Source organism: Staurois parvus, unplaced genomic scaffold (assembly GCF_062004578.1).
Source record: "Staurois parvus isolate SC_StPar_1 unplaced genomic scaffold, SC_StPar_1.0 ptg002776l, whole genome shotgun sequence".
Classification (NCBI taxonomy): domain Eukaryota; kingdom Metazoa; phylum Chordata; class Amphibia; order Anura; family Ranidae; genus Staurois; species Staurois parvus.
Window position 1 is genome coordinate 1 of NW_028320572.1, and position 51,797 is coordinate 51,797.

Below are 51,797 nucleotides of genomic sequence, written 5' to 3' on the forward strand. Positions count from 1 at the left end.
CTTGGAGCCATCAGTAGCAAAACCCATATCCACCATAAGGATCTCTGGTGAAGACCGAATTCCTGAGTGACTTCCAGGCACCCCAGTATTGCTAAGTCTGTCGTTCCTGAGTTCCCGTATCTCCGGCACCCTGTCTGTCCTAAGACTGTTGTCTGGAGAAGATTCCTGAGTGACCCCCAGTATTGTTGAGACTCTCATTCTGAAGTTTTGATTTCTCTGGCACTCTCGTCTGTCCTAAGAATGTCATCACTCCTGCCCCTGTGATCCCAGCTCTCCTGTGCAACAAAGGACTCTCTCAGTTGTATTTGTACTCAGTCCTCTGTAGCTGCTTTTTCAGGTGAGTCAGAGGGCCACAACTTTGCAGCCATCAGTAGACAAACCTATGTCCACCATCAGGAGCTCTAGTGAAGACCAGATTCCAATGACCCCCCAGTATTGCTAAGGCTTTCATTTATGAGTTCCCGTGTCACCTGCACCCCTGTTTTAAGACTGTTGTCACCCCTGCTCCTGTGATCCCAGAACTCCTGCACTGAAAAGCACTCTCTCTAGTGTATCTGTGCGCCATTCTCAATAGCTGCTCATCAAGGTGAGTCAGAGGGCCACAACCTTGGAGCCATCAGTAGGCAAACCTATGTCCACCATCATGGAGCTCTAGTGAAGACCAGATTCCTGAGCTACCCCCCAGTACTGCTAAGGCTCTAGTTTGTGAGTTCCGGTGTCCCCTGAACCCGTTTTAACACCGTTGTCACCCCTGGTCCTGTGATCCCAGAACTCCTGCACTGAAAAGCACTCTTTGTAGTGTATCTGTACACCGTCCTCAATAGCTACTCATCAAGGTGAGTCAGAGGGCCACAGCCTTGGAGCCGTCAGTAGACAAACCTATGTCCACCATCAGGAGCTCTAGTGAAGACCAGATTCCTGAGCTACCCCCCAGTATTGCTAAGGCTCTCGTTTGTGAGCTCCGGTGTCACCTGCACCCCTGTTTTAAGACTGTTGTTGCTCCTGTGATCCCAGAACTCCTGCACTGAAAAGCACTCTCTCTACTGTATCTGTGCGCCGTCCTCAATAGCTACTCATCAAGGTGAGTCTGAGGGCCACAACCTTGGGGCCATCAGTAGGCAAACCTATGTCCACCATCAGGAGCTCTGGTGAAGACCAGATTCCTGAGCGACCCTCAGCTGCCCTGTATTACTAAGAGTTCCATTGTCCCCGGTATCCTTGTCTGTCCTAAGAATGTTGTCACTCTTACCCCTGTGATCAAAAAGCCCAGCCCCCCCCCGGTGAACCATCTGCACATTGCGGGACATTACAAGGGAAGGGTGAGGGGTGTATTTGTAGCGCGTGATGGCGCACCGCGCACCTTGACGTAACGCACGGTTTCCATTTCTGCATTCCCCTATCTTCCTGTTCTGGGGACCCCCAGTAGAAGGACGGCGGCCATGCTGGTATCAGGCGCTGTGCAGCGCCCCCTGTGTGTACAGGACGCGTCTCTCCTCCGTCGCCATCCTGCCGCCGCGCAGAATCTGGGAGCGGGCCGCGGCTCTGCGGATATCTATAGATGGCAGCCATGCTGGTATCAGGCGCTGTGCAGCGCCCCCTGTGTGTACAGGACGCGTCTCTCCTCCGTCGCCATCCTGCCGCCGCGCAGAATCTGGGGGCAGGCTGCGGCTCTGCGGATATTTATAGACGGCGGCCATGTTGGCCTCAGGCGCTGTGCAGCGCCCCCTGTGTGTACAGGACGCGTCTCTCCTCCGTCGCCATCCTGCCGCCGCGCAGAATCTGGGAGCGGGCCGCGGCTCTGCGGATATCTATAGATGGCAGCCATGCTGGTATCAGGCGCTGTGCAGCGCCCCCTGTGTGTACAGGACGCGTCTCTCCTCCGTCGCCATCCTGCCGCCGCGGCTCTGCGGATATTTATAGACGGCGGCTCCGGCTCCCGCAAAGCTCATTTGATGGCCATGAATAATATATAGAAGAAGTTTTGCAAGGCGAGCAGAAAGTAGTTTCTCAAGCGCCTCGTAATTGCTGCTAAGAGACGGCCGCGCACGACCCGCCATCCCGCACGTCAACACCTCGTCCTAATAACACGACTACCACAGCATCGCAGAAAGATGGGGGGTGGTAAACGAGCAGCCAATCCTTACATACCCTTCGCTCTTTACCCATTCATGACCAGGGACCACATTCAGATGTCAGTGTACAGTGGGGGGGGGGGGGTCATTTCTTATCATTCTATTCAGTTAACTCTTTACATAAATACCCCTCAGGGGGCGTGTCCTAGGGTCCTACGCTGAACAAGAAGGGGGGAGAGAGAGAGTGCAAGAGGGGGAGAGAAAGATGGGGGGAAGATGGGATAGGAGAGACATAGAAGGCGGGGAAGAGAGAGAGGAAAGGGGGTAAGACAGAGGGGGGAGAGAAAAAGGGAGGCGGGGGGGGGGGAGCAAAAAGATGCGGTGGAGACAAAGAGGAGGATGAGGGTATGAGAAAGAGATGGAGAGGTAAGGGGGGGAGAGGGGGGAAGAAGGGAAGAGAGAGATAGAGGTGAGGGAGAGAGAGAGATGGGGGGGAGAGATAGAGGTGATGGGGAGAGAGATATGGGGGGAGAGAGAGATAGAGGTGAGGGAGAGAGAGAGATGGGGGGGAGATAGAGGTGAGGGAGAGAGAGATATGGGGGGAGAGAGATAGAGGTGAGGGGGGAGAGAGATGTAGGGAGAGAGAGAGATAGAGGTGAGGGAGAGAGAGATATGGGGGGAGAGGGAGATATGGGGGAAGAGAGAGACAGAGGTGAGGGAGAGAGAGATATGGGGGGAGAGAGATAGAGGTGAGGGGGAGAGAGATATGGGGGGAGAGAGATAGAGGTGAGGGGGAGAGAGAGATGTAGGGAGAGAGAGAGAGAGAGAGAGAGAGAGGTGAGGGAGAGAGAGAGAGATATGGGGGGAGAGGGAGATATGGGGGGAGAGAGAGACAGAGGTGAGGGAGAAAGATATATGGGGGGAGAAAGAGATATGGGGGGAGAGAGATATGGGGGGGGAGAGATATGGGGGGGGGGAGAGATAGAGGTGAAGGAGAGAGAGATATGGGGGGGAAAGAGATATGGGAGGAGAGAGAGGTGAGGGGGAGAGAGATATGGGGGAGAGGGAGATATGGGGGAGAGAGATATTGGGGGGGGGAGATAGAGGTGAGGGAGAGAGCGATATGGGGGGGGAGATATGGGGGGGGAGAGAGAGAGGTGAGGGAGAGAGATATGGGGGATAGAGGTGAGGGAGAGAGAGATGGGGGAGAGAGAGAGAGATGGGGGAGAAAGATGGGGGAGAGTGAGATATGGAGAGAGAGAGATAGAGGTGAGGGGCGAAAGAGAGAGATAGAGGTGAGGGAGATAGAGATATGGGGGGACAGAGAGATATGGGGGGAGAAAGATATGGGGGGGGGGAGATAGAGGTGAGGGAGAGATAGATATGGGGGGAGAGAGAGAGAGAGGTCAGGGGGAGAGAGATATGGGGGGAGAGAGAGATATGGGGGGTAAGAGAGACAGGTGAGGGAGAGAGAGATATGGGGGGAGAGATGGGGGAAGAAAGATATGGGGGAAGAAAGAGATATGGGGGGAGAGAGAGATAGAGGTGAGGGAGAGAAAGAGATATGGGGGGAGAGAGAGATAGAGGTGAGGGAGAGAAAGAGATGGGGGAGAGAGAGATAGAGGTGAGGGAGAGAGAGATATGGGGGGGGGGAGAGATAGAGGTGAGGGGGAGAGAGAGATATGGGGAGAGAGAGAGGGGGGTGAGGGGGAGGGAGAGATATAGGGAGAGAGAGATAGAGGTGAGGGAGAGAGAGATATAGGGAGGGAGAGAGAGAGAGGTGAGGGAGAGAGAGAGAGATAGGGAGGGAGAGATATGGGGGGGATATGGGGGGAGAGAAAGATATGGGGGGAGAGAGAGATATGGGGAGAGAGGGAGATAGAGGTGAGGGAGAGAGAGATATGGGGGGAGAGAGAGGTGAGGGAGAGAGATATATGGGGGGGGGGGATATGGGGGGGAGAGATAGAGGTGAAGGAGAGAGAGATATGGGGGGAGAGAGAAAGATATGGGAGGAGAGAGAGAGGTGGGGAGAGAGAGATATGGGGGGAGAGAGATATTGGGGGAGAGAGAGATAGAGATGAGGGAGGGAGAGATATGGGGGGAGAGAGATATAGGTGAGGGAGAGAGAGAGAGGGGTGAGGGAGAGAGATATGGGAGGATAGAGGTGAGAGAGAGATGGGGGGAGAGAAATATGGGGGAGAGCGAGATATGGGGAGAGAGAGAGATAGAGGTGAGGGGGAGAGAGAGAGATAGAGGTGAGGGAGAGAGCGATATGGGGACCAGAGAGATATGGGGGGAAAGATATGGGGGGGAGATATGGGGGGAGAGAGAGATAGAGGTGAGGGAGAGAGATATGGGGGGGGAGAGGTGAGGGAGAGAGAGATATGGGGGGAGAGAGAGAGAGAGGTGAGGGAGAGAGAGATATGGGGGAGAGAGACAGGTGAGGGAGAGAGATATGGGGGGAGAGAGATATGGGGGAAGAAAGAGATATGGGGGGGGGAGATAAGGGGAAGAGAGTTATATGGTGGGAGAGAGAGATAGAGGTGTGGGAGAGAGAGACATGTGGGGAAAGAGGGATATGGGGGGAGAGACAGAGGTGGGGGGAGAAAGATATGGGGGGGAGATATGGGGGGGGAGAGAGATGGGGGGAGTTATATGGGGGGAGAGAGAGAGATATGGGAGGAGAGAGAGATAGAGGTGTGGGAGAGAGAGATATGGGGTGGTGGTGAGGGAGAGAGAGATGTGGGGGGGGGGAGGTGAGGGAGAGAGAGATATGGGGGGGAGATATGGGAGAAGAGAGAGATAGAGGTGTGGGAGAGAGAGATATGGGGGAAGAGAGAGAGATATGGGAGGGAGAGAGATATGGGGGGAGAGAGAGATAGAGGTGAGGGAGAAAGAGATATGGGGGGAGAGATATGGGGGGGAGAGAGATAGAGGTGAGGGAGAGAGAGATATGGGGGGAAAGAGATATACGGGGGGAGAGATAGATATGGGGGGAGAGAGAGATAGAGGTGAGGGGGAGAGATATATATGAGGGGGAGAGAGATATGGGGGGAGAGAGAGATAGAGGTGAGGGAGAGAGAGATATGGGAGAGAGAGATGTGGGGGGAGAGAGATATGGGGGGGTAGAGGTGAGGGAGAGAGATATATGGGGGGGGGTATGGGGGGAGAGAGAGATATGGGGGGAGAGAGAGATAGAGGTGAGGGAGAGAGATATGGGGGGAGAGAGATATGGGGGGGGAGAGATATGGGGGGGGAGAGATAGAGGTGAGGGAGGGAGAGATATGGGGGGGAGAGACAGATATGGGGGGGGAGATATAGGGGGAGAGAGACGTAGAAAGGGGGAGAGGCGGTAGTGAGAGAGGGTGGGAGACAGAGAAAAACAGAAAGTGGGAGAGAAGGGGGGGGGATAGAGCGAGGAAGAGAGAGTGCGAGGAGGAGGGAGATAAGGGGGAGAGATGAAGATCGATGAGGTGAATAGACGCGGGAAAAGAGAGAAATGGGGGAGTGAGAGGAAGAGAGAGTGCGAGGAGGAGGAGGAGGGAGATGAAGATCGAGAAGGGGATTAGAGAAGAGGAAAGAAAAGATGGGGGAAATGAGAGAGAGGAAGAGAGAGTGTGAGGAGGAGGGAGATGGGGGGAGATGAAGATCGAGGAGGGGATTAGAGAGGAGGAAAGAGAGAGATGGGCGGAGTGAGAGAGAGGAGGGAAGGGGAGGGGGATAGAGTGGGGAAGGGGAGGGGGATAGAGTGGGGAAGGGGAAGGGGATAGAGTGGGGAAGGGGAGGGGGATAGAGTGGGGAAGGGGAGGGGGATAGAGGGGGGAAGGGGAGGGGGATAGAGGAGGGAAGGGGAGGGGGATAGAGGGTGGAAGGGGAGGGGGATAGAGGGGGGAAGGGGAGGGGGATAGAGTGGGGAAGGGGATAGAAGAGGGAAGGGGAAGGGGATAGAAGAGGGAAGGGGAGGGGGATAGAAGAGGGAAGGGGAGGGGGATAGAGTGGGGAAGGGGAGGGGGATAGAAGAGGGAAGGGGAGGGGGATAGAGTGGGGAAGGGGATAGAAGAGGGAAGGGGAGGGGGATAGAGTGGGGAAGGGGAGGGGGATAGAGGAGGGGGAGAGGGCAAGGGGTGGAAAGAGAGGGGAGAGGAAGATAGAGAGGGGTACAGTAAAACGGTCATGTGACCACCTGGGCACATTGCAGCTTCTCACCACTGCCTAATCTCCATGGTCTATGGCCAGTGGCCCCCAACCTCCATTCTCAAGGACCCCAGCAGGTCATGTTTTCAGGGTTCCGGTCACCTAGCACAGGTGCTGTAAGTCGATCTCCGTGGTTCAGTATATATGGCAGCCATTTTGTCTTAGGGAAATTCCAAAACATGGTCAGCTGTGGGTACCTGAGGACTGAGGTTCAGAACCACCACCGGCCAGTGCCATCCACCTGTACCCTCCTCACACACCAGAGCTGACCTTCAAGTCCTCCCGTTTTCCTCTTCCAGCGTGAGGACGTCATGGATCCGCAGCGTTTGGGGGGGGTCATCACAGGGGAGTCCAGAAGACTATCTCTATCCATACAACCAGCGGGGCTCCAGCCTCCTTCTCACATATGTATGAAGTCATCGCACAGTGACTCCTCCTTTATCAGAAGCCTCACTATGGAGTTTCAGTCAGATGAAGGGAGCTGCAAAACACTCTGCCCTGCTGTCTCCTCAGGTCTCCTTAGATAACCCGCAGTGCTCTGGGAATCCTTTGCCGTCATTGAAATAATTCTGTAGACAGATAATAAAACACATATAAGACAGCAATATAAAAAGAGTTGAAACCTAAAGCCCGATGTTATGTTTCCTTCACCCAAGAAGAGCCATCCACCTCCTTCACCTTCCAGCACTGCCTTCCAGAGCTCCTGTACCTGACCCCAGTGCCTCCAGTGACCCCAGAGCTCCTGTGCCTGACCCCAGTGCCTCCAGTGACCCCAGAGCTCCTGTGCCTGACCCCAGTGCCTCCAGTGACCCCAGAGCTCCTGTGCCTGACCCCAGTGCCTCCAGTGACCCCAGAGCTCCTGTGCCTGACCCCAGTGCCTCCAGTGACCCCGGAGCTCCTGTGCCTGACCCCAGTGCCTCCAGTGACCCCGGAGCTCCTGTGCCTGACCCCAGTGCCTCCAGTGACCCCAGAGCTCCTGTGCCTGACCCCAGTGCCTCCAGTGACCCCAGAGCTCCTGTGCCTGACCCCAGTGCCTCCAGTGACCCCAGAGCTCCTGTACCTGACCCCAGTGACCCCAGAGGTCCTGTGCCTGACCCCAGTGCCTCCAGTGACCCCAGAGCTCCTGTGCCTGACCCCAGTGCCTCCAGTGACCCCAGAGCTCCTGTGCCTGACCCCAGTGCCTCCAGTGACCCCACAGCTCCTGTACCTGACCCCAGTGACCCCAGAGCTCCTGTGCCTGACCCCAGTGCCTCCAGTGACCCCAGAGCTCCTGTGCCTGACCCCAGAGCTCCTGTGCCTGACCCCAGAGCTCCTGTGCCTTACCCCAGTGCCTCCAGTGACCCCAGAGCTCCTGTGCCTGACCCCAGTGCCTCCAGTGACCCCAGAGCTCCTATGCCTGACCCCAGTGCCTCCAGTGACCCCAGAGCTCCTGTGCCTGACCCCAGTGCCTCCAGAGCTTCTATGCCTGACCCCAGTGCCTCCAGAGCTCCTGTGCCTGACCCCAGTGCCTCCAGAGCTCCTGTGCCTGACCCCAGTGCCTCCAGTGACCCCGGAGCTACTGTGTCTGACCCCAGTGCCTCCAGTGACCTCAGAGGTCCTGTGCCCAAACTTAGTGCCTTCAGTGGCCCTAGAGCTCCTGTACCCGACCCCAGTGCCTCCAGTGACCCTAGAGTTTCTGTAACTGACCCCAGTGCCTCCAGAACTCCTGTGCTTGACCTCAGTGCCTCCAGTGACCCCAGAACTCCTGTGCCTGACCTCAGTGCCTCCAGTGACCCCACAGCTTCTGTACCTGACTCCAGTGCCTCCAGTGACCCCTGTGACTCCATTGACCCCTGTGACTCCAATCAGGACACAGCTTGCCAAATTTGAGCTGGCTTTAAATGGTGAAGCGACACTAGGCTCAGCATATGAACTGTCACTAGTCCAAATCCAAGCCTGTGTCTCCAGTGACCCCAGAGCTCCTGTGCCTAACCTCAGTTCCTCCAGTGACCAAAGAGCTCCTATATGTGACAGCGGTGCCTCCAGTGACCCCTGTGACTCCAGCGCCTCCAGTGACCCCAGTGCCTCCAGCACCTCCTGTGACTCCAGAGCCTTTTGTGACTCCAGCACCTTTTGTGACACTAGTGACTCCAGCACCTTCAGTGACCCCTTTTACCCTAGTGCACACAAAGCGTTCTGTGTGACCTCAGTGACGTCACCCCTGTGACCCCAATACATCTGCTGTCACCCCCTGTGACCCCAATACATCTGGTGTCACCCCTGTGACCCCAATACATCTGGTGTCACCCCTGTGACCCCAATACATCTGCTGTCACCCCCTGTGACCCAAATACATCTGGTGTCACCCCTGTGACCCCAATACATCTGGTGTCACCCCTGTGACCCCAATACATCTGCTGTCACCCCCTGTGACCCCAATACATCTGGTGTTAGCCCTGTGACCCCAATACATCTGGTGTCACCCCTGTGACCCCAATACATCTGGTGTCACCCCCTGTGACTTTGGCTAACACCGTACATCATCTTACTTCCTTGCTAAAATGGGAATTATCCAGCACACGGTATTTCTGGCAGGATCCACAGGTCTTCTCTGTCCTTGCTACAAATGTTCCTAGAATGAAAAAACGAAAACAAATTCAGCCACCCCACCTAGGGAGAGGAGAGCACCAACATATACTGTATACGACATCTCTGTTCCTGGGTTTACACATACTTTCTGTCTTAGGGTGACAACGCTGCTGCTCCATAGATGTCCAATCTGTGAACGTTGTCACTATATATACTGTATATATATTAATAGAGGAAATACGGATCACCAGGAGAACTGGGAAACCAGAAAGGTAATAGGGAGGGGTGGACAATAGCGGCCTCCATGGTGGTGTATGACCAGTCTCTGAATATCCTCACAGGACGGGCAGGGTGTAGCGTAATAAATGGGGTCACCGCCTGGCAGGGATTTGATGGTAAAACAGGGTTGTTGTCCATGTTCTTGGATGGGAAAGACCACAAGGCCGGGATTTTATCCCACAGAAGGTGGTCACTTTGGTTACCTGGGTGACAGAACGTGGACACCATGTTGCACTCTGGGAATTATCACGGTGACGGCGGCCTAGTGAGGTATTCTGCAGCTGGTAAAACAGGACGTGTTGTCCATGTTATTGAACGGGAGAGGCCTAAACCCAGATTTAATCCCAGTTACTCCGGTTACTATGGTGACAGAACATGGACACCATTTTGTGCTCTTAGAATTACCAAAGTGATGGCAGCCTCATAAGGTATTCTGTGGAGGGCAGAAATGGGTCTTGTAGTCCATGTTATTGAATGGGAAAGGCCAAAAGGCCAGGATTATATCCCAGTGTCTCTGGTTACTATGGTGACAGAACATGGACACCATTTTGCACTCTTTGAATTACCATAGCGATGGCGGCCTAGTGAGGAATTCTGTGGCGGGTAAAAACAGGAATTGTTTTTCGTGTTTCTTAAGAGGGAAAGGCCACAAGGCCAGGATTGTATCCCAGAGAAGGTGGTAACTATGGTGACAGAGCATGGACACCATTTTGCGCCCCTGACATTACCTAGTAAGGTATTCTGTGGCGGGTTAAAATGAGGACTTGTGCTCCATGTTATTAACAGAGAAAGACCACAAGAATGGGATTTGATCCCAGTGACTCTGGTAACTGTGTTGACAGAACATGGGCGCCATTTTGCATTCTTGGAATCACTATGGCGGTGGCAGCCTTGTAAAGGTATTCTACCGAGGGTAAAAGCAGGACTTGTTGTCCATGTTATTGATTGGGAGAGGTCACTAGGCTGGGATTTTTTTTCCCAGTGTCTTTGGTTACTATGGTGAGAGAACATGGACACCATTTTGTGCTTTTAGAACTACTGTGGTGATGGCGGCCTAGTATTCTACGACAGGTAAGAAAAGGGACTTGTTGTCTAAGTTATTGAATGGGAAAGGTCACTAGGCTGGGATTATATTGCAGTATCTCTGGTTACTACGGTAACAGAACACGGACACCATTTTGTACTCTTGGAATTACCACGGCGATGGCAGCCTAGTAAGGCATTCTGTGGGGGGGATAATACAGGACTTGTTGTCCATGTTATTGAATGGGAAAGGCCACAAGGCTGGGACTTTTTCCTCAGTGTCTTTGGTTACTACGGTGACAGAATATGGACACCATTTTGCCCTCTTGGAACTACCACGGCGATAACAGCCTAGTAAGGCATCCTGTGGAGGTTAAATACAGGACTTATCGTCCATGTTATTGAAAGGGAAAGGCCACAAATGACATCCCAGTGACTCCGGTTGCTATGGTGACAGAATACAGGCACCATTTTGTGTTTGTGGCATTACCGTGGTGATGGACATCTAGTAAATTGTGGAAGGATAAACTTGGGACTTGTTTTCCGTGTTATTATTAGGGAAAGGGCACAAGGCTGGGATTTGATCCCAATCCGGTTACTACGGTGACACAACATGAACACCATTTTGCGGTCTTGGAATTCCTGCAGCGATGGCGGCGTACCAAGGTATCCTGTGGCAGATAGTCCAGGTTACTGAACGGGAAAGGCCACAAAGCTGGAATTTTATCCCAGTGACTCCGGTTACTATGGTGACAAGACATGGATACCATTATGCACCTACAAAATTACCACGGTAATGGCGGTCGAGGGACTTGTTCTGTCTTGTGCAAAATGAATGCAGCCCAATGGATTGGTTATGTGAAAAGAAAATGGCAGTATGTTGGGTACTCTGAAGTGAATTTAGAGCTGGCGCTCTCTGGGGAAGGCGTTAATAATGGCAGGAAATAGGGGGCATTTGGTGACTGGACTCTTTTACTAGGCCCTGTCCTGTGAGAGGTTTTCAGTTGAGGTTGGAGCCACGTTCAGGTGGAGCACCTGGAGGACAGAGAACAATGAGCACGTGCTGCCAGGTTTCTGGGTGTACGAAGATGGCGGCCGCTCCAGCACTTATATAGGCCTCCGATCCCCCTCCGAGTCCTCCTCCGCCTCACACAGGCACATATATCGCGGTAAGAGTTCGCTGGTGGTACTGCGGACCGTATACACTTGAAAATGCTGGCTCCGGGTCGCCTTAAACGGACCGGAGGGTGTCGAAGGGAGTACCAAGATGGCCGCCGGCCTACAGAGCACCAAGATGGCGGAGGAGCGCTTCCTGGAGACTCGGCTGAGCGGCGGCGCGGGAGTTCCAAGGTGGCGGTGCTTCCGGCGCGGGAGGAGGCGTTACCATAGTGACCCGCTCCGTCGGCCTGTCAGGGCCCTGACGTCATTTCCCCGCGACGCCCGCCACCGACGACGCCAGAGAGAGGAGAGCGCCGAGACCCGGAGAGCCGGGAGAGGGATGAGAGGAGGAGCCGCCGGCCTGACAGCACCGAGAGCCTGTGCGGGAGAGCCCAAGACACCCCCGCACCCCTCCCCCACCGTGTGTGTACTCCTCCCCCACGCTGCACCCCATTCCCCCTCCCCCACCCTCTGTGTGCACCCCTCTATACATGTGCACCCATCAATATACACTGCACCCCACTGTACATGTATGTGTATTACTCCCCTCCCCCACATGTGAAACTGCACTCCCTCCCCCATATGTCTGATATCCTGTGTACCCCTCCCCCACCCTGCACCCCATTCCCCTCCCCCACTCTGTGTGCACCCCTCTATACATGTGCACCCATAAGTATCCACTGTGTATTACTCCCCTCCCCCACGTGAAATCTTGTGCACCCCTCCCCCCCATTGTGTGTACCCCTCTATACTGCACCCCATTCACCCTCCCCCACTCTGTGCACCCCTCTATACATGTGCACCCATAAGTATCCACTGTACATGTATGTGTATTGCTCCCCTCCCCCACATGTGAAATCCTGTGCACCCCCCCTCCACTGTACCCCTCTATACTGCACTCCTTCCCCCATATGTCTGATATCCTGTGTACCCCTCCCCCACCCTGCACCCCATTCCCCTCCCCCACTCTGTGCACCAATAAGTATCCACTGTACATGTATGTCTCCCCTCCCCCACGTGAAATCCTGTGCACCCCTCCCCCCCACTGTGTGTACCCCTCTATACTACACCCCTCCCCCATATTGTACCCCCTCCTCCCCCCCACTGTGTACACCTCTATACTGCACCCCTTTCCCCTCCCCCACATGTGACATCCTGTGCACCCCTCCCCCATACTACACCCCTTCTGTGTACCCCTCTGTAATGCACCTCCTCTCTGTGTACCCCTCTCTGCTACACTCCCATCCCCACCTACTGTGTAACCCTCTATACTGCACCCCCTTCCCCTCCCTGGCTGTGTACCCCACTATCCTGCACCCCCCCCCCCCGTGTGCTCTATACTGCACCCCCTTCCCCACTGTAGTCCTCTATACTACCCTCCATTCCCCTCCCCCTTTGTGTACCCCTCTATACTACCCTCCATTCCCCTCCCCCTCTGTGTACCCCTCTATACTACCCTCCATTCCCCTCCCCCTCTGTGTACCCCTCAGTACTGCACCCCCTTCCCCTCCTCTCTGTGCCCCTCTATACTGCACCCCCTTCCCCTCTGTGTGCCCCTCTATACTGCACCCTCTTCCCCTCTGTGTGCCTCTCTATACTGCACCCCCTTCCCCTCTGTGTACCCCTCTATACTGCACCCCCTTCCCCTCTGTGTACCCCTCTATACTGCACCCCCTTCCCCTCTGTGTACCCCTCTATACTGCACCCCCTTCCCCTCTGTGTACCCCTCTATACTGCACCCCCTTCCCCTCCTCTGTGTACCCCTCTACTGTATTCCCCCAGTGTGTACCCCTCTTTACTGAACTCCACCATATATTCTGTGTACGCTTCCCCCCATGTGTGACATCCTGTGTACCCCTCCCCCATACTGCCCCCCCGTCCCCTCTCCCTCTGTGTGCATGCATCCCTGTATATGGCACTCCTGTATTACATACTACATGCATTACTCTGCACCTCCCTGTTACAGCATACCTGTCCACCCGGCACCCCCTTATTATATGTGTGTGCATACCGTGTGTGCATGGATGTTGTATTCTGCCTGGGAAGTTCTGTTCAGGAGGGTTCCTCATACGATGCGTCCGTGATCGGGAGGGTTCCTCGTACGATGCGTCCGTGTTCGAGAGGGTTCCTCGTACGATGCGTCCGTGTTCGGGAGGGTTCCTCGTACGATGCGTCCGTGTTCGAGAGGGTTCCTCGTACGATGCGTCCGTGTTCGGGAGGGTTCCTCGTACGATGCGTCCGTGTTCGAGAGGGTTCCTCGTACGATGCGTCCGTGTTCGGGAGGGTTCCTCGTACGATGCGTCCGTGTCCGGGAGGGTTCCTCGTACGATGCGTCCGTGTCCGGGAGGGTTCCTCGTACGATGGGTCCGTGTTCGGGGGGGGGGGTCCCTCGTACGATGGGTCCGTGTTCGGGGGGGGGGGTCCCTCGTACGATGTATCTGTGTGATGAGCTCAGTAAAAAAAACACCTGTGCCTTATGCGCTATGTACTATACTGGGGGAGGGGGGAACATTGCATATTACAGGCGGTGCTTTGCTGGTGTGCTTAGGGGAAGCCTGCGTTATGCTGTTTCTGTCTTTTTCAGCAGACTTGTGTGGGTACACATGCGTATTACAGGCAGACCACTTGGGGAGGGTGCCTGCTGTGCTCATGGAGGATGACAAAGCTGTCCCTGCGCTGCTCAGAAGTGGGGGGAGGCAGGCACATTACAGGCAGAATACTTGGGGAGGGTGCCTGCTGTGCTCATGGAGGATGACAAAGCTGTCCCTGCGGTGCTCAGGAGTGGGGGGAGGCCATCATATTACAGGCAGCAGACTTGTGTGGGTACACATGCGTATTACAGGCAGCACATTTGGGGAGGGTGCCTGCTGTGCTCATGGAGGATGACAAAGCTGTCCCTGCGGTGCTCAGGAGTGGGGGGAGGTCGGCACATTACAGGCAGCAGACTTGTGTGGGTACACATGCGTATTACAGGCAGCACACTTGGGGAGGGTGCCTGCTGTGCTCATGGAGGATGACAAAGCTGTCCCTGCGGTGCTCAGAAGTGGGGGGAGGTCGGCACATTCCAGGCAATGCTTCGGTTCTGTGCTCGGGACGCATGTACCTTACGGGCAGCACACAAGGAGCCCCTAGACCTGTAGCTCCGATGCATTAGATGTCTGCCATGCTCCATGTCAATCCCTGACTCAGGAAAAGTCAGTTGGGAGACAGGAAAGAGAAATTCATTACCACTGAAGTCACTGTGGTCACAATAAAGGGAAATATTGCCGTGTTCATGCTTCATGTTTGCAGAACGTTTGGTGAAATGAAAGTTGACGTTGATCTTAGGAAGGTACATCCTCCATGACTTCCCAAGCCTCAGATTTGTGTCCCCCACCACCACCACCATGTTGTCTGTTGGTAAGAAGATGTTAGTTGCGGTAATTCTAATGGCTGTTTGTCGTTCCAGATCGCCGCGATGAGGCACACCCCCGTCCAGCGCCACCTTCCCCCCTTCTCTAGCCACCTGCTGCCCCCGGTTAAACATGACAAGCTCTTCCCACTCAAAGAGGACAACGGCTGGGAGGAAGAGGAAGAGGAGGAGCCTCAATTCCGCAAATCATGTCGGCAGCCGCCCAGACAGCGGAGAGGGCGAAGGGTGCGGCTGCGCGTTTTACGCTCCCTGTACCTACGCCTGTACAAGCGGACAGTTACACTGCCCTTCTACTGGAAACTTTGGGGGAGTATGGGGGTAAAACGGAGGCGGGCATCGAGCCGAAGAAGAGAAGGAGGCGGGGGAAATGTGGGGGTGGAACTGGGGAAGGCACAACACAGATTTGCAAAGGAGGAACAATCGTTGGCCAATCACATAGCAGAGGCGGAGGAGACAGGTATATGGGGGTATTGCCTGGTGATGATCCTGGTGCTCAGGTCCCAGAATCCCGCGCCTCACTTAGGCTTTCTTTCTTCCTCAGGTCCTGCCCGCGGGATACCCAACGGCTTTTCTCCACTACCAGCAGAACCCGAAAGCATCGTCATCACCAACGTCTGCAGTGTCGGCAATGAAGACGGCCTGGCTCCAAACGGGCCCCACCAACAAGAAGACCTAAGTCCACTTCTAGAGAAGGACGTCCCAGCCTTGACTGAAGAGCATGTGGCCTGCGTACAAAGTAAGCCCCCCCTTGCTGAACACAGAGGTGCCCTGCTTTTGGGGTAGGGGGCTTGAGCAGTCAACAGAATATATGCAGAGCCATGTTTCAGCATGCTAAAGGCTTTAGTGCACATTTTATAGCAGGATTCTAGTTGTCATAATGAAGCCTTTGCTACACTCTTCTGTCCTCAGGTTATCCCTATTATACTGGCTCTCACATATCCCCCCCCCCGACCTTGGTGACTATGTCTTCTCTCCTATGGGGATTTCAGTAGATGTGCTTCTCGTGCTGGGCTTTCTGTAGCATCCAGGAGACTATTCTGTAAACTGCAGATGAATTACAATTCCCAAGATTCACCATCCTATAGAAGTATGGAGTAGGGCTTGTTTGGTATCACAGGATCGCCCCTCGTTACATCACCTCCTAGGAGTGGGAGAGCTGTGGGCGGGAGCACATTACATTTCTGGTGGGAAGGTGGAGAAAGCTGTGGGTGAGCGTACATGACCGCCTATCATCCGGCAGACCCTCATACACTTCCCTACTGACACCGTGTCCTCCATGCGGCAGACCATCGTACGCTGCCCTACTGACGCCGTGTCCTCCATCCGGCAGACCCTCGTACATTTCCCTACTGACGCCGTGTCCTCCATCCGGCAGACCCTCGTACGCTGCCCTACTGACACCGTGTCCTCCATGCGGCAGACCCTCGTACGCTGCCCTACTGACACCGTGTCCTCCATGCGGCAGACCCTCGTACGCTGCCCTACTGACACCGTGTCCTCCATGCGGCAGACCCTCATACACTTCCCTACTGACGCCGTGTCCTCCATCCGGCAGACCCCCGTACACTGCCCTACTGACGCCGTGTCCTCCACTGGCAGACCCTCATACACTGCCCTACTGACGCCGTGTCCTCCACCGGCAGACCCTCATACACTTCCCTACTGACGCCGTGTCCTCCCTCCGACAGACCCTCGTACGCTGCCCTACTGACACCGTGTCCTCCATGCGGCAGACCCTCGTACACTGCCCTACTGACGCCATGTCCTCCATCCGGCAGACCCTCGTACACTTCCATACTGACGCCGTGTCCTCCATCCAGCAGACCCTCGTACACTGCCCTATTGACTCCTATACAATGCCCCGCTGACCTTGCATGCTCTGCCCCCCTGATATTTTTTACTGCACCCCCACATCAGCCATGCTAGATCTGGCCATGGCCCCCCTATTTGCAGTATTTGGCTTTGCAGGAAGTCTGATTGCATTGATTACTTCTACAGCACAGATCAGCCTTGAAATGACGCTGCTAGCAGGTATGAGGAGCAGGCACATAAAAGTGCACCTACAGGCAGTATCAAGAGCAGTGGCGCTCTCTCGGCTCTCTCCTTCCTCATTGGTTTAGAGACAGCAACAGGAGTCATTGACTATCACTGCTATCATTCACAGCCAGTAAAAAGGGGGCAGGGCCAAGCCATGCTCTGAGGAGCATTGGGGCTGCTCTGGGCAAAACTGTTGCACAAGTTATGGACGTTATTAAAAAAAATATGGGTTTGCGATCACTTTAACTATAATTGACAGCACTTTCCTCGGGTACCAGGCACTTCTCCGGGACAAACACCGTCACTAGATATGCGGGGGGGGGGGGGGGTCCGTTCACTTGTCCTTTTATTGATAGGACGCAGGCCTGTGCCGTAATTGCCTGGATTCTAGCAATCAAGATAGGGGCTCCCTGCGTCCTAGTAACAAAAGCCATTAGACAGCAGGGGCCACATTTGTCCTAGCAACCAAGAACACAAGGCGGCAGAAGCAGTCTGTGTCCTAGTTGCAAATATTAGGGGGGTGGGGGAGTGGAAAGTGAGGCGCCCTAACTGAGCCCTCAAGTAACTGAATCCTGAGTGTGTTCGTAACCTCCACAAATCAGGATTCTCTCAGGGGAGGAGCCAAAAAGCTGGAAAGCAAGGAATAAAGGGGGGATTTTCTTCATATTTTCAATACAGTTTCATTGGAGAAGCTAATACAGGCATTTAGACATAAATGTATTCATATTTACAGAGAAATGTGTATAAACATTACTCCAAAGTGTACGCCTTCTGTCCTGAATTCCTCCAGAAATATAGTGCACTTCCTGGTTGGTGAGGTTGCCTAGGCACTCCCGTGCTGTAGCCTCATAGCCCTTCATCTAAGGCACTGCTGCCTCTGACTTCTAGTCTCAGGAGGTTTGGTGACGTCACTACTGTGCTGCTCATTGGTCTTGCTGGAGGGTCTGACACGAGGAAGCAAAGTCTTGCCTCTACCAAGATGGCCGCCTCGACGTACAGTGTGCAGAGCAAGGCATGGTGGGGTTTAGAGCAAGGCATGGCGGGGTTTAGAGCAAGGCATGGCGGGGTTTAGAGCAAGGCATGGCGGGGTTTAGAGCAAGGCATGGCGGGGTTTAGAGCAAGGCATGGCGGGGTTTAGAGCAAGGCATGGCGGGGTTTAGAGCAAGGCATGGCGGGGTTTAGAGCAAGGCATGGCGGGGTTTAGAGCAAGGCATGGCGGGGTTTAGAGCAAGGCATGGCGGGGTTTAGAGCAAGGCATGGCGGGGTTTAGAGCAAGGCATGGCGGGGTTTAGAGCAAGGCATGGTGGGGTTTAGAGCAAGGCATGGTGGGGTTTAGAGCAAGGCATGGTGGGGTTTATCTACTAAAGCTGGAGAGTACAAAATCCGGTGCACTTCTGCATGCAAACCAGTTAAGCTTTAGCAATAAAACCTGAAAGCTGACTGAACAGGCTGAGGTCAGAAGCTGATTGGCTGCCATGCTCCGCTGCCCCAGACTGAGTGGACCGGCTTTAGTAAATCTCCCCCAGTGTGTGAATCATGGGGGAAAAGATCAGCTGCAAGGGGACCACAGGCAATGCTGGTGACTAGTCCTAGAATTGTGTTTTGGGATACAGCTTCCAGAGTTCAGATCCTCTTTCACTACTACTCCCCGGAAGGGTACCATCTGATGTCCTCAAACGTACCGTATTTGTCGCTGTATAAGACGCACCTAGGTTTTAGAGGCAGAAAACAGGAAAAAAAAAATTCTGAACTAATGGACTGCAGACATAGTACAGGAGATGACCAGAGACTGCGGACACATTACAGGAGATGACCAGAGACTGCAGACACAGTACAGGAGATGACCAGAGACTGCAGACACAGTACAGGAGATGACCAGAGACTGCGGACACAGTACAGGGGATGACCAGAGACTGCGGACACAGTACAGGAGATGACCAGAGACTGCGGACAGTAGAGGAGGAGACCAGAGACTGCGGACAGTAGAGGAGGAGACCAGAGACTGCGGACATAGTACAGGAGGAGACCAGAGACTGCGGACATAGTACAGGAGGAGACCAGAGCCTGCGGACACAGTACAGGAGATGACCAGAGACTGCGGACATAGTACAGGAGATGACCAGAGACTGCGGACACGGTACAGGAGATGACCAGAGATTGCGGACACAGTACAGGAGATGACCAGAGACTGCGGACAGCACAGGGATGACCAGAGACTGCGGACAGTACAGGGATGATCAGAGACTGCGGACATAGTACAGGGATGACCAGAGACTGCAGACACAGCACAGGGATGACCAGAGACTGCAGACACAGCACAGGGATGATCAGAGACTGCAGACACAGTACAGGAGATGACCAGAGACTGCAGACACAGTACAGGAGATGACCAGAGACTGCGGACAAAGTACAGGAGATGACCAGAGACTGCGGACACAGTACAGGAGATGACCAGAGACTGCGGACACAGTACAGTAGATGACCAGAGACTGCGGACACAGTACAGGAGATGACCAGAGACTGCGGACACATTACAGGAGATGACCAGAGACTGCGGACACATTACAGGAGATGACCAGAGACTGCGGACACATTACAGGAGATGACCAGAGACTGCGGACACATTACAGGAGATGACCAGAGACTGCGGACACAGTACAGGAGATGACCAGAGACTGCGGACACAGTACAGGAGATGACCAGAGACTGGGGACACAGTACAGGAGATGACCAGAGACTGCGGACACATTACAGGAGATGACCAGAGACTGCGGACACATTACAGGAGATGACCAGAGACTGCGGACACATTACAGGAGATGACCAGAGACTGCGGACACAGTACAGGAGATGACCAGAGACTGCGGACACAGTACAGGAGATGACCAGAGACTGGGGACACAGTACAGGAGATGACCAGAGACTGGGGACACAGTACAGGAGATGACCAGAGACTGGGGACACAGTACAGGAGATGACCAGAGACTGCGGACAGCACAGGGATGACCAGAGACTGCGGACAGCACAGATGACTGCTGACCTTTGGGGAGGGAGGGGGGAGCGGGTACCTGAATTTGACAGGTACCCGCTCTTACTTCCGCAGAGTTTTTCTTTGATCTTACTGTTCCTCGATCCAGCCGCGCGCTGTCTTTCCCGGCTTCTGTAATGGCGCTCGGCATGACAGCCGGGTGCCCAGTGCGCATGAGCGAGAAGCACTTGCGCTTTGTGATTGGTCCGGCGGCTTCTGGGATCTGTCATGTGTCCCAGGTACCGCCTTACCATTCACAAAAAGCACCGCTTCTTGCGCATGCGCACTTGGCACCCGGCTGTCATGCCCACACTACAGAAGCCGGAAGACAGCGCACCGCTGGATAGAGGAACAGGTAAGATCCCGCTGCAGAGCGGAGCGGCCGGCCCGGTATTCTGACACGGCCGCGGTGGAAATACCGGACCGGCCGCTCCATATTCGCTCCATAAGACGCACTGACATTTCCCCCCCAGTTTTGGGGAAGAAAAAGTGTGTTTTATACTGCGAAAAATACGGTAGGTGGTTACATCAGATTGATGTCTGCAGCGACCAGGCATCATCCTGGTATCAACATTTTCAGCTGCCGTAGCACTTTTCATGTAGAAGTGATGGTGTGGCTATACAGCCACTCCACCACTTCTACAGGCGATGGAACGGGGCACCTTTCTGGGGCTTTCCTGTTTCATCGGCTGCGAGGAATTGACGTCATCCCTCCCTCTCTGTGAAATGGGAAACCAGAAGCAACAAGGATTTTGTCAGTTTCGGTTCTTTGTTTACCTGGCCGTTACCGGGTCCTGCAAGCACCAGCCTTGGTTTGATCAGATGCTTTGGAGGCCAGAGGACACATCTGGGGTCTAATAGAGCCCAGATCTCTCCACAAAGAGGACCTGTCACCGCCCATGCTATCACAAGGGATGTTGTTCAAAATCAAAGGAGCAGTGTAGAAAAAAAAAAGGAAAAAAATGTAAAGCTCCTGTGTCCCGTCCCACGTGTGCTCATGCGCAAATGCGAAGGCATACCTAAGTCCCATGTACGTATGTAAAGGGTGTTCCTATCACATGTGAGGTATTGCCGTGAACGTCAGAGTGAGAGCAGCAATTCTAGCACCAGGCCTCCTGTGTAACTGAACCAGGAACCTGTAGAGGCTGCCGCCTATGGAGATAGTACGGTCCTGTCGTCTGGTGCCGGTCCACGGGCACATGCGGCTTAAAGCGTTTAGGTATTTTATGTACTCAGCGTAACATTATCTTTTATGCTTCACCAAACAATTGGGTATTCTATTGTGTTTGTGTGCAATAAAGTTCATTAAAGTGTAAAAAAAAAAAAAAAAAAAAATGTTTTTAAAAACCCCCTGTGCAAAGTGACATAATAAATTGCAACACCCAACATTTTATTCTCTAGTTCCTGTGCTAAAAATATGTTGGGGGTTCTGAGTCTAGCAAAAAAAATGCTGTTTTTTACCTTTATGTGTGAGAAGTGTCAGCATTGGTAAGGAAGTGGTCAATAGACTTAGATGCTGGCTTTGCTGTAGATGTCCATGTGAACATGTGAATGACGGCTGCTGCTTTCCGGCAGGTATTCTGGACCAGTTTCTCCAAACGTACGGCAGTTTGATTCCGCTGGGGACGGATGAAGTCCTGGAGAAGCTGGAGGATGTATTCCAACAGCCCTTCAACACACCGACAAGGTATTCTGCTGCCTGATAGGGGTGGGGGGGCAGCTGAGGCGTTCAGTGGGAGCTTTCCATGTCCAATTACCATCATTTAAAGTGTTACTGAACCCTGGACCCCGCATTCACTATATCCGCTCTCCCCGGACCCCGCATTCACTATATCCGCTCTCCCCGGACCCCGCGTTCACTATATCCGCTCTCCCCGGACCCCGCATTCGCTATATCCGCTCTCCCCGGACCCCGCATTCACTATATCCGCTCTCCCCGGACCCAGCATTCACTATATCCGCTCTCCCCGGACCCTGCATTCACTATATCCGCTCTCCCCGGACCCTGCATTCACTATATCCGCTCTCCCCGGACCCCGCATTCACTATATCCGCTCTCCCCGGACCCCGCATTCACTATATCCGCTCTCCCCGGACCCCGCATTCACTATATCCTCTCTCCCCGGACCCCGCATTCACTATATCCGCTCTCTCCCCGGACCCCGCATTCACTGTATCCGCTCTCTCCCCGGACCCCGCATTCACTGTATCCGCTCTCTCCCCGGACCCCGCATTCACTATATCCGCTCTCCCCGGACCCCGCATCCACTATATCCGCTCTCCCCGGACCCCGCATTCACTATATCCGCTCTCCCCGGACCCCGCATTCACTATATCCGCTCTCCCCGGACCCCGCATTCACTATATCCGCTCTCTCCCCGGACCCCGCATTCACTATATCTGCTCTCCCCGGACTCCGCATTCACTATATCCACTCTCCCCGGACCCCGCATTCACTATATCCGCTCTCCCCGGACCCCGCATTCACTATATCTGCTCTCACCGGACCCCGCATTCACTATATCCGCTCTCCCCGGACCCCGCATTCGCTATATCCGCTCTCCCCGGACCCCGCATTCGCTATATCCGCTCTCCCCGGACCCCGCATTCGCTATATCCGCTCTCCCCGGACCCCGCATTCGCTATATCCGCTCTCCCCGGACCCCGCGTTCGCTATATCCGCTCTCCCCGGACCCCGCGTTCGCTATATCCGCTCTCCCCGGACCCCGCGTTCGCTATATCCGCTCTCCACGGACCCCGCGTTCCCTATATCCGCTCTCCCCGGACCCCGCGTTCACTACATCCGCTCTCCCCGGACCCCGCGTTCACTACATCCGCTCTCCCCGGACCCCGCGTTCTCTACATCCGCTCTCCCCGGACCCCGCGTTCTCTACATCCGCTCTCCCCGGACCCCGCGTTCTCTACATCCGCTCTCCCCGGACCCCGCGTTCTCTACATCCGCTCTCCCCGGACCCCGCGTTCTCTACATCCGCTCTCCCCGGACCCCGCGTTCTCTACATCCGCTCTCCCCGGACCCCGCGTTCTCTACATCCGCTCTCCCCGGACCCCGCGTTCTCTACATCCGCTCTCCCCGGACCCCGCGTTCCCTACGTCCGCTCTCCCCGGACCCCGCGTTCCCTACGTCCGCTCTCCCCGGACCCCGCGTTCCCTACGTCCGCTCTCCCCGGACCCCGCGTTCCCTACATCCGCTCTCCCACAGTACACACAACATGGAAATGCAGTTATTTTAGTAAATATAAACAGCTAAATACCTTTTCCCATCAGCAGTATATTGCAGTCTTGTGACTTTTATTCAGCAGAGCATTGGTTAAATCTTGTAGGAGGAGTTTTCTTTCTGCTCTAGGAGGATGCAGAATCCCTACCTCTGTCTGGACAGTGCTGATTGGCCCTGTGCTGATCACATGCACTCTCCCAAGAAAAAAAAAAAAAAAACCTGTCAGAGTGTGGAGTCACTCTGCACACCAAACTGAGCATGTGCAGAGTGACTCCACACGGTATGTCTTACCCTGAGATAAGGGGGAGGGGACATTGGAAGAAGGGGAGGATCAGAGAAGATGGGATCAAACAGCCTTTTTTACACAGTGCAGAGGATTAACCCCTTAGGGTCCGTAGTGTATAACAATCATTTTTCCTGCATCTACAGACTGATTGTACTGTTGTGGGTTCAGGAACACTTTAATGTTGATGGTTGTGCTGCAGCCAGAGGTGTCCTATTTATACGGATCCACAACATTCTCAGCACTGTCGGGGTTTGCTGCTAAAAAATTTTATTTTTTTTTCTCTGTTGAATAACTTTTGACATGGAAAGTTTTGAGGTCAGTGAAAACGCAGGTTGAGGGCTGAGTGAGGGGCCACGTTATCTAACATCATCATGAGCTCTAACAGTCGTTATCTTCGCTCACAATACTTCCTGCTTTATTGGAAATCTGTGAAAAGCCGTTGCCTGCCCCTCCGCTCCCTCATCCCACCGAGGTTCATGACATCGCACGACATCTGACGTCAACCATGTGTCAGCCCTCCTCCCAGTGTCTGTGTACGCCCCCCTGGGAACATTTATATGGAAAGAAGCCGACCCACCTATCCTCCTCCTCTTGGATTGTAAAGTCCCTGATGGTGTAGCTGTTTGAGGGCTGACCGAGGGGAACAGATTGGTGATGTGAGGTGTGAAGGTGCAGGAACTGGGGGGACCTGAGGTGTGAAGGTGCAGGAACTGGGGGGACCTGAGGTGTGAAGGAACTGGGGGGACCTGAGGTGTGAAGGAACTGGGGGGACCTGAGGTGTGAAGGAACTGGGGGGACCTGAGGTGTGAAGGAACTGGGGGGACCTGAGGTGTGAAGGAACTGGGGGGACCTGAGGTGTGAAGGAACTGGGGGGACCTGAGGTGTGAAGGAACTGGGGGGACCTGAGGTGTGAACGTGCAGGAACTGGGGGGACCTCAGGTGTGAAGGTGCAGGAACTGGGGGGACCTGAGGTGTGAAGGAACTGGGGGGACCTGAGGTGTGAACGTGCAGGAATTGGGGGACCTGAGGTGTGAACGTGCAGGAATTGGGGGGACCTGAGGTGTGAACGTGCAGGAATTGGGGGGACCTGAGGTGTGAAGGAAATGGGGGGACCTGAGGTGTGAAGGAAATGGGGGGACCTGAGGTGTGAAGGAAATGGGGGGACCTGAGGTGTGAAGGTGCAGGAATTGGGGGGACCTGAGGTGTGAAGGCACAGGAATTTGGGGGACCTAAGGTGTGAAGGAAATGGGGACCTGAGGTGTGAAGGTGCAGGAGTTGGGGGGGGGGGGGGGGGACCTGAGGTGTGAAGGTGCAGGAGTTGGGGGGGGGGACCTGAGGTGTGAAGGTGCAGGAGTTGGGGGGACCTGAGGCGTAAAGGTGCGGGAATTGGGGGGGGGGGGACCAGAGGCGTGAAGGTAAGGGAATTGGGGGGACCAGAGGCGTGAAGGTAAGGGCATTGGGGGGACCTGAGGAGTGAAGGTACGGGAATTGGGGGGACCTGAGGCGTGAAGGTGCGGGAATTGGGAGGGACCAGAGGCGTGAAGGTGCGGGAATTGGGGGGGGACCAGAGGCGTGAAGGTGCGGGAATTGGGGGGGGACCAGAGGCGTGAAGGTGCGGGAATTGGGGGGGGACCAGAGGCGTGAAGGTGCGGGAATTGGGGGGACCAGAGGCGTGAAGGTGCGGGAATTGGGGGGGACCAGAGGCGTGAAGGTGCGGGAATTGGGGGGGACCAGAGGAGTGAAGGTTCGGGAATTGGGGGGGGGGGACCTGAGGGGGGGAAGGTGCGGGAATTGGGGGGACCTAAGGGGGGAAGGTGCGGGAATTGGGGGGACCTGAGAGGGGGGAAGGTGCGGGAATTGGGGGGACCTGAGAGGGGGGGAAGGTGCGGGAATTGGGGGGACCTGAGAGGGGGAAAGTGCGGGAATTGGGGTGACCTGGGGGGGAGGGTCTGGGAATTGGTGTGACCTGAGGGGGGAGGAAGGTGCGGGAATTGGGGGGACCTGAGGGGGGGGAAGGTGCGGGAATTGGGGGGACCTGAGGGGGGGGGGGGGGAGAAGGTGCAGGAATTTATTTGGGTGACCGGGGGGGGGGGTGCAGGAATTTGGACTGCATTGTGTAAAACCACTGATTAAGCTTGTGGCGGGTCATCTTGCTCTACTTAGCGGTTTGGGGTTTTTTGGGGGGCGGGGGGGGGGGGTAGCTACACGCTCGGCCTGCATTGTATTTGCCTTTGTTCCCTATACTGGAATGATTACTGAGGCGTGGGCTTCCCATGTACTCTTCTAGATGCTCCTTCTGTCTGATCACATCAGGTTAGCTGCTTCATATTCCAGTTCTGATTGTATGAAAGACTCGCTGTGAGACCCGGGTCAGTGGTATTCTGCTCCCTGATTGGTTGAGGTGTTTATATAATACCTGATTCAAAGTATATACAGTATACAAAATATACAGAGCTCAGTATAAATGAGTCCACCCCATCGGATTTGTCAGAAAACCTTTACCTTCCTTTCAGAATCCACATTTTCTATGGGACACTATACTACAAAATCCTCCCACAAATGCCGGCCATTGATTGCAGACACGATTTGTTCATTTGCACTCACAAAAAAGTATTTTTTTATAATGAACTTATTCAAGACCATGTTGCAAAAATGAACACGCCCCAATGAAAGTCTTAGGAGCAAAGCTACATTTTAGGCAAAATACTAATGAACAAGAATTCAGCTACAGGTGAGTCTAATTATTCAGACAGATTATTCAGAATCCAGCAGACAGGTGATTATAAAAGGGCGTTACATAACAAAGAAAACCCCGCCCATTTCATGCTGTCAGCAACGGCACCAGATGGAAGAGAAATGTCACAAGGCCTGAGAAAGAAAAAAATTTCTTCACACAAGAAAGGTGAAGGCTTCAAGAAGATCCGCAAAGCTTTACTTATCTGTCAGAATACTGTAGCAAAAGTGTAACTAAGATGGCACTGCAACCATCTTACAGAGACGTCCAGGCCGTCCATGGAAGGCAACACCTCTACAGGAGCATCTTCTGATGAGAAGGGTTGAAGAAAATCAGCATGCTAGTTCACTGCAGTTGGCTAAAGAAGTAGAAAGCCAAACTGGAGTGATGGTTTCCTGTGACACAATACAGTGTACACTGCAAAGGAATGGCATGCATGGGTGTCGTCCATGAAGGAAGCCTCTCCTAAAGCCCATGCACAAGAAAGCCCACCTAGAATTTTCCAGGGCCCATGCTGAAACAGAAGACTACTGGTACTCTGTGCTTGGGTGTGATGAGACCAACATAAATGTTTTTGGAACTGATGGCTTCAAAACTGTATGGCGTCATAAGGGTGTGGAGTACAAAGAAAAATGCATGGTGCCTACTGTGAGACATGGTGGTGGCAGTGTCCTTCTGTGGGGCTGCATGAGTGCTGCTGGTGTCGGGGAGCTGCATTTCATTGATGGTGTCATGAATTCACAGATGTACTGCTCTATATTGAAAGAGAAGATGCTCCCATCACTCCGTGTCCTTGGCAGTCGTGCACTTTTCCAACATGACAATGATCCAAAACACACATCTAAGGCCACTGTTGCATTTCTGAAGAAGAACCGGGTGAAAGTGATCCAGTGGCCAAGTCTGTCTCCTGATCTGAACCCAATCCAACACCTATGGGGGATTCTGAAGAGACAAGCTGATCATCGCTCTCCATTAAGCATCCAGGGTCCAAAAGAGGTCGTTCTTGAAGAATGGAAAAATATCGATGTTGCAATATGTCACCAACTTGTTCATTCCATGCCTAGAAGACTCGGTGCCGCCCTTACCAATCATGGAGGTCATTTGTTGTGGGGGGGGGCGGGATTCATTTTTGCATCAACTAATTTGAGTAAAACGGATGAATTTATCATCGAAGTTCTATTATTAACCTTTTATGTAATGAGCCGAACAAATGTTCTATAAATCTCCGATCTGTCCCCATGGTGGAGATTGTTCTTGTATTCATTGAGATATTCAAATCTTACTCTTCAAAAGGGGTGGAGTCATTGATGCTGAGCACTATGTATGTATGTGTGTGTGCGCATTATTATTATTATTATACAGGATTTATATTATTATTATTATACAGGATTTATATTATTATTATTATACAGGAGTTATATATTATACAGGATTTATATTATTATTATTATACAGGATTTATATTATTATACAGGATTTATATTATTATTATTATACAGGAGTTATATATTATACAGGATTTATATTATTATTATTATACAGGATTTATATTATTATTATTATACAGGATTTATATTATTATTATTATTATTATACAGGATTTATATATTATTATTTTACAGGATTTATATATTATTATTATACAGGATTTATATATTATTATTATTATTATTATACAGGATTTATATATTATTATTATTATTATTATTACACAGGATTTATATATTATTATTATTATTATACAGGATTTATATATTATTATTATTTTACAGGATTTATATATTATTATACAGGATTTATATATTATTATTATTATTATTATACAGGATTTATATATTATTATTATACAGGATTTATATATTATTATTATTATTATACAGGATTTATATATTATTATTATACAGGCTTTATATATTAATATTTTTATTATTATACAGGATTTATATATTATTATTATTATTATAATATTATTATTATTATTATTATACAGTATTTATAAAGCGCCAATAGTTCGCTCAGCGCTGTACATTACAAAGGGGGACAGAACATGTGACAGAACAATACCAATACAATGTGATACATGAGGGGATCGAGGGCCCTGCTCTTTCGAGCTTACAATCTAGGAGGGAGGGGGTGGTGGCACAGGAGGAGATAGCTGTGGGGGATGGGGTGGTAGGAAGAGTGGAGGAGGTCGGCAAGTTAGCAGGGGGTGGGGTAGGCTTCCCTGAAGAGATGGGTTTTCAGGGTGCGCCTAAAGGAGAGAAGAGTAGGTGATAATCTGATGGGTTGGGGCAGGGAGTTCCAGAGGATGGGTGACACCCTGGAGAAGTCCTGGAGGCGGGCATGGGAGGAGGAGACCAGGGAACTAGAGAGAAGGAGGTCTTGTGAGGAGCGGAGTGTGTGTGTTGGGTGGTACTTGGATATTAGGTCGGTGATGTAGTTCGGGGCAGTATGGTGGACAGCTTTGTACGTCAGCGTTAGAATTTTGAATTTGATCCGTTGCGCAATCGGAAGCCAGTGGAGGGATTGGCAGAGGGGGGTGGAGGACACTGAGTGGAGGCCAGTGGAGGGATTGGCAGAGGGGGGTGGCAGAGATGGAGCGGTTAGAAAGGTGAATGAGTCTGGCAGCGGTATTCAGGATGGACTGAAGCGGGGATAGCCAGCGGCGAGGCAGGCCAGTGAGGAGGGAGTTGCAGTAGTCGAGTCGTGATATGATGAGGGAGTGGATGAGCTGTTTAGTGGTTTCTGGGGTTAGGAACGTGCGGATTTTGGCGATGTTGCGGAGGCGGAGTCTGCATGTTGCGGAGGCGGAGTCTGCATGTTGCGGAGGCGGAGTCTGCATGTTGCGGAGGCGGAGTCTGCATGTTGCGGAGGCGGAGTCTGCATGTTGCGGAGGCGGAGTCTGCATGTTGCGGAGGCGGAGTCTGCATGTTGCGGAGGCGGAGTCTGCATGTTGCGGAGGCGGAGTCTGCATGTTGCGGAGGCGGAGTCTGCATGAGTTTGTTAAAGATTGGACTTGGGGCTGGAAGGATAGGTTGGAGTCCAGAATGACACCCAGTACTCTGGCCTGCAGGGCGGGTTTGATGGTAGCATTGTTGGATGTGACGGAGAAGTCAATGGGGGGTGGTGTCCGGGCTGAGGGGAAGACAAGAAACTCGGTTTTGGAGAGGTTCAATTTAAGGAAGTGGAGCGACATCCAGTCTGATATGTTGCTCAGTAGGTGTGTGATTTGGGCAGAGACCGAGGGGGTGAGGTGGGGGGTTGAGAGATAGATTTGTGTGTCGTCGGCATAGAGGTGGTAGTTGAAGCCGTGAGAGTGTATGAGTTGGCCAAGGGAGGAGGTATAGATGGAGAAGAGAAGGGGCCCAAGGACAGAGCCTTGAGGGACCCCAACAGAGAGGGGGAGTGAGGGGGAGTGGTAGCATTATAGGTAACGCTGAAGGAGCGTTGTGACAGGTAGGATGAGAGCCAGGAGAGAGCAGAATCTCTGAGGCCGAGGGAGTATAGTTTTTTGAGGAGGAGGGGGTGGTGGACTGTGTCGAAGGCCGCAGAGAGGTCAAGGAGTAGGAGCACTGAATAGTGGCCATTAGCTTTGGCGGTTAGCAGGTCGTTGGAGAGTTTGAGTAAGGCGGTTTCGGTGGAGTGTAGGGGACGGAAGCCGGACTGTAGGGGATCGAGGAGGTTGTTGTCGTTGAGGTGAGAGCATAGGCGGGTGTAGACGAGGCGCTCGAGGAGTTTGGATGTAAATGGGAGCAGGGAGATGGGTCTGAGGTTGTTCGGGTCATTGGGGTCCAGGGAGGGCTTTTTAAGTATGGGGGTGATGTGTGCATGTTTCAGAGGGGAGGGGAAAGTGCCTGAGGAGAGGGAGAGATTAAAGATGTGGGTGAGGGAGCGTAGGATGGAGGAGGAGGAAGGTCGTAGGAGTTGTGAGGGGATAGGGTCGAGGGGGCAGGTGGTGAGGCGGGCATCAGAGAGGATCTTGGAGACTTCCTCGATGGTAGTTAGGTCAAAGGTGTGGAGTGTTGGGAGAGCTTCAGTATGAGGAATGTAGGGTGGGGTGGAAGAGGAGGTCAGAGCAGTGGTGGGGCCGTGGGAGAGGGGTGATGAGGGGGTAGCTGAGTGAGGGGGAACGGGGTTGGAGGGAGTTTGAGCAGCGACGAAGTCCCTGTGGGTTATGTCGAGGGGGAGGGGGGATAAGGGGGTAGCTGTGTGAGAGGGGACAGGTTGAGAGGGCGTGTGAGTTGCGGCAATGTCCTTGCGAATTGTGTCAATCTTGTTTTTGAAGTGATTGGCAATCTCAAGGGCGGTGAGTGAGGTGCTGGGTGGAGGTGGGGGTGGAGAGAGTAGAGAGTTGAAGGCAGAGAAGAGTCGGCGAGGATTAGGGTAGCCAGGAGGAGAAGGGTAGCCAGGAGGAGAAGTCATCCAGGAAGCGGGGTATGGATCCAGGAGGCCGGTATATCACAGCAATCTTCAGGGGGGTTGGGGAGAATAGTCGGACGCAGTGGGCCTCGAAGGAGGAGAAGGATAGGGAGGGGGGGTTTGGGAGGACTCGGAAGGTGCTCTGCGGTGACAGGAGCAGACCAACCCCACCACCTTTACGACCGTTGGGTCTGGGTGAGTGGGTCCAGGTGAGACCTCCGTAGGAGAGTACAGCAGGGGAGGTAGAGTCAGTGGGCTGGATCCAGGTTTCCGTGATCGCCAGGAGGTTGAGGGAGCGGGAAACAAAGAGGTCGTGGATGGCGGTAAGCTTGTTGCACACCGATCGGGCGTTCAGGAGTGCACATGAAAACGGGGGGAGATTTTAGGGAGCAGAGGGACAGATACTAAGTTGTGGGGGTTGCGGTAGGACATGGAGGCGGGAGGGTTTTGTGCGGGTGAGGGAGGTGGTGGAGGGCCAGGATTCAGGGAGATGTCCCCCGCGGTTATGAGGAGGAGAAGGGTGAGAAAGGTGGCATGGGAGGGGGATGTGCAGGAGCGTGAGACACTCCTAGTGGAGGTGTTGGGGTCAGAGGGAGAGTGGAGTAATAGGAGGAGGTGGTGGGTGCCATAGAGGGGTGAAGGAAGCAGTGAGGACACAATATACAATTGTTTGGGAGGGGCAGAGGGATATAGTGAATGGATTTTGGGAATGGAGGAGTGGAAGAGGCATTTTGGGGGGTGATGAGAGCAATAGTAGGGAGATGATAGCAGTGAGGGGGAGATGTACAGGTTGTGGGGTGGAGCAGAGGGGTAAAGAAATGAGATTTGGGAATAGAGGATAGTAATATGAAGAGGAGAAGAGGGGTGTATTATATAAAGGTACACGGAGTGGGACTCAGGTATGTAAGAGGTTTCCCGGGGTGTTTGCTTGCAGTCTTCCAGCGTGCAGTAGAGTTTCTTGCTGTTGTTGTGTCTTCCTGCTGCTTAAGTTCTCCTGCTTTAGTTCAACTGCTGTGTTTAACTGCATCGCACTCCTTCTAAGCCGCACTCAATCTGAAGCAGCACCCCCATCGGAGACTGTGCCCCCCATCATAATACAGGATTTATATATTATTATTATTATTATACAGGATTTAGATATTATTATTATACAGGATTTATGGCACCAACAGTGTGCGCAGCGCTTTACAATATAAGGGAGACAGTACAATTACAATACATTTCAGTACAGAAGGAGTAGGAGGGCCCGGCTCGTGGAGCTTACAATCTAAAGGAAGGGGGAGGTGATAGAAAAGGGGATAGCTGCGGGGGATGATCTGGCGGAGGTGATTCAAGTACAGTTCTTAGGTGGAGGAGGGGTCGGCTTCCCTGAATAAGTAAGTTTTCAAAGATCGCTTAAAGACAGACAGGGTGGGGGCTGACCGTACATACTGTGGTAGGGAGTTCCAGAGGATGGGAGAGGCTCTGGAAAAGTCCTGGAGGCGAGCGTGGGAGGAGGTGATGAGGGAGCTAGAGAGGAGGATATCTTGGGAGGAGCGGAGTGGGCGATTTGGTTGGTATCTGTGGATGAGGTTGGTGATGTAGCTAGGGGCAGTGTTGTGGATGGCTTTGTAAGCTGTGGTTAGTATTTTGAATTTTATACGTTGGGTTAGTGGAAGCCAGTGGAGGGATTGGCAGAGAGGGGCAGCAGTCGCTGATCGGTTGGTAAGGTGTATGAGTCTAGCGGCAGTCGCTGATCGGTCGGTAAGGTGTATGAGTCTAGCAGCAGTCGCTGATCGGTTGGTAAGGTGGATGAGTCTAGCAGCAGTCACTGATCGGTCGGTAAGGTGTATGAGTCTAGCGGCAGTCACTGATCAGTCGGTAAGGTGGATGAGTCTAGCAGCAGTTGCTGATCGGTCGGTAAGGTGTATGAGTCTAGCGGCAGTCACTGATCAGTCGGTAAGGTGGATGAGTCTAGCGGCAGTCGCTGATCGGTTGGTAAGGTGTATGAGTCTAGCGGCAGTCGCTGATCGGTTGGTAAGGTGTATGAGTCTAGCGGCAGTCACTGATCGGTTGGTAAGGTGTATGAGTCTAGCGGCAGTCGCTGATCGGTTGGTAAGGTGGATGAGTCTAGCGGCAGTCACTGATCAGTCGGTAAGGTGGATGAGTCTAGCAGCAGTCGCTGATCGGTCGGTAAGGTGTATGAGTCTAGCGGCAGTCGCTGATCGGTTGGTAAGGTGTATGAGTCTAGCGGCAGTCGCTGATCGGTTGGTAAGGTGGATGAGTCTAGCAGCAGTCGCTGATCGGTTGGTAAGGTGTATGAGTCTGGCAGCAGCATTCATAATAGACTGAAGGGGGGATAGACTGTGTAACGGTAGACCAGTGAGGAGGGAGTTGCAGTAATCGAGGCGGGATATAACCAAGGCGTGGATGAGTTGTTTTGTGGTGTCATTGGTCAGGAAGGGGCGGGTTTTGGAAATGTTCCGGAGGTTGAGGCGGCAGGATTTAGTCAGTGAGTGGATGTGGGACCCAAAGGAGAGGTCAGAGTCTAGGATTACGCCCTGCACCCTGGCATGAGGGGAAGGGCCAATGGTTGTGCTGTTGATCTTAATGGTAAAGTCGTGAGTGGGGGATCGGGGGGGAGGTAACATTACAAGCTCGGTGTTGGAAAGATTAAGTTTGGAGGTAGTGATGTGACATCCATGCTGATATGTCGCTCAGTAGATTTGTGATACGTGAGGAGATTGAGGGGGTGAGCTGGGGAGTGGAGACATAGAACTGGGTGTCATCAGCATAGAGGTGGTATTGGAAGCCATGGGAGGTGATCAGTTGGCCCAGGGAGGAGGTATAGAGAGAGAAAAGGAGGGGCCCAACGACAGCATGTATGTGTGTGTATATGTATGTGTGTGTGTATGTATGTATGTATGTGTGTGTATGTATGTATATATGTATGTATATATGTATATATATATATACTCCAAAAGTTTTCCTCCCCTGGCAGAAATGGTGAAAGTTTGGCGTTTATATTGAAAGACCGATCATGCCAGAAACTGTCTTTGGTTACAGGATAGGGATGATATGAAGCCATTTATTATCTCATAGCTTGTTGGCTCCTTTTTAAAGAACATAAATCCCCCTAATGGCCCGCATCAAATACCTCCCTCCCCTGGAATGTTCAGCCTTGGTACAGACACACGTGGTGACGCACACAGGTTATCATGGCAATTAAAAGTTAATTTCCCACATCTGTGGATTTTTAAATTGCAGTTAGTGTCTGTGTATAAATAGTCAATGAGCTCACTCTCACGTGGATGCACTGAGCCATGGGGAGCAGAAAAGAACTATCAAAAGACCTGCTTAACAAGGTAATGGAACGTTTTAAAGATGGAAAAGGATATGAAAAGAAATCCAAAGTCATTGAGTGTGCCAGTCAGTACTGTTCAGTAATTAAGAAATGTAAAATTCGAGGATCTCTTGATACCAAGCCAAGGTCAGATAGACCACGAAAGATTGCAGCCACAACTGCCAGAAGAATTGTTCGGGATACAAATAAAACCCCACTGGTAACCTCAGGAGAAATTCAGGCTGCTCTGGAAAAAGACGGTGTGGTTGTTTTAAGGAGCATAATAAATAAGCTGCATGGTTGAGTTGCCAATAAAGTCTTTACTGCACCAATGCCACAGAAAAAGCCCGGTTACAATATGCCTGACAACACCTTGACACATCTCACAGCTTCCGGCATACTGTAATCTGGAGTGACAAGACCGAAATAGAACTTTATGGAAACAACCATACTTGCTATGTTGAGTGGGCTCAACAGGGACAAGAATACCATCCCCACTGTGAAGCATGGTGGTAGCTCACTGATCTTTGGGGGGGGGGGGGGCAAGCTCTAAAGGCACAGGCAATGTTATAAAATTGATGGCAATATAAATGCAGCACGTTATCAGAAAATACTGGCAGACAATTTGCATTCTTCGGTTTGTAAGCTGCGCATGGGATGCTCTTGGACTTTCCAGCACGACGATGACACCTAAGCACAAGGCCAAGCTGACCCTCCAGTGGTTACAGCAGAAAACGGTGAAGGTTCTGGAGTGGCCATCAGTCTCCTGACCTTAATATCATCGAGCCGCTCTGGGAAAATCTCAAACATGCACTTCATTCAAGACCACCAAAGACTTTGCATGACTTGGAGGCATTTTGCCAAGACCAGAGGGCCGCTCTACCACCGGCAAGATTCGGTGGGCCTCATAGACAAGTATTACAGAAGACGGCACGCTGTCATTGATGCTGAAAGAGGGCAATGCACAGGATTAAGAACTAAGGGGATGCAGGCTATTGAACGGGGCATTTCATTGGTTTACTTGTTGCCATGGTTTTTATGATTGGGCCATTCTGGTATCACCTCCAGTTACAGAATATGAATCCATAAGAAATACAAGAAATGGGTTTTGCCGGCTCACTCACGTTTTCTTTAAAAATGGTACAAACTGTATATTACCAATTCTCCAAGGGGAGGCAAACTTTTGAGCACAACTGTATGTGTGTGTGTTTACATGCGCATGTGCACACACACACACGCGAACCTAGAATCAGCATATATGCACTGAATATTGTCATTTAATCATTGGTAATACGTGTCACCCAGAAGTACCAGTTTTAATCTTTGTTCTCTGATGGCTGAATGGATGATAAGGGGAGTAAAAGAAAAGGTTTGTATATCCTGTTGGGGTGGGAGGGAGGAAAACACATTCTTGCTACGGTTTTGGCTAGTTTAATGCAGATCCCAACAGGTGATCCCTTTGACAGAGATAGGATCCCAACGTGTGCATCTTCGGTAAAGATCTTTCACAGAGCCAGTATCCCAACATGTACATTGTTCATAGAAATAACTCCCAAAGTGTGCATCTTTCATTAAGAACTTTTTTTCAAAGCTAGTTTCCCAATGTGTGACATCCATACAGATCCAAACATTTTCTCTTCCGTAGAGGTCCCTTTCACAGAGATTGGATCCCAACATGTGCCTCTTCCGTAGAGGTCCCTTTCACAGAAATTGGATCCCAACATGTGCCTCTTCCGTAGAGGTCCCTTTCACAGAAATTGGATCCCAACATGTGCCTCTTCCGTAGAGGTCCCTTTCACAGAAATTGGATCCCAACATGTGCCTCTTCCGTAGAGGTCCCTTTCACAGAGATTGGATCCCAACATGTGCCTCTTCCGTAGAGGTCCCTTTCACAGAGATTGATCCCAACATGTGCCTCTTCCGTAGAGGTCCCTTTCACAGAACTGGTGTCCCCAAAACGTGTATCTTCCATAGAGATCCCTTTCAAAGATGGGATCCCAACGGGTGCGCCCTCCGTGGAGTCGGGATCCCAACGGGTGCGCCCTCCGTGGAGTCGGGATCCCAACGGGTGCGCCCTCCGTGGAGTCGGGATCCCAACGGGTGCGCCCTCCGTGGAGTCGGGATCCCAACGGGTGCGCCCTCCGTGGAGTCGGGATCCCAACGGGTGCGCCCTCCGTGGAGTCGGGATCCCAACGGGTGCGCCCTCCGTGGAGTCGGGATCCCAACGGGTGCGCCCTCCGTGGAGTCGGGATCCCAACGGGTGCGCCCTCCGTGGAGTCGGGATCCCAACGGGTGCGCCCTCCGTGGAGTCGGGATCCCAACGGGTGCGCCCTCCGTGGAGTCGGGATCCCAACGGGTGCGCCCTCCGTGGAGTCGGGATCCCAACGGGTGCGCCCTCCGTGGAGTCGGGATCCCAACGGGTGCGCCCTCCGTGGAGTCGGGATCCCAACGGGTGCGCCCTCCGTGGAGTCGGGATCCCAACGGGTGCGCCCTCCGTGGAGTCGGGATCCCAACGGGTGCGCCCTCCGTGGAGTCGGGATCCCAACGGGTGCGCGGTGGGAGCTATGCACATATTTGACAGCACACCATGGATCTTCAAAGAGCATCCAAAGGCTTTACTCAACAATGATTAGGGGATCCCAACGTGTACACCCCTCGTAGAGAGGGGATCCCAACGTGTACACCCTTCGTAGAGAGGGGATCCCAACGTGTACACCCTTCGTAGAGGGGGGATCCCAACGTGTGCACCCTTCGTAGAGAGGGGATCCCAACGTGTGCACCCTTCGTAGAGGGGGGATCCCAACGTGTGCACCCTTCGTAGAGAGGGGGGATCCCAACGTGTGCACCCTTCGTAGAGAGGGGGGATCCCAACGTGTGCACCCTTCGTAGAGAGGGGATCCCAACGTGTGCACCCTTCGTAGAGAGGGGGGATCCCAACGTGTGCACCCTTCGTAGAGAGGGGGGATCCCAACGTGTGCACCCTTCGTAGAGAGGGGGGATCCCAACGTGTGCACCCTTCGTAGAGAGGGGGGATCCCAACGTGTGCACCCTTCGTAGAGAGGGAGGGTCCCAACGTGCGCACCCCTGTAGAGGTAGGGTCCCAACGTGCGCACCCTCCGTAGAGAGGGAGGGTCCCAACGTGCGCACCCCTGTAGAGGTAGGGTCCCAACGTGCGCACCCTCCATAGATTCGTTGGGTTTTATATATGGCACAAGTCCCTAGGAAGCAGTGAGGCAAAGTGATGGTAACTGACAACTGATCCTGGTAGCGGTGAATTAGAATTATATGTGATCAATTGTCACTTCAGGACTAACAAGATCTCCTCTGCAGGAGGACGGTGGTCCAGCACGTCATCCAGTCCTATCAGAGATTACCAGGAAACACTCTACTACGCAGCTTCCGTGTCACATACAAGAGACACGTACTAACCATGGATGACCTGAGCACCCTGTACGGCCAGAACTGGCTGAATGACCAGGTAAGTGACAGCCGTGATCAGCAGTGTGGTCTGTACAGGACGGAGGGACGGGCGTATTAATGGCTGTGTATTTTGCAGGTGATGAACATGTATGGGGACTTAGTCATGGATGCGGTACCAGAAAAGGTCGGTGTCCTTTGAATATTTCCTCTGTGATGATTGACATGATACAGTTGGTTCCCTAGGAAGCGGCCATTTTTGTTTTATAATTTATAACACATTCTGACTCTTTTGTTAGTATATTCCCAGTATTATCTAGTAAAGTACTTAAGTCAGCCAGAATGCCCCCCCCCATCACACCCTCAGTCACACAGACCCCTCTTCTGGGGTCCAGCAATGTGGTGGAGGATGGGAGGTGGAGGAGGAAGATGCTGGGAGAGGCTCTGTATACCACCTGTCCTGGATCAGAGTCATGTAGTGCCATCAGGCAAGCTGGCCGCCATCACTAGAGCAATAAATGGCGCTAGGCATCCTGGCCCCCAAACAATCATTGGTGGTTGTGGTGCTGGCGGCTGACCTGCCCGCACCATAACTCCATACACTGATCCAAAGCAGACTAGTTCCTGTGTTTGCCTCACCCGGGGGGGAACTCCGATGCCACCACAGGGTGCTGCTTCCATGTACATGCACATACGTAAATGCACGCGTTGCGCGCCTTGCATACAAAAACGTCAGTTGTGCTGCAGGTTACATATCGCCACGCACGCCAGTCATTGAAGGTGGAACTAAAGCCTTCATACTTACCTGTCCAACAGTCCTGCAGCAGCACCGGCATCTTCTTCTGGGTGCGGGTCTTTGGGCCCCTGGATTGGCCAGCGGGGGGATGATGTCACTCTTGCACATGCGCAGGAGGCCGCCGTCCCAACACTCCGAAACCGGTTCGGCACTATAAGCTGAGCTGCGCATGCATCGCTCAGTTTACGGTGCCGGAGGAGACGGTGAGCAGGCAGGTTGGGGCAGAAGAGGCCTTGCATGCAATAGCAGGGGTGTGGGAATGTTTGAAAAAACGACTTGTCCAGGGACTGAATCCGTTCCAATCTACTTGTTCAGATGAAGAAAAAAAATACATTTAAATCGGAGGTGATATTAGGAATGTTGGGGGCTTTTAAAATCAAAAGGGGGACTTAAACGTTTAATAATTTTACCATTGCCCTGTTTATCTCCTCCTCCCCTCCCTGCCTGTCTCCAGCACCGCCCCCAGGACTAGCAGGGAGGGGAGAGACCTGCGTAACAGGTGTATCGCAATTGACGTTTTCATGTGTAGGTGCCCCAACGTGTGCTTTTACGTTTGTACGTGCGTACATATATGTGGGGGGGGGTCAAGATTTTTTTTTTTTTTTTTTGACGGGATGTTATGTGCTTGGCTGTATCTTTTTACTTTTTTACAATGGGAAAATAAAACTTTTTTTTTTTTATTTTCATCACATAGGGGACTAACATGTCCTTATGTGATGATTTTTGGTGACAGGTTCTCTTTATTGAGACATCCAGTGTCTCCCCTGTACTCCACTAAATGTAATGCAGTGCACATCACCAGGGCTGCTGTTAGAAACCATGGGACCCCTTACAGCCAACCTGACAGGGCCCCCCCAAACCGCAGGCCCTATACAGCCAACCTAGCAGGGTCCCCATCCCCACAAAAAGAACAGTTCACTATGCTTTAGTTATGAATGAACACAATGAGTGATTGGTAATGATCACTCGTGTTCATTCAGTAAAGGAAGGGGCTGGTAAATTACTGGAACCGATCCCCTGTATTTCCCTGCAGGAGCTGAAAGCCAGCGGAGGGGGGAGAAGAGAAGAAGCCAGCTTTCAGCTGCTGCAGAGAGCCATACAGGGAATTGGTTCAAGTAATTCTCCCCCCCTTCACGGCCGTGCCGCTCACCCTCTCTGCCCACATTCACCCACCCTGCTGGCCTGGGCCCTGTACAGGGGGACAGATTTTACTGAAAAATTGAATAGTGTGTGCGCCAGCAGGGCTGGGCTGAGACCTGTTGAGAGGGAGTACTGAGACAGGGTGCTGTAATGTTCTCAGGAAGCTGTGTACAGCACCCTGCTGGCCTCTCCCACCAGCCATGATCTGCCTGCATTGCATATAGTAGCACAGGGACTCAGTGATAACATCACTGTGCTGTGTCTAAATAAGGTTTTATTTAAAAAGTCGTTCACATGTTGCTGAGGGGGAAGGGATGACCCAGGGAAGGCAAAATATAAGCAGATAAACTTCAGTGGACAGATCATTTTTCTGATGACCGGATCTTCCTCCCTTTTTTAGGTTCACTTTTTCAACAGTTTTTTCTACGACAAATTGAGAACCAAGGGATATGACGGAGTAAAGAGGTGGACAAAGAATGTAAGTGTGTCCTGATGAAGGGAAGATTGCTGGTACCTGTAGTTGTTTCTTGATCCTGCTGCTGCTGCCGACAGCTAGTGACTGCACCCCCCCCCCCCCCCTCCAAGCATGCTTTACCCTAAAAGTTAACATTCCCTCTGAGCATGCCAGACACGGAAGCAGATCTGTGCTGGCATGATCATTTTTCATCCCTGGAAGTTGCCGGATACTGTGCCAACACATGGCGTGCCTATACCTCCCATTGTCAGTTTTGCTGCCAGGTTCCCCCGTCTAGTCTTGCTGTGCCCTGCATTATCAGTGTACTGGACACCATACACAAATACAGCAGCTGAGCCGGGCCCCCAGTGCCTTCCGGCTGTGCCCTGGCTGGGCCGGGCCCCCAGTGCCTTCCGGCTGTGCCCTGGCTGGGCCGGGCCCCCAGTGCCTTCCGGCTGTGCCCTGGCTGGGCCGGGCCCCCAGTGCCTTCCGGCTGTGCCCTGGCTGGGCCGGGCCCCCAGTGCCTTCCGGCTGTGCCCTGGCTGGGCCGGGCCCCCAGTGCCTTCCGGCTGGGCCGGGCCCCCAGTGCCTTCCGGCTGGGCCGGGCCCCCAGTGCCTTCCGGCTGGGCCGGGCCCCCAGTGCCTTCCGGCTGGGCCGGGCCCCCAGTGCCTTCCAAGCAGATGTTTAAAATGAAAATAGACTTTTTTGTTCATATTTATACATTCCCATGGCTTCAGAAAAGTGAGTGTCGGCTGGTATAATGACACTTGAAACCATGGCAACATATAAACAATAACCACATGTGCCAGATCTCATACAGCACTAAAGCAAATACATCGGGTGCAGGCATCATCGGCCGGCACCCAAAAACTCCACCCCTACTATGGGAAATAAAATGATATATTCTCAGGACTTGTCCCTGTAAAAAAAGAAAATATGACTATCCCATGCAGTTCAGCCTTGTCTTGCTTGTAGTAAAGTTCACCTATGCTGCTCCACACTACAGGAAAATTCTGATCCGGTTCATGCTCACACCACGATGTGTCTGCACGTGCACCGGACCCCCTACACGTGCAGGAAAGCTGCAGACCCTACCAGTAACCTGGTGGAGACCATGCTCCATTTCTGTGCATGCACCAGATCCAGCAAGTTGCCCCCTGGGATGGGTGATGCAGTATAAATCCCAAGAGGCAGTTTGCAGGACTCTGTGGAGAAGTCGGGGACAGAACAGAGGAACATTCGAAAAGTGGTGACGGTTCGCTTTAATTTTCAGGACACAAAAGTGTATTTCAGGTGTGCCAGCAGTGTGAGATCATTAAAGCTCCTCTTACATAATGCTCTGGAGCGGCTTCCCTGCCGCTGTACCCAGCCATATGTCGCTCTGTTGCTGCTCCCTTGCTAGCGATTTAGTTTCAGCAGTGCTTCGGGCACCAACACAGCGACTTCCACCGGGGAGAACAAAAGCCGAATTTCCGTCATTCTGCCCCTGGCAAGGTGTCACCGCCGCACAATCACAGATGAGGTATTGCCAGGCTTGCAGAGAATACACGGCTGCCGGCTCCCACATCTGCCAGGGAGACATGGAAATGAGTCTGGTATTAGAAATGAATTATATTGGTAATACAAGGAGGAAAGTTTACTAAGTAGTTTGGTAAAGTGATAGTAATGATGGGGGGGGGGGGCAGAAAATGTTCATTCTAACAAACGGGAGATCTGGGACATTTTTGCTAATCATTTGAAGTGATTGCAACGGTCAAAGAATGAACTATGGGGGAGGGTGTGACAGTGATGGGTATGTACAGGAGAGGAGTGTGGAGGTATGACAGTGATGGGTATGTACAGGAGAGGAGTGTGGAGGTGTGACAGTGATCGGTATGTACAGGAGAGGAGTGTGGGGGGTTTGACAGTGATCAGTATGTACAGGAGAGGAGTGTGGAGGTATGACAGTGATGGGTATGTACAGGAGAGGAGTGTGGAGGTGTGACAGTGATCGGTATGTACAGGAGAGGAGTGTGGGGGGTATGACAGTGATCGGTATGTACAGGGGAGGAGTGTGGGGGGTATGACAGTGATCGGTATGTACAGGGGAGGAGTGTGGAGGTATGACAGTGATCGGTATGTACAGGGGAGGAGTGTGGGGGGTATGACAGTGATCGGTATGTACAGGAGAGGAGTGTGGGAGGTATGACAGTGATCGGTACGTACAGGAGAGGAGTGTGGAGGGTATGACAGTGATCGGTATGTACAGGAGAGGAGTGTGGAGGGTGTGACAGTGATCGGTATGTACAGGAGAGGGTGTGACAGTGATCGGTATGTACAGGAGAGGGTGTGACAGTGATCGGTATGTACAGGAGAGGAGTGTGGAGGTGTGACAGTGATCGGTATGTACAGGAGAGGAGTGTGGAGGGTATGACAGTGATCGGTATGTACAGGAGAGGAGTGTGGAGGGTGTGACAGTGATCGGTATGTACAGGAGAGGAGTGTGGAGGTATGACAGTGATCGTTATGTACAGGAGAGGAGTGTGGTGGGTATGACAGTGATCGGTATGTACAGGAGAGGAGTGTGGAGGGTATGACAGTGATCGTTATGTACAGGAGAGGAGTGTGGAGGTGTGACAGTGATCGGTCGGTATGTACAGGAGAGGAGTGTGGAGGGTGTGACAGTGATCGGTATGTACAGGAGAGGAGTGCGGAGGTGTGACAGTGATCGGTATGTACAGGAGAGGAGTGTGGAGGTGTGACAGTGATCGGTATGTACAGGAGAGGAGTGTGGAGGTATGACCGTGATCGGTGTGTACAGGAGAGGAGTGTGGAGGTGTGACAGTGATCGGTATGTACAGGAGAGGAGTGTGGAGGTGTGACAGTGATCGGTATGTACAGGAGAGGAGTGTGGAGGTATGACAGTGATCGGTATGTACAGGAGAGGAGTGTGGAGGTATGACAGTGATCGGTATGTACAGGAGAGGAGTGTGGGGGGTGTAAACAGTGATCAGTATGTACAGGAGGAGTGTGGGGGGTTTGACAGTGATCGTTATGTACAGGAGAGGAGTGTGGAGGTGTGACAGTGATCGGTATGTACAGGAGAGGAGTGTGGAGGGTGTGACAGTGATCGGTATGTACAGGAGAGGAGTGTGGAGGTGTGACGGTGATCGGTATGTACAGGAGAGGAGTGTGGAGGTATGACAGTGATCGTTATGTACAGGAGAGGAGTGTGGTGGGTATGACAGTGATCGTTATGTACAGGAGAGGAGTGTGGAGGTGTGACAGTGATCAGTATGTACAGGAGAGGAGTGTGGAGCTATGACAGTGATCGGTCAGTATGTACAGGAGAGGAGTGTGAAGGGTGTGACAGTGATCGGTATGTACAGGAGAGGAGTGCGGAGGTGTGACAGTGATCGGTATGTACAGGAGAGGAGTGTGGAGGTATGACAGTGATCGGTATGTACAGGAGAGGAGTGTGGCGGTATGACAGTGATCGGTGTGTACAGGAGAGGAGTGTGGAGGTGTGACAGTGATCGGTATGTACAGGAGAGGAGTGTGGAGGTATGACAGTGATCAGTATGTACAGGAGAGGAGTGTGGAGCTATGACAGTGATCGGTATGTACAGGAGAGGAGTGTGGAGCTATGACAGTGATCGGTATGTACAGGAGAGGAGTGTGGGAGGTATGACAGTGATCGGTGTGTACAGGAGAGGAGTGTGGAGGTATGACAGTGATCGGTGTGTACAGGAGAGGAGTGTGGAGGTATGACAGTGATCGGTGTGTACAGGAGAGGAGTGTGGAGGTGTGACAGTGATCGGTACGTACAGGAGAGGAGTGTGGAGCTATGACAGTGATCGGTCGGTATGTACAGGAGAGGAGTGTGGAGGTATGACAGTGATCGGTATGTACAGGAGAGGATTGTGGAGGGTATGACCGTGATCGGTACGTACAGGAGAGGGGTGTGGAGGGTATCACAGTGGGCAGTATGCGGAGGAGAGGTGTGGAGGGTATCACAGTGGGCAGTATGGGAGGAGAGGTGTGGAGGGTATCACAGTGGGCAGTATGGGAGGAGAGGTGTGGAGGGTATCACAGTGGGCAGTATGGGAGGAGAGGTGTGGAGGGTATCACAGTGGGCAGTATGGGAGGAGAGGTGTGGAGGGTATCACAGTGGGCAGTATGAGGAGGAAAGGTGTGGAGGGTATCACAGTGGGCAGTATGAGGAGGAGAGGACTGTGGAGGGTATCACAGTGGGCAGTATGTGGAGGAGAGGTGTGGAGGGTATCACAGTGGGCAGTATGCGGAGGAGAGGGGTGGAGGGTATCACAGTGGGCAGTATGCGGAGGAGAGGTGTGGAGGGTATCACAGTGGGCAGTATGCGGAGGAGAGGTGTGGAGGGTATCAGAGTGGGCAGTATGCGGGGGAGAGGTGTGGAGGGTATCACAGTGGGCAGTATGTGGAGGAGAGGTGTGGAGGGTATCACAGTGGGCAGTATGAGGAGGAGAGGTGTGGAGGGTATCACAGTGGGCAGTATGCGGAGGAGGGGTGTGGAGGGTATCACAGTGGGCAGTATGCGGAGGAGGGGCGTGGAGGGTATCACAGTGGGCAGTATGTGGGGGAGAGGTGTGGAGGGTATCACAGTGGGCAGTATGAGGAGGAGAGGTGTGGAGGGTATCACAGTGGGCAGTATGCGGAGGAGGGGTGTGGAGGGTATCACAGTGGGCAGTATGCGGAGGAGGGGCGTGGAGGGTATCACAGTGGGCAGTATGCGGAGGAGGGGTGTGGAGGGTATCACAGTGGGCAGTATGTGGGGGTACAGCACAGCATAAAGTGAAGAGGACAGCCCAGTCATGTAAACAGCCTCTCCCCCTCATGATGGAGCTTTCTGATGCATTAAGCAGTGTGGTAGGTCTGCACACTGTGACCTACTGACCTGCGTTTTATGAATGGGCTGTATAGTTCAGACCATGATGTAGAGATACATTGCAGTGTACAGTGGATAGGTTGAGTTTATGGTGGTTGAGGGTCTGCCCAGGTGTCTATAAATGGCGGTTTATGCTGTGTCATGTGATTCTCCATCTCCTCTACCTCCAGGTTGACATATTCAGTAAGCAGTTGTTGTTGATCCCCATACACCTGGAGGTGCACTGGTCTCTCGTCTGCGTCAACGTCAGTAAACGGACCATTACTTACTTTGATTCCCAGCGTACGCTGAACAGGCGCTGCCCGAAGGTGAGCTCTGCCGCCACCCATTGTGTGCTCCGCCTCCTACCTGTATGCCTGTCTCCCCCGGTCCTGCCTTGTCTCCCCCGGTCCTGCCTTGTCTCCCCCGGTCCTGCCTTGTCTCCCCCGGTCCTGCCTTGTCTCCCCCGGTCCTGCCTTGTCTCCCCCGGTCCTGCCTTGTCTCCCCCGGTCCTGCCTTGTCTCCCCCGGTCCTGCCTTGTCTCCCCCGGTCCTGCCTTGTCTCCCCCGGTCCTGCCTTGTCTCCCCCGGTCCTGCCTTGTCTCCCCCGGTCCTGCCTTGTCTCCCCCGGTCCTGCCTTGTCTCCCCCGGTCCTGCCTTGTCTCCCCCGGTCCTGCCTTGCCTCCCCCGGTCCTGCCTTGCCTCCCCCGGTCCTGCCTTGCCTCCCCCGGTCCTGCCTTGCCTCCCCCGGTCCTGCCTCCTGTCTCCACAACCGTCAGCTTTGATCGCTCTCTCAGTAGACTACAGAACTGTATTGGGCGCCTCCTAGTGTGGGCTCACAGTATTGACAGAGCATAGAAATAAAGCTGCTCCACTGACTTGTAAATGGCCCTTTAAATGAAAGATGTTGCCATAAACGGTGAAGAGTTCTGGAGATAGTTAATTGCTCCCACAGTTGATTTGTTCACACCAAGCTGCTTGCCTATTGCAGATTCAGTCTTCCCAGCCTGGTACAGGTCTACAATTTTGTTTCTGGTGTCCTTCGACAGCTCTTTGGTCTTCACCATAGTGGAGTTTGGAGTACGACTGTTTGAGGTTGTGGACAGGTGTCTTTTATACTGATAACAAGTTCAAACAGGTGCCATTGATACAGGTAATGAGTGCAGGACAGAGGAGCCTCTTAAAGAAGAAGGTCCAGGTCTGTGAGAGCCAGAAATCTTGCTTGTTTGTAGGTGACCAAATACTTATTTTCCACCATAATTTGCAAATAAATTCTTTCCAGATCAGCCAATGTGATTGTCTGGATTTGTTTTCTCATTTTGTCTCTCATAGTTGAGGTCTCCCTATGATGCCAATTACAGGCCTCTCTCATCTTTGTAAGTGGGAGAACTTGTACAATTGGTGGCGGACTAAATACTTTTTTGCCCCACTTTTTTGCTAGGCAGCAGGAGATGCTTGTATTCTAGTAACCGAGGACGTTAGGCAGCAGGAAATGCCTGTATCCTAGAAACCGAGGATGCTAGGCAGCACGAGATGCCTGTATCCTAGTAACCGAGGACGTTAGGCAGCAGGAAATGCCTGTATCCTAGAAACCAGGACGCTAGGCAGCAGGAGATGCCTGTATCCTAGTAACGGAGGACGCTAGGCAGCAGGAGATGCCTGTATCCTAGTAACGGAGGACGCTAGGCAGCAGGAGATGCCTGTATCCTAGTAACCAAGGACGCTAGGCAGCAGGAGATGCCTGTATCCTAGAAACCGAGGGTGCTAGGCAGCAGGAGATGCTTGTATCCTAGTAACCGAGGACACTAGACAGCAGGAGATGCCTGTATCCTAGTAACGGAGGACGCTAGGCAGGAGGAGATGCCTGCATCCTAGAAACCGAGGATGCTAGGCAGCAGGAGATGCTTGTATCCTAGTAACGGAGGATGCTAGGCAGGAGAAGATGTCTGTATCCTAGTAACGGAGGACGCTAGACAGGAGAAGATGTCTGTATCCTAGTAACGGAGGACGCTAGGCAGGAGAAGATGTCTGTATCCTAGTAACGGAGGACGCTAGGCAGGAGAAGATGTCTGTATCCTAGTAACGGAGGACGCTAGGCAGGAGAAGATGTCTGTATCCTAGTAACGGAGGACGCTAGGCAGGAGAAGATGTCTGTATCCTAGTAACGGAGGACGCTAGGCAGGAGAAGATGTCTGTATCCTAGTAACGGAGGACACTAGGCAGGAGAAGATGTCTGTATCCTAGTAACGGAGGACACTAGGCAGGAGAAGATGTCTGTATCTTTATAACTGAGGATGTTGGGCCGCAGGTGTCTTTTAAATCTACATTTCCATCCAAGATCCTGTCGACATGGTGACAACACTGCTGCACAGTTTTTAATGCACAACAACCAGTATTGTCAGCCTGTTACAGGAAGTGGAATTCTATCAGGCAATAACGAGATTTCCCTTCCCTCCTTAGCACATAGCCAAATACCTGCAGGCTGAAGCCGTGAAGAAAGAGCGTGCAGAATATATGGACGACTGGAAGGGATACTTCAAGATGGTGAGCGCAGAAGTCCATTCCTTCTGTTCTTGTATGTTCTGTGATGGACCGCATTGGGAGCGATTTTGTTCTTTTTGTCATTTTTTTGTTCTTTTTAATTTTAGAATGTGGCAAGACAGAATAATGACAGCGACTGCGGCGCGTTTGTATTGCAGGTGAGGATGCTCAACCTCTAAATCGCCAATGATCGAATCAATGACCGCTTCCCCCTCCTGTGTCGGAGGAGCCGTCTACCGCCTACCTTCATGGTCCCAACCCTGCTTTTCCTACTACTCGTCCCTCAGCTTCTTTTCTTAACCTGAACCCTCATCTCCCCATCCCTTCATTCTACAGGTGCAACTCGAAAAATGAGAATATGGTGCAAAAGGTCATTTATTTCAGTGCAGCAACTTAAAAGGTGAAACTAATATATGAGATAAACTCATTCCATGCAAAGAAAGATAGTTCAAGCCGTGATTTGTCATCATTGTGATGATTATGGCTTACAGCTCATGAAAACCCCAAATCCACAATCTCAGAAAATGTGAATATTCCATGCAATCAATAAAACACGGATTGTACATAGAACAATATCGCACCTCTGAAAAGTAGAAGCTGCATATGTACTCAGTACTTGGTTTGGGCCCCTTTTGCAGCAATTACTGCCTCAATGCGGCGTGGCATGGAAGCTATCAGCCTGTGGTACTGCTGAGGTGTTATGGAAGACCAGGATGCTTCAATAGCGGCCTTCAGCTCTTCTGCATTGTTCGGTCTCATGTCTCTCATCTTTCTCTTGGCAATGCCCCATAGATTCTCTATGGGGTTCAGGTCAGGCGAGTTTGCTGGCCAATCAAGCACAGTAATCCCACGGTCATTGAACTAGGTTTTAGTGCTTTTAGCAGTGTGGGAGGTGCCAAGTCCTGCTGGAAAATGAAGTCAGCATCCCCATAAAGCTCGTCTGCGGAAGGAAGCATGAAGTGCTCCAAAATTTCCTGGAAGCGTCTTACCTGGGCTAAAGAAAAACAGACTTGGTCTGTTGCTCAGTGGTCCAAAGTCCTCTTTTCTGATGAGAGCAACTTTTGCATCTCATTTGGAAACCAAGGACCCCGAGTATGGAGGAAGAATGGAGAGGCCCAAGGACCCCGAGTATGGAGGAAGAATGGAGAGGCCCAAGGACCCCGAGTATGGAGGAAGAATGGAGAGGCCCAAGGACCCCGAGTATGGAGGAAGAATGGAGAGGCCCAAGGACCCCGAGTATGGAGGAAGAATGGAGAGGCCCAAGGACCCAGAGTATGGAGGAAGAATGGAGAGGCCCAAGGACCCAGAGTATGGAGGAAGAATGGAGAGGCCCAAGGACCCAGAGTATGGAGGAAGAATGGAGAGGCCCAAGGACCCAGAGTATGGAGGAAGAATGGAGAGGCCCAAGGACCCAGAGTATGGAGGAAGAATGGAGAGGCCCAAGGACCCAGAGTATGGAGGAAGAATGGAGAGGCCCAAAGACCCAGAGTATGGAGGAAGAATGGAGAGGCCCAAGGACCCCGAGTATGGAGGAAGAATGGAGAGGCCCAAAGACCCCGAGTATGGAGGAAGAATGGAGAGGCCCAAGGACCCCGAGTATGGAGGAAGAATGGAGAGGCCCAAGGACCCCGAGTATGGAGGAAGAATGGAGAGGCCCAAGGACCCCGAGTATGGAGGAAGAATGGAGAGGCCCAAGGACCCAGAGTATGGAGGAAGAATGGAGCGGCCCAAGGACCCCGAGTATGGAGGAAGAATGGAGAGGCCCAAGGACCCCGAGTATGGAGGGAGAATGGAGAGGCACACACTGCAAGATGCTTGAAGTCCAGTGTGAAGTTTCCACAGTCTGTGTTGATTTGGGGAGCCATGTCATCTGCTGGTGTTGGTCCACTGTGCTTCATTAAGTCCAGGGTCAACGCAGCCATCTACCAGGAGATTTTGGAGCACTTCATGCTTCCTTTCACAGATGAGCTTTATGGGGATGCTGACTTCATTTTCCAGCAGGACTTGGCACCGCCCACACTGCCAAAAGCACCGAAACCTGGTTCAATGACTGTGGGATTATTGTGCTTGATTGGCCAGCAAACTCGCCTGACTTGAACCCCATAGAAAATCTATGGGGCATTGCCAAGCGAAAGATGAGACATGAGACCGAACGATGCAGAAGAGCTGAAGGCCGCTATTGAAGCATCCTTGAGTACATATGCATTCTTCTACTTTTCAGAGGTGCGATATTGTTCTATGTACAATCCGTGTTTTATTGATTGCATGGAATATTCTCATTTTCTGAGATTGTGGATTTGGGGTTTTCATGAGCTGTAAGCCATAATCATCACAATGATGACAAATCACGGCTTGAACTATCTTGCTTTGCATGTAATGAGTCTCATATATTAGTTTCACCTTTTAAGTTGCTGCACTGAAATCAATGAACTTTTGCACAATATTCTAATTTTTCGAGTTTCACCTGTACAACCCACTCACCACATTACGACCCTCTTCTCCTATTCCCTCTTATATACTATTCCCTACTTTTTCCAAGACCAGCTCACCGCATTACAATGCTCTCCTCCATATCGATCCCTACCTACCCATTCCAAGACCACCACACCACTTTATGACCCTCTCCTACTGTTGCTGCCTTATATAGAATTCCCTTCCCTACCTTCCCTTTCCAAGACCACCACACCATGTGATGGCCTTATCCTCCTATTTCCCCTTAAATCTTTCCCTACCTACCCATTCCAAGACCACCACATTTGAGCCCTCTCTTCCTATTGCCCCCCTATATATCATTCCCTTCTTGCCCATTCCGAGACCACCACACCGTGTTATGGCCCTTTTCTCCTATTGCCCCCTTTTCTATAATTCCTTTTCCCTACCCTATCCAAGGCCACAGCACCATGTTATGGCCTTATGCTCCTTTTGCTCCCTTATATATCTTTCTCTACCTACCCTTTCCGAGACCACCACACCACACGGTGACCCTCTCTTCTTTGTGTCCCCTTATAGATCATTCACTTCTTACCCATTACGAGACCACCACACCACGTTGTGTCCTTTTCCTGCTAATGCCCCCTTATATATCATTTCCTTTCTCCACCCTTTCCAAGACCAGAGCCATATGTTTTGGCCTTATCGCTTTCCATATATATATAGATAGAGATATATAATATGACTTTGCGCAGCCCTGCTGCCCTGTAGCAGTATTTCTGCTATAGGGCGGGGGCATAAGAGGTTGAAGGGGGTGATTGGCTTCTATACCCACAGTAGATAACCAACAAGACCATGTGTGTCGGTGGTTGCGTCTAATTGGAGAGGCAGACAATGCTCTTTGCTCAAGAAATCCCTAACAACCTCTGGAGGGAACCACAGAGTTGCACGGAACCCTCGCTGAGAGGCTGATCTATAGTACATGCTGCATTTTGGAACTTGTGTACCATTACCTCGAGTTTGTGAACAGCGAAAATATGAACATTGATTAAAAAAAAAAGATGGCCGCTCTCATGTCCTGTGTGTCCTTTTGTCTTTACAGTACTGCAAGTTCCTGGCACTGGAGCTGCCATTTTCCTTCGGCCAGCAGGACATGCCTAAACTGAGGCGCCAGATGTACAAGGAACTGTGTCATTGTAAGCTGACCGCGTGAAGAGAAGTTCCAGGCCCAAGCGTCCGGACTGAGCCAGAGTCCCGTGGTATTATGACAGAGGGGCTCTCCGTGTTCTATCACTGCCCCGCTCTGTGCCCGTACTGTGAGGGACACCCCTCATGCTACACCAAGGCTTTTTCAGCCTCCACTTGTACATTGTTTTATGGAGTCGCGGGGGGGTTTTCTAAACACCCGTTCCCAAGGGTTCCCTCCTCGTCTTTGCAGACAGTCTCGTGTCTGTGTCCTGCCGAAAACTTTTCTCAGACTATGTTACGCCCTCCCCCACCCCCCACCCCCACCTCTTCATCCTATGTGTCTTTTATTTTTTTTTATTGTTTTTTGATTTTTTTTTTTTCTTATTTAAACGGTTTCTGGGAAAAGAAAAAAAAACATTTGTAGGTCTTTTTTTTTTTTTTTTTTTTTTTTTTTGGCAGAAAAGAAGAAAAAGTTAAAAACAAATAAAACGTTCTATAGAAATCCTGTCTGTAAAGTAGAAGTTTTCAAATTGGTCTCTTTCTGATATCTGCTGTGGTTGCGTCTGGTTAGCAAACCTTTATTGTGGGTGCGGAAAGGGGTGGAGCTCATTGAAGTAAGTCATTGTTTGGGTTTGTTGTGGGGAGGGGCTTATAGTTACGAAGATTTGGGTAGCCAACCTAAATTTTTTGGAAGAAAAGGGTGGATCTCAATGACGTAAATAATTGTTTGGGGTTGTTCTGGGGAGTGGCCAAGGAAGGGGTTGGATCTCAATAAAGTAAGTCAGTGAGGTTGTTCAGGGGAGGGGCAAACCTATATTTGGTCAAGAATGGTTTGGATCTCAAGGAAGTCATTGTTTGGGATTCTGGAGAGAGGCCAACCTGTATTTGGTTAAAGAAGGGGGGTGGATCTCAAAGTAAGTAATTGTTTGGGTTTGTTCTGAGGAGGGGCTTATAGTTACAAATATTTGGGTAGCCAACGTAAAGTTGATCAAAGAAGGGGGTGGATCTCAATGAAGTAAGTCTTTGTGGTCGTTCTGGAGAGGTGCCAACCTATATTTGGTCAAAGGAGATGGATCTCTATAAAGTAAGTAATTTGGGGTTGTTCTGGGGAGGCACCAAAGAAGGGGGTGGATATCAAGGAAGTCATTGTTTGAGATTCTGGGTAGAGGCCAACCTTTATTT

The 51,797-nt window shown here is 52.2% G+C and overlaps 1 protein-coding gene across 2 annotated transcripts; it reads left to right on the forward strand.

Annotated features, from left to right (window-relative positions):
• Positions 1-11,525: 11,525 nt before the first annotated feature.
• On the forward strand, positions 11,526-51,064 carry LOC149429141 (sentrin-specific protease 3-like). 2 transcript variants are annotated; one of them, XM_089666683.1, is made up of 11 exons: positions 11,526-11,674; positions 14,743-15,163; positions 15,248-15,442; positions 21,347-21,458; positions 37,098-37,245; positions 37,324-37,371; positions 39,521-39,598; positions 44,649-44,786; positions 46,917-47,000; positions 47,105-47,155; positions 50,530-51,064. In XM_089666683.1, the coding sequence occupies exons 2-11, from the start codon at positions 14,752-14,754 to the stop codon at positions 50,638-50,640; spliced, it is 1,377 nt and encodes a 458-aa protein (XP_089522809.1). In that variant the 5' UTR covers positions 11,526-11,674; positions 14,743-14,751; the 3' UTR covers positions 50,641-51,064. The 2 variants fall into 2 exon arrangements, with proteins under 2 accessions (XP_089522809.1, XP_089522808.1); XM_089666682.1 differs by having other exon boundaries at positions 11,559-11,717.
• The last annotated feature ends 733 nt before the right edge of the window (positions 51,065-51,797 follow it).

Coding starts and splice junctions, on each gene's coding strand:
- LOC149429141 (XM_089666683.1), top strand. CDS start 14,752: ATGAGGCACACCCCCGTCCAGCGCCACCTTCCCCCCTTCTCTAGCCAC. Junction 15,164..15,247: donor AGCAGAGGCGGAGGAGACAG/GTATATGGGGGT, acceptor TTTCTTCCTCAG/GTCCTGCCCGCGGGATACCC. Junction 47,001..47,104: donor GGAAGGGATACTTCAAGATG/GTGAGCGCAGAA, acceptor TTTTAATTTTAG/AATGTGGCAAGACAGAATAA.